The sequence below is a fragment of the Gossypium arboreum genome, chromosome 6, assembly GCF_025698485.1.
Source record: "Gossypium arboreum isolate Shixiya-1 chromosome 6, ASM2569848v2, whole genome shotgun sequence".
In the NCBI taxonomy this organism is placed as follows: domain Eukaryota; kingdom Viridiplantae; phylum Streptophyta; class Magnoliopsida; order Malvales; family Malvaceae; genus Gossypium; species Gossypium arboreum.
In genome coordinates this window covers 56,032,973-56,105,061 of record NC_069075.1, presented here as the reverse complement: position 1 = coordinate 56,105,061, position 72,089 = coordinate 56,032,973, and the positions used below count along the sequence as shown (strand labels likewise).

At 35.9% G+C, this 72,089-nt stretch overlaps 2 protein-coding genes and 1 long non-coding RNA gene across 4 annotated transcripts; all 3 read right to left on the bottom strand.

Annotated features, from left to right (window-relative positions):
- Positions 1-11,445: 11,445 nt before the first annotated feature.
- LOC128294185 (uncharacterized) lies at positions 11,446-12,580 on the bottom strand. Its single transcript, XR_008284474.1, has 2 exons — positions 12,511-12,580; positions 11,446-11,729 (listed from the first exon to the last, which is right to left on the bottom strand). It is a non-coding gene; the product is annotated as an uncharacterized LOC128294185 (long non-coding RNA).
- A 14,457-nt stretch (positions 12,581-27,037) lies between these two features.
- LOC108484820 (G-type lectin S-receptor-like serine/threonine-protein kinase RKS1) lies at positions 27,038-30,458 on the bottom strand. Its single transcript, XM_053029515.1, is given in 8 exon segments — positions 27,038-27,439; positions 27,526-27,676; positions 27,763-28,000; positions 28,094-28,304; positions 28,387-28,580; positions 28,668-28,793; positions 29,131-30,219; positions 30,222-30,458. Coding segments are annotated over 8 exon segments (2,505 nt in total). The 5' UTR covers positions 30,415-30,458; the 3' UTR covers positions 27,038-27,136.
- A 1,622-nt stretch (positions 30,459-32,080) lies between these two features.
- On the bottom strand, positions 32,081-35,876 carry LOC108486701 (G-type lectin S-receptor-like serine/threonine-protein kinase At1g11410). Of its 2 annotated transcripts, none has more exons than XM_017790887.2 (7): positions 34,354-35,876; positions 33,930-34,055; positions 33,569-33,771; positions 33,267-33,477; positions 32,904-33,141; positions 32,663-32,813; positions 32,081-32,580 (listed from the first exon to the last, which is right to left on the bottom strand). In XM_017790887.2, exons 1-7 carry the CDS (start codon positions 35,633-35,635, stop codon positions 32,278-32,280), a joined length of 2,514 nt encoding a protein of 837 aa, XP_017646376.1. In that variant the 5' UTR covers positions 35,636-35,876; the 3' UTR covers positions 32,081-32,277. The 2 variants fall into 2 exon arrangements, with proteins under 2 accessions (XP_017646376.1, XP_017646377.1); XM_017790888.2 differs by having other exon boundaries at positions 33,569-33,768.
- Between the last annotated feature and the right edge of the window lie 36,213 nt (positions 35,877-72,089).

The following is a 72,089-nucleotide window of genomic DNA, read 5'->3' as shown; positions in this document are numbered from 1 at the left end:
TGATCTTTATTTGGGACCAATAGGACTACTCTAATTCTATTACCCACAACATTTTAGGCCCCATCGAAGTTTAGTTTCTAAAGATTACCTTCTTGAGAGTCTTCTTCAGCAGTCGCAACATACATTAGATCTTCATTCGGGAAATCAAAACTCAAAGGCTCGTAATCTTCTAGAGCTCTACTGGCCAGAAAATCTGTTTTTGCGCTTCCTTTTATAGCCTTCTGATTCATATAGAGTATATCGAATTTGGATATCAGAATTTGCCACCGGGCCATTCTTTCATTCAAAGCAGTTGACTCATCATGTACTTTAGGGGGTCTAGTTTTGAAATGAGTCAAGTTGTATGGTATAGCATGTACTGTCTCAGTCTTTGGGTTGTCCAGATCAATGCGCAACATAACTTCTCGATTGGCGAATATCTTGTCTCGTATTCAGTGAATTTCTTACTAAGATAGTATACCGCTCTTTCTTTTCTTCCTGTCTCATCATGTTGACCAAGCACGCATCCCTTAGAATTCCCAAATACTGCAAAGTATAGTATTACGACTAGTCTGGGCTGGGAGGCATCAGTACTGGGGCATTGGATAGCTAATGTTTGACCTTGTCGAAAGTTTTCTGACACTCCTCATTCCAAACATTTGGATTGTGTTTCTTAAGAAGACGAAATATGGGGTCGCATTTCTCAGTTAATTGTGAAATGAACCGGGTGATGTAATTTGCCTTCCTAAGAAACCTCAAACCTCTTCTTGAGTGCGCGGCGAAGGTAATTCCTGTATAGCCTTGACTTTGTCCAGGTCAATCTCGATTCCTTTTTCACTGACTACAAATCCTTGCAATTTTCACGACCTAGCCCCGAAAATACATTTTGTTAAATTGAGCTTCAGCTAGAATTTTCTCAATCTCAAGAACAATTTCCTCAAGACTTGTACATGCTGTTTTTCTGTTCGAAATTTTATGATCATATCATCAACATAAACTTCAATTTCCTTGTGCATCATGTCATGAAACAAGGTTACCATGGATCTTTGGTACGTTGTTCTGACGTTTTTCAGTCCAAATGGCATTACTTTATAGCAGAATGTTGCCTACATGGTTACAAAGGTAGTCTTCTCTATATCTTCAGGATGTATTTTTATCTGGTTGTATCCCGAGAAACCATCAATGAAGGAGAATAGTGAATAACCCGCCGTGTTATCCACCAAAGTGTCAATATGTGGCAATGGGAAATTGTCTTTCAGGCTAGCCTTGTTCAAGTCCCTGTAGTCTACGCACATTCGTCCTTTTCCATTTTTTTTAGGGATGGGGAAGATATTAGCTACCCATTATGAGTACTTAACCACTTGGAAGAAACCAGCATCAAATTGTTTTTTAACCACTTTTTTCAGCAAGACATCAGGCCTCATTCTTCGGAGATTTTGTTAGATGGGTTTGCACTCTTCCTTTATGGGGAGCTGGTGTACCACGATATCAGTGTTTAGCCCGGGCATATCTTGATATGACCATGTGAAAACATCTTTGAACTATTTGAGTAATTCAATAAGGTCACGTTTTGTCTCTGCGGTGATGCAAGCTCCGATTTTCACCTCTTTATCTTCCCCTAAACTCACAACTTCCACTGATTCTTTGTAGGGTAAGATCTGTTTTTCATCTTGTTCAACCATCCTTAACAAATCAGGAGATAGACTACATTCTTGACCATATTCAAAATCCTGGGGTTCCTCTGGACACATATCTTGCTCAAAAGGAGGTTCTGAATCGTTAGCAGCGTCACTCATATCATTGATATATGGAGACCTATTATAGGAACAATGGAAAATCCAAAGAACAAAAAAATCCAAGAATAAATATTTGTATGGTATGATTATGGATGAAAGAATGAAAAAATATTTACTCAAAGTGAGAAACAAAGATGCATTTTATTGAAATAAAGATGTTGAACATAAGCCTTATTTCATAAAAGGATTCTTATTACTCCTAGGCTTAGAGTAATAAGCATGTTTTGGACATTACTCCGAATTAGCTCTAAAAATATAGATATCTCTTCCACAGTCCCATTGTTTAAAACACTCCTAGGTATGTAAGGACAAATACTTGATTAATCTTCTTCCCCAGTTCCTTCTTCAGATACAGCGTTAATGTTTAGATCTCCCAATATTCATGCCGTGTCTTTGACATCTTCAAAGAATTTTAAATCTTTTAATTAATTAGAGTCTTTTTTTTTTTTTTGAAATGTAATGCAGATGCAATGTAATGAATGCAAAAAGAGGCATTGACTTTTATTCAATTATGTTAGAACAACTTTACTAGAAAACAAATTTATTTACATAAAATGGATTATGTACACGGCTTTGCCCTAATACTCAAAGCCTTAATCTCCTTAAGAAGCCAAGCTAACTCCTAACCTCGATTTGAATCTGATTCACTTCAAACTTAGCATGTCAGCCTGAACTACTAGGATTTGCAAATGATTGGCCACCTATTGTATTTGAGCCACTAGTTTTTCCAATGGAGAGTAGTTCTCAGAGAATACTCGATAAGAAACCTTCTTTACCCTCTAAAACTGGCTATGAAACCATGCTAACAGAAGTTGCGCACACCCGATGAACCTACCTTCACCTCTTCTCTAGCATGCATTCAAAGATCTGAAAGTTCTGGGCAAGATTGCCGGACGAGTGTGACCATTTTATCAAGCTGGTCAAACAAGCCTAAAATTGCCTCATCTACATGCCCCAGTGCTTTAGGGAAGATTACTAACCCGTAGATACTTAAGGCGAAGATATCGACCCTTTTTTTGCGTCCAGATGCACCAAAATTAAGTCTCGCAAACTTTCTCAAGGGATATATTAGATTTCTACTTTTTACTTAATCTGGGCCACGACCCATTACTCACTCATCTCCGTGATTCTCATTAGTTCCTTTAGGAAAATCAGAATATTTGCGGCTCTAGAGTAGATCTTGTTAGCTTGGATCCTCAGGCATTGAAATAAAGTGGTATACTCTTCCACCGTAGGTACCAAATCCACTTTTCCAAAAGTGAAGCAACTGTAGGCTGGATTCCAAAATTGAGTAAGTGCTCAAAACAAATACTTGTCCACTTTGATGTTGAATAGATAGGGCAACTCACCATAATTATAGTAAAATAGCTTCTTGATTTCATCATTCCATTGGACCCATATCCCTTTCAATTCTTGGTGATTATACGGGTCACGTCGATACGAGTGAAGTCCCACAATTCTGATATGTACCTCTCCATCAGACTATCACCTTTCTCTAGTCGCGTTTTTTTTAGCCGTATTCGAATGGCCGCACTATCTTCCACTTTATCAAGAGATTCATTTTCCATGGCAAGCTCTCTATTTAGTAATCAAACGTGAATCAACACCTCCTTTTTTTATGATGAAAACTGTAATGAAATGATAACCAAAGCAAAATGAAATAGGTTAGTACAAAGCAAAAGCAAGCAAAAATAGAGCACCTATTTGGGTGACTACTGGGGTTTAGTATGGCTCTACCTAGGGTAGGTTTTCTAGGGCTTATTATATACGGTTTGGTTCTACGGTAAGGGTACCTGAACCAACAGAGTCCTCGATCCTCACCCATTATTGGCTCATACAAACTGAGTTTAGTTCAGGGGAATACATTTCTTTATGGCTACACGGAGATGAAAATCTCACGAAGACATAGGTACGGATGTACCCCGAAAGTGATCCACTATCCTATACGGAGGTGAGGACCTCACGAATGAATAGAATCTCACTCCCACTTAAAAGAGTATAATCGAACGGTCATGTAATGCAATATGCAAAAATATATCAAAAGACTCAAACAAAGCAAATATGAACAAAATGATGAAAATTGTAACAAAGACGAATGAAATGAAAGGATCGTATATATAGACCAAAATTTCAATTTTCAACAAAAAGACAAAAGTTAATCAACTTGTGGGTTGACTCTCTTATTTTGGTCCCCAGCAGAGTCGCCAAGCTGTCGAAACCATTTTTTTGAAAAGGGTCGACTTATATATTTTGAAAATGAAAACGAAAATGGAAGTTGCCACCAATCTTTTTTGTGAGGTGTGATCAGATCACCTCGCAATTTGATCATCTTAATAAACAACTTTGATTTACTAAAATGACAATTTTGGTCTACGAAATTCGACAAAATGGGTTCAGGAGTCGATTACGTGCGAGGAAGGATTAGCACCCTCGTAACGCCCAAAATTGGTACCTAATTGATTAATTGATGTCTTAATGTTGAAAGTTGAAAACTCGAAAATAATTTGAAATACGATCCTTCTTTTCATTAACTTTACTTAAAAATTTTGCTTGAATAAATCAAAAACGATTGTTAAAGACCCTCTAGTCTCGAGATAGCAAAATGTCACGTATCGTACGTTACGACATGATACATCGAATCATTGAGAATAAGTTTGGCTTTTTTTTTTGAAATTTCACGTGTTTCAATTATAAAAGGATATTTGGTTATTTAGATCCAACAACAAAAATCAAAAGCCCGTAAGTTAGGGTGCGAATTTCTCGAGTCTCCAAACACAGAATATTGCCTTACTTTGACAACCTTCCCTTTTTTGAATAACCTAGAACGTAATATTTAAACTATATGCATTTAGTTTATTCAAACTTAATGTACAAATGGATAGTTTTAAAACCTAAAGTTTAATATAGGAATACTATAAATAAATAAGAAATGCTATAATAATATAATTATGGTTAATATTAGTAATCGTATCAATAAAGATAAAATGAATGAATAAATTTAAAATAAGTGAAAAAAGAAGTGAAAGATACTAAACAATGATGATAGATGTAAATAACATGTAAAAATATAAATAAATAATGAGTGAAATATATGCAAATAATGAATAAGAAATGCATAAATATGAATAATATAAATTTTAAAATAAAGTGATAATAAATGTATAAATAATAAGTAAATAATAATAAAATAAAAAGCATGAGAAGTCGAAGTTGCAATAATAAATATATAAATGACTAATTAAATAACACAAAAAAAACTAATGAAAAATTGAAAATAAATAAAGAATTAAATTGAAATTTAAATAAAAACAAATTATAAATCGCAAAATGATTGAGGAAAATAATTGATAAAATATTAAAGATAAATGACTAAATTAAACTCAGTAAATGAAATTACAGGTGCAATTTGTAACAAAATGCATGAATAGATAATAATAATGATAATAGATAAAATAATAATAGTAATAATAATAATAATAATAATAATAATAATAATAATAATAATAGTAAGAAAAGAAACAACACAAAATAAAAGGAAATAAGTAAATAAATGAGTAAGTATATGAATAAATAAATAAATTAAATTAAAGGACTTAATTGCTACCCAAACAAAGTTTAAGAGATAAATTAAGATAAAAAATAAATAAAGGATCAATTCGAAAGAGGCGAATAACACGAAGGGACTAAATGGGGAAATATTCCCTACCCTTTGAGACGCACCATTGTGGTAGGATCAAATCGAAACTAAAGTGAACTCTGAGGTATAAATTAGAAATAAAAAACAAACCGGATTAAAAATATTAAAAATGCGGAAAGGCCTAGTGCGCAAATAGACCATCTGGTCTAAAATGCGCGGACCCTAGCAAGAGAGGGTCGGGTCAATTTGCTTCACCCGAAACGACGCCGTTTTGTGTTTGGGGAATTAGAGCCAAAACGACACCGTTTTGGTACCAATATTTAAGTTAATTTTTCAGATTTTTTTTAAACATTCTTTTCAAAAAAAAAAAACCTGTCAATGCTCTGTCACTCTCCAGGATCCGGTAGAACTCTGGTCAAGCGGGCCATTGCCGTCCGCCACCGTACACGATGGCCAAAGTTCCAAAAAGGGGTCCTTTTCGGTCGATTCAGTCATCCCAACCCCAATTCAAAGCCAAAAATTCAAGAAAAAGCCCTCTAAAATAAAAAATATAAATGAACACCTCAGTTTCCTTCTTCAATCGCCGAGAAGGTAAGAAAAATTGTATTTTTAATATACATGTATGCTATAAATTTGAAAAGAAAAAAAAGAAGAGGAAATCACCTTTTTTGAAGCTTTTGATTCTATTTTCTTTTTTTTCCTCCCCCCTTTTACAACTTGATTTCTTTTCGGCTTTATAGCCGATTACAATATTAAAAAATATTTGCTACTGTTTGCATTTATCTCTGCTACTGCTTCTTTGCCTTGTTCTTGTACTCTATTTTTCTTTCTTTTTGCAGGTGCTGGGGTCAACAGGGGAACCTTGCTATTTTGGTGTAAGGTGACAAGGCCTCGGGCGTTGGGCATGCTGCGAAGGCACGTGGGTAGCGGCACAGGAACATGGGCAGCGACGCAGGAGAGGCATAGAAACCCTAGGGTGCAAAGGCACTTGGGCAGCGGCGCAGGAGGGGCATAGAAACCCTAGGGTTTCTTTCTTTTCTGATAAATTTGGGCTAGGGATTGGGCTTGTAAAATTGGGTAGTGTATTAGGCCAGGCTTATTTTATATTTGGGCCGTTCTTGTAATTGGACTGAACTTGGACATTTTTATTTATTTTTTTTGTGTTTTTGGTTTTTGTTGGTTTGGACTCGGGCAAATTTGGGCATTTACAGGTATCAAATAGCTATGGAACTCAAAACTTAAGGTTCTTACATGGTAATTAGACCATTGAAGAGTAGTTAGTAGATATTTTAATGACTTATCTATGGGAAAATTAGAAAAGGGTAGGGACTAAATTAGAAATCAATAAAATTATTGGATGATAATTAATTAAAAAGAAAAATCATCTAATTTCATATCATCTTCCCAAATTTTTCTATGGAATCTCTAGGAGAGAGGAAGAAAACTTTTCAAGCTCAATAAGGCTTGAAATCAAGTCCCTTTTTTAGTAATTTCTATATTTTTAGAATCGGGATAGTCTAATCTTTATATTTAGGGGATTTATTTGAAAAGTTATCAAGGTATGAAATTTAGGTCATGGATGAATATGCTGAAAATTATAAATTTATGGTAGAAAATGAAAAGTTATTCATAGATAAGCAACTTTTACAAAGCAATTTTTGATGAAAACTTGATTTAGGGACTAAAAATGGTAAAAACCAATGAAAAATTCTGAAATTTATAGAAAATAAGTGCTGTAAATGTTAAGTTGAAATTTTGGTTAGGCTTGGAATAGGGAGTAAATTACATGAATTTCATTTTCCTGGCCTAGGGACGAAATTAGAATTTTTGAAAAGGATAGGGGCAAAATGGTAATTTTACCTAGGATGTAATAAAATGCAAATGTAAATTAAATGTGATAGATTAATAGTTAAATTTATCCATATAGATCAGGAAAGACCAACTACTGGACTAGATCGAGGAAAGCAAAAGGTTTTAGATTAGTTGACATTCAAATATGAATCATTTTCAAGGTAAGTTCGTTTAACTTAAATATGTATGTTAATATACTTGAATTAAATTGTATGATTGTGTTCATATGCATGAGATGATACACATAATGAAATAGTCATAAGTTGTGAAAAATGGACAAATTGTCATGTTGTAGTAGAATGTTGAATTTCGATGGGTTAAAAATAATAATGCATATGTTGTAGATAGAATTTAGCCTAGGCGGGTAATTCTAATGTAAGCCTTCTTGAGGTTAGGTTATAAATTGGATTTAGCCCAGACGGGTAATCCATATTAAGCTCTCTAGAGCACATGCTACGGATAGGATTTAGCCTGGACTGATAATCCTATTGTAAAATGTACGACTCAAGAGTGTGTCTTTCTATTATGTAATCTAATGAGTACTTTTGCACATGTGTATATTACCCGAACACCCATCGAGATTTCAACAGTTCGATGGAAAAGACCCTTGAAGCGTGGAAAGGTGAAACTAATGGTTTATTCATATGTGATTAAGTGACTAACTTGTTGAATAAGTGTATGTGTGTTTAGGTAGCTTACCCAAAATCGATGGAATGTAAATTTATGTATGCTTGTATTATTAAATATGACCAGTAAGTTTATTTTTTGTTATACGAACTTACTAAGTATAAAATGCTTACTCTGTTTAATTTTTCCCTGTTTTATAGTGCTCAAACGTCGCGAAGGTTGGAAGTCGGTTGGAGCAGTCATCACACTATCTACATTTTGGTATAAATAGAAATCTCATTTTGGTATAATGGCATGTATAAGCTTATTTGGCCAATGATGGCTTGTAATTGTTGTTTTGTAATCTAGCCATTGGAATCGCTAGTGGTGGCCTAAGTTTGGCTATTTCGAAGTAATATTTTGGTAATCACATAAGTGTTTATTGTGTGTTAGTTTGTTGGAATTATGTTAGCATATAAGTTTATGTTAAGAGTAAGTTTATATCCTTTGATGCATGAGATAATACCACGTGATTGATGGAAAATTTTATGTGAATATGATGTTGAATTGGTGGATATATACTTGTGAGTTTTGGTGTAGGAAAATGGTAAGTTTTAGGTGACAAATGAAGCTAGGAAATGGCTTTATTTTTTCTACACGGGCAGAAACACGGGCATGTGTCATAGGCATGTGGTCTGGCTGTGTATCCCCTGCATCTTAAAAATGAGAAATAGAATACTCAGAATTAGGCACACGAGCAAAGACACGGGCGTGTCTTAGCCGTGTGGTTGACACGACCTTGAACACGGGCATGTTACACAACCGTGTGAAAACTGCACCTAAATTCGAAAATAAAATTCGCCACATGGCGTAGCATCTAGCACAAATCGTGTGACTTGGCCATGTGACTTCAATTTCTTCATTCCTTAAAAGTCAGAGAGTTACACGGGTTAGGAACATGGGTGTGTCCATATACCACACGGGCGTGTGACCCTGCAGCCTTTGAAAATTTTTAAAATTTCGTGAAAAATTTTATGAGTTTTCGGTTAAGTCCCAACTTGATTCTAGTGCTCATATTGGGCCTCGAGGTTCCAATTAAGGGACGTTTTGAATGATCTCAGTAATTGAATAGTAATTTATGTAAATAAATTGTAAAGTGTTCTGAATGTTTCGGTAGTGCTCTGAAACCCTGTTCTGACGTCGGATACGGGTTAGGGGTGTTACAACCAAGATCTTTTTCTTGGAGGGGGAATTAGAGTTGCTGAAAGGAGTTATGGATTCTTAATGTTTCCAAGGCTTTTTAGGACGTCATCTTCTCTTTTATATCCTTAATTTATCGCTTCTTGCTTATTTAAGTTAGTTCTTGTTGTTTAGGCTTGCTAATTTTATTGATTTTCCATCAAGAAAGACGTTATCCTATCTTGTTCCATCAAGAAACACATCAAAATTAGGAATTTTAATATTTTATTGTTGTTTAAAAAATTATTGCACAAAATAGTTTGCTTTTGTAACTCCCCTATACCATGTTCGACTCAAGGAACCTGATATAGGAATATTACATTTGGTTCTAATGTAATTCTTGGCTAATCACTAATATATTAGAACATAAAAACGGACAAATAATAAATTTAAATAATTTATAATTTAGTCCTTACTACTACTTGGAGCATACTTGATTTTTCCTAAGTACATGACATTTTATTCAAAACTTTAAAACATACCCTCTTGTTGCTTGAAGATATGATGGGATGAAGGCTCGTAATCTTAAATACAACTCTTCAAAATTTCTGTACCTAATCTGCGCACGGAAACAAACCGTACGCTGAGTTTACACCTAGTGGTATTACTAAAATTCAAATACTTAAAGTAAAAACAATAAATATGCACAATTAATCTTACCACTATTTTACTTTCAATAAATCATTCATGCATTTAAAACTTTAAATTTTCTCAAGAATATGTATCTTAAATAGCTTTTCTTCATTTTAATTTATATATCTCAATTCAATAACTTATTCTATTTCATATCTAAAACCTTACAACATTAGTCTTTCAATAATTATTTAAACCAACATTTTCAATAAAAATAATTATAATTAATTCATATGATTATATTCAATTAACTCATACACTATTTCATTATTTCCAATTCATTCTATTTTCACTTCTTATTTCGATATTTTAACAAATTCATGAACCTTAAGTTCATGCTTCAAATCTCATGTTCAATTCAATTCACAATTCAACTCATAATTTCTTTCTCATATTTTTAATTAGACGTGTGCATGGGTCGGGCTACCTGGCCCGACCCGAAGGCCCACCCCAAAAATGGGAGGGTTCAAGTAAAAATATAGGCCCAAAATATGGGTTTGGGCAAAAAAAAAAGGCCTGTTTAGAAAACGAGCAGGGCCTCGGGTAAAACTTTTTTTGCCCAGGCCTGGCCCGACCAATTATATACTATATATATATTTTTATTTTTAATCATATTTACATTTTATTTTCAATTTTAATATAACCACTTTTTGTTATATTTTCAATTTGTATTGTTTTAAGAATTGTTTGTCTCGTTTTTATTTGTTTCTTGTTTTAATATTTGTTTTATGTTTTTAAATGTATTTGATTTATTATATTTTAAAATATTTTATTTAATAAAATAAGCTAAAAAAATTTAATATGGGCTGGGCCAGGTCGGGCTCAGGCTTAACAATTTTATTTTTAATAGTACGGTCAATCAAATTTATTTAATTTTCTCATTTTAGTTATTCACCCTATTAACAATCCTAGACCTTGAAGATACATGGATTCCAACCAAACATACTAGCACGACACATTGTGCCTAAAACGATGCTCAGTGTAACACCCCGAACTCGAGACCATCGCCGGTGTCGGACGCGAGGGGTTAACGAGCCAAGTCCTCTTAAAGCACCGACCAATTTGGCATTTCCAGACAGGCTGGAAAACTGCGTCACTGTCGCCTTAAAAATCATATCTCGAGTTTCAAAACTCGGAAACTGATTCCGTAAATTTTCCCTGAATTTAGACTCACATATCCTTCCATGGATTTATTTCTAGAATTTTTGGTTGGGCCAATTGGTACAGTTTATTAGTTAAAGTCACCCATGTTACAGGAATAGACTGCTCTGACCTTTGCGCGTTACAACTTGAATATCTCTCTGTACAGGGATTTAATACTGGTTCCGTTTGTTTCTAATGAAACTAGACTCAAAATGAAATCTGCACATATAAGGAATGACTCCTAATTCTTTCTGGATAATTTACAGTAAATTTTTAAAGTCGCGACAGGGGACCCAGAAACCGTTCTGGCCCTGTCTCACGATAACTTTAATATCTCTTAACAAGTAACTCCTATGACCATTTCGTTTCTTCCATATGAAAGTAGACTCATCAAGATTCATTCACATAACTTATTCACTATTTAATATCATTCCTACAATTTTTGGTGATTTTTCAAATCAACACCACTGCTGCTGCCAGCATCTGTTTTCAAGGTAACCTTTACCTGTTTCATGATTTCCACGATTCAATTGCCCCTCTTTGCATACATAGCACAAAGTGTGATCATGATTAACCATTCCAATGGCTAATCTTCTCAAAACAATTCCATACCCCATAATGATCAACATACAACGATTATAGTATCATACCAAAAACGTATATAAGCCATTTTCGCATGGCTATCCAAGTTTACACAAAACCGAAAGGTACATGACCTTCAACAATAGGGTAGTCCTATACATGCCATTTCAAAGTTCAACCAAAATTATACCAAAATGGAGGCTTTGATAGTGTAGATGACTTCGACTTTAATGATCCCGAATCCGATCGCTAACGAGCAAAATCTATAAAACAGAGAGCCAAAGCAACGGGGTAAGCATTTTTATGCTTAGTAAGTCTCAAGCAATAAAATCAGTTTTAACTAAAGCATTACATTCACATAGCCAAATGAATCATTTCATTAATACACATTCACATAATCATACTTACTTCACACTTCATCATTATATACTTTCACAAGATATCAACCAATTCAATAGCTGAAAACTCGTTAGTCGATTGAACGAATGTTACTCAAACATATCGACTTTTCCAATGCACATATAAACATACCTTATCCTTTGGGCTTTTCGAGCGTACTAATTAAATTTATTACAGCAACCAACGCTCACCTCCAGCCCAAGCTTCTTCGGAATACAACCGGATATAACCACATGCACGAATGCCTTCGGGTCTTAGCCCGGATAGAACGACTTGCACAAATGCCTTCGGGTATTAGCCCGGATTTAACAACTTGCACGAATGCCTTCGGGTCTTAGCCCGGATGTAGTCACTAGCACAATTGCCTTCGGGTCTTAACTCGGATATAATTACTAGCATAAATGTCTTCGGGACTTAGCTCGGATATCATTCAATTGCTCATGCACACACATACATCAATAATCATTACACATCCATGTTTCATTTTCGTTACTAAGGCTCAAACACAAACATATCACTAGCATAATCGCCTTCGGGACTTAGCCCGGGTATCATTCAAATACTCATACACACATAAATCAATAATCATTACACATCCATATTTCATTTCACATAATTGAGTAGGGTCATTTCTTGAGGACTTACCTCGGATGTTGTCGAACGGCTTCAACGGCTATTCGATCACTTTTTCCTTCCCTTTATCGGATTTAGCTCCTTTTGCTCTTGAGCTTAACGAATACAAGTAGAAGTATTCAATATTTCTATCAATAATGTTTACTAGTAAATCACATTCGCATCTCATATCATCTCACTTTATTATAATTTATCATTCAACCTTTGAACCAAAACGCCATTATATGGCCACATATACATACATCCATATATTTAAGCTCAAGAATTTTAACATAACATCAAGTGCTCAAATTACTCATGTGGCCGATTATACATGGTCATAAATACACAAAATCAAAAATAATTTCAAGGTTTTTCACACTATACATGTACTAGGCGAATGTACATGCAAATTTCACAACATTCTTCAACAAATTTCTTCTTTAAACAAACATATTTATCACTTTCTTCATAATCAAAATATCATGTGCAAACATATATACACATATAGGTGCAAGGTCAATTTCAAGGGTTCATACCCATCCAAACACAAATTTTACCAATCAAGTAACAAGCATAAATCATGCTCATGAATGCACCATGGCGAATACATCACAACCATACCCTTTCAACTTCGGTCATGGTTAAACAAAGAATTCAATGTCCTACTCAAGAATACTAAAAAGAAATTTCAAGAGTAGTCAATCCATCATTACATGCATCATCAACAAGCTTCACATTTAGCATGCAATGGCTTTAACACAATATCAACCTTGGCCAAATACCATTTTTCATGGCATAGCAAGGATTTGAACCATGGTTAACATGCACATCAAGTTAGCAACCAAAACAAGCATGAATCTCATGACACAACCTCAACATACCTTAATCTTGATGCAAGTATAGCCAAATCTCCTTCCAGATCTCTTCTAAACTAAAAATGGAGCAAAATTTCCTTCCTTCTTAGAATTTTCAGCCCAAAGAAAATGAGAATGGATGAACCAATTTTTTTCTTTTCCTTTCTCTCAACTCACAGCCAAGGGGGAAGCATGGATGACACCATTTTTTTTTCTTTCTTTGCCCATGCTCTTTATTTTATTATTTCACCTAATGCACCAACAAAACATGTTTCATGACATGTTTTGCCCATCCACTCTTGCCATGGCCGCCACTAGCTATTGGGGAAATTTGACATGCAAGTCCATTGTTTTGCATGCATGCTTTAATTAGTCATCACACATTTCCCCATCATACTTTCAAAGTTCACTACTAAGTCCTTTCTAGTGAAATTCACCTTTATAACACTAAATCAATCACCAAAAATGTCACACATGAGCACACACATATTATAGGCATCAAAATAAATTTTAAATTATTTTTATGCCTCGGTTTTGTGGTACCGAAACCACATTTCGACTAGGGTCAATTGTGGGCTGTCACAACTCTCCCCACTTAAGAAATTTTCGTCCCGAAAATCTTACCGTAAATAGGGTTGGGTATCGCTCTTTCATAGAGTTCTCGGTTTCCCAAGTAGCTTCTTCTATCCCGTGTTTGAGCCATAACACTTTCACTAGCGAACCCGCTTGTTTCGCAACTCTTTCACTTCACGTGCCAGGATACGAATCGGTTCTTCCTCATAACTCATATTGGCTTAAATTTCAACCTCTGATGGACTAATCACGTGCGATGGATCAGATCTATAGCGTCGAAGCATCGAAACATGAAAGACATCGTGAATCTTTTCGAGTTCAGGGGGCAAAATCAGACGATATGCCACTGGACCGACTCGCTTCGGATATCTCATATGGCCCAATGAACCTCGGGCTCAACTTGCCCTTACGGCCGAATCGAGTATCTTTTCCAAGGTGAAACCTTGAGAAACACTTTATCTCCCACGATGCTCGATGTCTTTACGCTTCAGATCCGCGTACGACTTCTGACGATCGGAGGCTATTTTCAGACTTTCACGGATTACTTTCACTTTCTGTTCAGCATCTCTAATCAAATCCACCCCGAAAATTTTGCTTTCACCGAGCTTAGTCCAAAACAATGGTGTACGGCATTTACGACCGTACAAAGCCTCGTAGGGTGCCATCTTAATACTTGATTGAAAGCTGTTGTTGTAAGTGAATTCAATCAACGGCAAATACCGCTCCCATGAACCATCGAACTCGAGGATGCAACATCTCAACATATCCTCAAGTATCCGAATTATCCGCTCGGATTGACCATCGGTTTGGGGGTGAAAGGCGGTCTGAAATGCAACTTGGTACCCAAAGCTTCTTGCAACTTTTTCCAAAATCGCGAGGTAAATCTCGGATCTCTATCCGACACGATGGAAATAGGCACCCGTGCAATCTCACAATCGAGAAGCGTACAATTCGGCTAGTTTGTCCATTGAAAAATCCGTGCGTCACGGGACAAAGTGAGCCGACTTAGTCAATCTATCTACCACGACCCAAACCGCATCCTTCTTACTTGCTGACAATGGCAGTTCGGATACAAAGTCCATGGTGACTCGATCCCATTTCCACTCGGGTATCGTGATCGGCTGAAGTAATCCTGAAGGCACTTGATGTTCCGCTTTCACTTGTTGACATATTAAACATCTCGAAACAAAGTCGGAGATGTCTCGTTTCATACATGCCACCAAAACCGACGTTTCAAATCGTTGTACATCTTCGTACTCCCCGGGTGGATTGCCATTCGGCTACAATGGGCTTCGTTCAGAATTATTGAAATAAGTTCCGAATTCTTTGGAACACTCAGACGACTTTTGAACCTCAAACAATCGTCATCATCGATTTGAAACTCCGAGTCCTTGTTCGGAACACACTCAGCCCGTTTTGCGGCCAACTCGTCGTCGACTTTCTGAGCTTCACAAATTTGATGTATCAATAATGGTTTGGCTTTCAATTCAGCTACTAACACATTGTCGGATCGAACAGACAAGTGCACATTCATCGCTCGTAAAGCGAATAATGATTTACGACTTAAGGCATCCGCAACCACATTCGCCTTTCCGGGTGATAGTCAATGACCACTCATAATCCTTTAACACTCGAGCCAACGTCTTTGTCGCAGATTTAAGTCTATTTGAGTCATCAAATATTTGAGACTTTGTGATCCGAATACACATGGCACTTCTCACCAAATAAGTAATGTCGCCAAATCTTTAAAGCGAATACGATGGCGACCAATTCGAGATCATGGGTCGGATAATTTTTCTCATGTGGCTTTAATTGCCTCGACGCATAGGCCACAACTCAACCTTCTTGAATCAATACACAACCTAACCCAAGTAGGGAGGCGTCGCTATAGATGACAAACTCTTTGCCAGATTCGGGTTGTACTAGAATTGGGGCTTTAGTCAAATAAGTTTTCAATTGATCGAAACTTTTCTGACATTTCTCCGACCATTCGAACCTTACATCCTTTTGGAGTAGCTTCGTCATTGGCGTGGCTATCGTTGAGAAACCTTTTACAAATCGTCGGTAATAACCGCCAGCCCCAAAAAGCTCGAACCTCGGTAATATTTCTGGAGGCTTCCAGTTAAGTATGGCTGAAATTTTGTTCGGTCGACTCGAATACCGATCTGCGATATCACATGCCCCAAGAAGCTAACCTCTCTTAACGAAACTCACACTTCTTGAACTTAGCATATAATTGCTTATTCCGTAAAATTTGCAAAGACTAACCTCGGTGTTCAAATGTTCGGTCTCATTTCTTGAATAGACCAAGATGTCATCAATGAACACGACTACGAACCGATCCAAATATGGTCTGAAGATCCGATTCATTAAATCCATAAATACCGCAGGGGCATTAGTAAGCCCAAACGGCATCACTAGGAACTCGTAGTGACCATATCTCGTTCTGAAGGCAGTCTTGGGTACGTCCGAATCTTGAATTCGTAATTGATAATAGCCCGATCTCAAATCTATTTTCGAGAACACTGAAGCTCCCTTCAGTTGATCGAACAAATCGTCGATACGCGGTAACGGATATTTGTTCTTTATCGTCGCTTTATTAAGCTGACGATAGTCGATGCACAGCCTCATGGTTCCATCCTTCTTTTTCACAAACAACACTGGCGCACCCCAAGGCGAGAAACTCGGGCGAGCAAAACCTCTATCCACCAATTCTTGCAACTGAGCTTTCAACTCCTTTAATTCCGTTGGTGCCATACGATACGGAGCTATCGAAATTGGAGTGGTACCAGGTACCAATTCGATGCCAAATTCTATTTCCCGAACAGTGGTAAACCGGCAATTCTTTAGGGAAAACATCCGGGTATTCACAAACCACTGGCACAGATTCGGGTTTCTTTTCGACTCCTTGTCATCGAGCACATACGCAAGGTACGCTTCGCACCTTTTCTTACATATTTCGGGCCAACATTGCTGATATTACAGCTGGCAACCCCTTTAAGTCTGTAGACTCAACCCGAATTATCTCGTTATTCGCGTACCTCAAATCGATGGTCTTGGTTTTGCAATTTACAACCGCATCGTGCATGGTCAACCAATCCAAACCAAGAATAACGTCGAATTCATCGAGCGGCAAAAGCATCAAGTCCGCCGAAAAACAAGAACCTCGGAATACTAGGGGACTTTTCTTGCACACTTTGTTGACAAGCACGTAATGACCCAAGGGGTTTGATACCCGAATTACAAACTCAGTAGACTCAATAGGCAAAGCCTTACGGGATGCTAAGGTTTCACATATATAAGAATGAGTAGAACCAGGGTCAATCAAAGCAATCACATTAGTATCGAAAAGAGTGAAAGTACCGGTAATAACATCCGGTGAGGCAGCATCCTCGCGTGCGCGTATGGCATAAGTCCTAGCAGGAGCACGAGCCTCGGGTCTTGTTGTAGCATCTCTCGGCCCTCTCTGACCGCCACTAGCATTGCCCGCATTTCTGGATGGCCTACCTCGGCGATGGTAGCACTCGGGTTTCCACTTTGACTTACATTTTGTTCAAGCAACCTCGGCGGTCCTTGATAAAGTGGTCACCGATCCACACTTATAACAGAGTGATCATGGAACCTCTGACTCCACGAATGCCATTTGCCACAATGCGACACTCCGCTCTCTCTCGGCGATCATTTCCACCATGGCGATCGAAGTGACTCGTGTGGTCACAGGGGTCGACATGCGATCTCGTCTAGAAAAGCCCGGCGCCTCTAGACCAGCTCACATCATCTCGAAATCTCTTCGATGCTGTTGAAGAGACTTTCCGAGGACCTTTTCGAATTCTCCGGTTCCCACATCAACTTTTGTTTCTCCTTTCTAAGCTCTTGACTTTACAAGCTCGCTCAACAAGTACTACAAACTCTCGTATTTCGAGAATGCCAACGAACATCCTTATATCATCATTCAGCCCATCCTCAAGCGCGTTACACATAATAGCTTCGGACGAAATGCATTCTCGCGTTAGTAGTCAGAATCGACATAGAGCCTTACTTAAGATCAAGAAATTCCCTTCGCTTTTGGTCGATGAATCTCGATGATATACTTTTTTCGAACTCGGTTTGAAAGAATTCCCAAGTCACTTGCTCCTAGGCACCACGAAGTCGAGTACTCCACCAATAGTAGGCGGAATCGCGTAGCAAGGAGATGGTACACTTTAAGCACTCATCGGTGTACAAGATAGCTCATCGAGCACCGAATAGTGTTGTCCAACCAAAATTCAGCTTGCTCGGCATCGTCGCTATCCGTAGCCTTGAATTCAAGGGCCCCATGTTTACGAATTCGTTGATCGGGGCTTACTTGACCTTATTTGGTCGATTCGGAGGTATTGTAGGTGCGGGGTTGCATTAGTCGAAATGGAGGTTGTGGAACAGCCATGTTAGTTCGAATGTATTGGTTGAACCAATCATTCATCACGCTATAAAAGGCTTGCCTAGCCTCATCATTCGGATTCTCGGCCATAGGTTGAGAGTCCGCCATTGTCCCTTGCGCGGCAAAGCGCCACACTCTCCACATCATCGCCTATTGCTCGGTTGGGATCGGGATCCATTGCTATAAACAAACACAAATTGATTGTCGAAATCACCACACTATCAATTTATCACTATATGGCATGTATAGCTAGACCCCAAACATATCACGGTAGTCCTAGAATCGACTAAACCGTAGCTCGATACCAATAAAATTGTAACACCCGAACCCGAGACCATCGCGGTGTCGGACGCAAGGGGTTAACGAGCCAAGTCCTCTTAAAGCACCGACCAATTTGGCATTTCAGACAAATTGGAAAAGCTGCGTCCTTGTCGCCTTAAAAATCATATCTCGAGTTTCAAAACTCGAAACTGATTTCGTAAATTTTCCTGAATTTAGACTCATATATCCTTCCATGGATTTATTTCTAGAATTTTGGTCAGGCCAATTGGTACAATTTATTAGTTAAAGTCACCAATGTTACAGGATCGATCGCTTCGACCTTCGCGTTACAACTTGAATATCTCTCTCAGCAGGGCTTTAATACTGGTGCCGTTTGTTTCTAATGAAACTAGACTCAAAATGGAATCTGCACATATAAGTCATGACTCCTAATTCTGGATAATTTATAGTAAATTTTTAAAGTCGCGACAGGGGACCCAGAAACCGTTCTAGCCCTGTCTCACGATAACTTTAATATCTTTTAACAAGTAACTCCTATGACCGTTTCGTTTCTTCCATATGAAAGTAGACTCATCAAGGTTCATTCACATAACTTATTCACTATTTAATACCGTTCCTACAATTTTTGGTGATTTTTCAAATCAACACCACTGCTGCTGCCAGCATCTGTTTTCAAGGTAACCTTTACCTGTTTCATGATTTCCACGATTCAATTGCCCTCTTTGCATACATAGCACAAAGTGTGATCATGATTAACCATTCCAATGGCTAATCTTCTCAAAACAATTCCATACCCCATAATGATCAACATACAACGATTATAGTATCATACCAAAAGCGATATAAGCCATTTTCGCATGGCTATCCAAGTTTACACAAAACCGAAAGGTACATGACCTTCAACAATAGGGTAGTCCTATACATGCCATTTCAAAGTTCAACCAAAATTATACCAAAATGGAGGCTTTGATAGTGTAGATGACTTCGACTTTAATGATCCCGAATCCGATCGCTAACGAGCAAAATCTATAAAACAGAGAGCCAAAGCAACGGGGTAAGCATTTTTATGCTTAGTAAGTCTCAAGCAATAAAATCAGTTTTAACTAAAGCATTACATTCACATAGCCAAATGAATCATTTCATTAATACACATTCACATAATCATACTTACTTCACACTTCATCATTATATACTTTCACAAGATATCAACCAATTCAATAGCTGAAAACTCGTTAGTCGATTGAACGAATGTTACTCAAACATATCGACTTTTCCAATGCACATATAAACATACCTTATCCTTTGGGCTTTTCGAGCGTACTAATTAAATTTATTACAGCAACCAACGCTCACCTCCAGCCCAAGCTTCTTCGGAATACAACCGGATATAACCACATGCACGAATGCCTTGGTCTTAGCCCGGATAGAACGACTTGCACAAATGCCTTGGTATTAGCCCGGATTTAACAACTTGCACGAATGCCTTGGTCTTAGCCGGATGTAGTCACTAACACAATTGCCTTGGTCTTAACTCGGATATAATTACTAGCATAAATGTCTTGGGACTTAGCCGGATATCATTCAATTGCTCATGCACACACATACATCAATAATCATTACACATCCATGTTTCATTTTCGTTACTAAGGCTCAAACACAAACATATCACTAGCATAATCGCCTTCGGGACTTAGCCCGGGTATCATTCAAATACTCATACACACATAAATCAATAATCATTACACATCCATATTTCATTTCACATAATTCGAGTAGGGTCATTTCTTGAGGACTTACCTCGGATGTTGTCGAACGGCTTCAACGGCTATTCGATCACTTTTTCCTTCCCTTTATCGGATTTAGCTCCCTTTTGCTCTTGAGCTTAACGAATACAAGTAGAAGTATTCAATATTTCTATCAATAATGTTTACTAGTAAATCACATTCGCATCTCATATCATCTCACTTTATTATAATTTATCATTCAACCTTTGAACCAAAACGCCATTATATGGCCACATATACATACATCCATATATTTAAGCTCAAGAATTTTAACATAACATCAAGTGCTCAAATTACTCATGTGGCCGATTATACATGGTCATAAATACACAAAATCAAAAATAATTTCAAGGTTTTTCACACTATACATGTACTAGGCCGAATGTACATGCAAATTTCACAACATTCTTCAACAAATTTCTTCTTTAAACAAACATATTTATCACTTTCTTCATAATCAAAATATCATGTGCAAACATATATACACATATAGGTGCAAGGCAATTTCAAGGGTTCATACCCATCCAAACACAAATTTTACCAATCAAGTAACAAGCATAAATCATGCTCATGAATGCACCATGGCGAATACATCACAACCATACCCTTTCAACTTCGGTCATGGTTAAACAAAGAATTCAATGTCCTACTCAAGAATACTAAAAGAAATTTCAAGAGTAGTCAATCCATCATTACATGCATCATCAACAAGCTTCACATTTAGCATGCAATGGCTTTAACACAATATCAACCTTGGCCAAATACCATTTTTCATGGCATAGCAAGGATTTGAACCATGGCTAACATGCACATCAAGTTAGCAACCAAAACAAGCATGAATCTCATGACACAACCTCAACATACCTTAATCTTGATGCAAGTATAGCCAAATCTCCTTCTAGATCTCTTCTAAACTAAAAATGGAGCAAAATTTCCTTCCTTCTTAGAATTTCCAGCCCAAAGAAAATGAGAATGGATGAACCAAATTTTTTCTTTTCCTTTCTCTCAACTCACGGCCAAGAGGGGGAAGCATGGATGAGACCATTTTTTTTCTTTCTTTGCCCATGCTCTTTATTTTATTATTTCACCTAATGCACCAACAAAACATGTTTCATGACATGTTTTGCCCATCCACTCTTGCCATGGCCGGCCACTAGCTATTGGGGGGGGGGGAATTTGACATGCAAGTCCATTGTTTTGCATGCATGCTTTAATTAGTCATCACACATTTTCCCATCATACTTTCAAAGTTCACTACTAAGTCCTTTCTAGTGAAATTCACCTTTATAACACTAAATCAATCACCAAAAAATGTCACACATGAGCACACACATATTATAGGCATCAAAATAAATTTTAAATTATTTTTATGCCTCGGTTTTGTGGTACCGAAACCACATTCCGACTAGGGTCAATTGTGGGCTGTCACACTCAGTACCTGATCAATATATCAGAAACAGTATACGACACATAAAGTGTCTGAAACGACACACGTGGTGCCTAATACAACACATATAGTGCCTAATCGGTAAAGCTGATAAATTCCCGTACTCTTCCAATCCTATGGCATGCCAACTATATCCGACTCAGCCCGACTAGTTAATAGGGTATTCAAATCATTTTTCTATTTCAAATTCACTTCCAATTCAATCACAATTCAATTCAAATTCACTTTCCACTTTCTAATCAATATATAATTCAATAGCAATACATATTCCAGATATTCACATATAATCATACTTCGATTCAATTCAAACCACTTTTCAATCAATACACAATTCATATATTCACATATATTCATAATTTAATTCACTTTTATTCAATTCATATTTTTAATTCATTTTCCAATCAAATTCAAATCACTAATTACTTTTCAATCAATATACATTTCAAAAACTCACATATTTTCTTCATTCAATTTAATTTGATTCAATTCAAATCACTTTTAGTTTCCAATCAATATACTTTCAAATATTCACATAATTCATAATTCAATTACTTAATTCAAATCACTTTTAATTTCCAATTTGCTCACATTCAATTTCAATAGCCATAAACATTTTTGAATCAATTTTATTCAAATCAATATTATCATTTCAATTGCTTACCTAATTTTACTTACCATGCATTTTAATTAAAATATAACAATTAATAATAAATAGATTTGAATTATAGTAATACAAACTGTGATTTTTCGTTTTTACTCCTTGTCCACTTTTTTTTTCCTTTCTTCGCGGATGCCTTGGGTGTGATATTGGCTACGAAAAAATAAGATAAATTTCATAATCATTAATACAATATTATTTTTCATCTAATACTTGAATTTCTATTCTACTTTCATCTCAATTTCAATTTAATCCCTAACTAAATTCATTTATTTTTCCATCTCAATTGTACCTCATTTTTACTTAAATTTCAACTAAACTTAAACTTAACCATCTAATTTTTATCATAAATTTCTAATTTCGAAATTGTGCAATTTAGTCCCTATTATATAAAATTTATAACTTATTTTACAATATAATACATCTTCCAATTCTAATTAGAAATTTTATTAATTCAATCTCTAATTCACACTTTTACCTAGTAAATTGTGCAAAAAAAAATCTAATGACTTCCAAAATTTTCAGCATATACTTAATAATATTTTGTTCTAGGTTCATAAAAACTCAAAATTACAAGAAAAGGACTTAAATTGACTTACCAATTTGAATTTAAACCTTAAAAACTCTAAATTTTTCTTTCTTCTTTCTCTCTATTTTGTCCCTACTATTCTGTTGTTTTAATTTCTTTGTTTTCTTTCTTTACTTTACTCTCTCTATATAATAATAATAATATAATATATAATATATAATAAAACATAATAAATATCTTTATTATTTAAGAATATAATACATATTAAACTTAAAAATCTCGGATTAATCGCCTTTTGGTTTAATTCCTCTTTTGGTTTAGTTCCTTTTAGTCCTTTTTACTTTCTTTGTATTATATTTATTTATTAATTTAACAATAATATAATATACAATTATAACAAATATCTATTACTTAAATAATAAGTAAATTAAATACATATATTACAAATGTACATATTTAATTAACACACTTGCATTTTATTATCACCTTACACTTGTCTTTATTTATTTTATTTCATAATATAATAATAAATAAATATTTTTACTTATTATTTAAGAAAATATAAAATATATCACAAGTGTATTTTCATGTGTTTTACACATGTTTATTATCATTACCATACATTTATCACTATTCTAATTTATTTAATAATAATTTTAATATAAAACCATAATAATATTTATATATAATATATAATCTAAGATTCTTCCCGTTTGCCGCCTCACCTAATGAAATAGGCATAATTGCCTATTTAATCCCCTTTATTTTATTTTAATCTATAATTAAATTTTTACCCTTTATTTAATTTAGTCATTTTTTCTAATTTCTCCTAATTAAGCTAAATTCACCTAATTAAAGCCTAATTAAACACACTACTAGACTCATAAATATTTCTAATAATTATTTACGAATTCGGTTTATTAAGGCGGAGGCCCGATAATACACTTTTCCGATGCCAGTGAATTTTGGGTTATTATAGCTTTTGTCTTTAAAATCACTTCTAACAAATCTATTTGTGTTTTGTTTTCCAGATCTGGTTGGGGTGTTTTCTTAAGGTCAAAGGATGGTTTCTTTCCATCCAAGAAACCCTAGTTCGTTCTCTATTGGACTCTTTACTAGCTGATTCATCTTTCTTTTGTTTTAATTTCGTTTGACTCTCCTTTGTAACAATTAATCTATTTTCATTGTTTCTTGTTTCAGTTTACGTTCGTTTAGAGATCTAGGTTAAATTTGTGGCTTTGACAAACTTTACGATCTGCTTTCACTTTCATCCACATCATTCTTCATCATCTGGTATCAGATTTGGCCATTTTGAGTGTTCATGGTTGATTTCTAAATTGATTTCCATTGCAAAACAAACTATAAGCAGTTTTTACCCAGAATGTTTTTCAAAAAAATATTTTTGAGTGGTTAAACATTTTTCAATTGATCTAAAATTTTAAATACCAATTCTTAGCACTATATTACAATATAAAAAAATATTTCCCACGAAAAAAATGTGATCGAAAAAGTACAGAAAAAGAAAATACGAAAAGAAAAGAAAAAATAAAAAGTATTCTGTGGATTGAATTTTTTGTCTAAACTTTCCAGATCAGATCTACATTATTTGAGGAAGCTTCAGTTTAAATTTCATGATTTTTGAAAATCGAGAACACCTCGAACGAAGTTTGTTAAGTTGCTTCACAATTTTTCATGTTTTCGGGTTTTAGTAATTTTTATTGTTTCTTAGTCTTAGGTTTTCATTTTTTTTTTACTTTTTATTGTTCTTATACATATTCTAACACTTTATTGTTTCTTGTTTTAGTAGGTTAAAGCACGTTGCACATTCCTTCCTCTGTGCAACAGAAACCGTATGTGTTTAGCCACTTTTGGACTCTTAGTGCTATTAGGATATTTTGTAGTTAGATTCTTTAACATTCTGATTGATTGTCATAAATACTCCTAAATATTAATTATTTTATACACAAAATGGTATTTTCATAATTTTCTTAATCGAGTTAGTGATCGGTTTGCCTGTAACACTAACTTAGTCAATGGTTTAAATATTAGCATAGATATTTCTGTCATAAATTAAGTTTTAGATTATGATTATGGTTAAAACATGCCATAGGGCCCTATACTCTTCACAAATTCGAAATTTAGTCCATGCACTTTTATTTTTAGGAATTTAGCCCCTTTACTTTTCAAAATTTAAAATTTAGGTCCAACTGTTAACATCGTTAATATTTTTTTTTGTTAAATTTATTGGTGTGAAATTTTGAAATAAAAAAGAAATTCGTTGGTAGTGCGTAATTAAAAATAATGTTTTAATTAAGTTCAATTTAACAAAATAATTTTAACAATATTAACAATTGAACTTGAACTTTGAAATTTGAAAAGTAAATGAACTAAATTCCTAAAATAAAAAGTATAATGATCAATTTTAAATTTACAAAGAATATAGAGACTTATAATATATATTAACCTATAAATATCCTTATTGTTTATTATTATTTGAATTTGCTTTTGGTAAGATGTAATGTAATGTAATTTAAATACAATGTTAATAAAAATTCTTTTAATTTGCTAACTACTTTTTTCCAATTTTCAATATATATAAATTCATTAAATTAAAAACAAGAAGTAAATAAAATATAATGATAGTAAGCTTTTAATATTCCAAAATTCATAAGGAATTGAAAGCGCATGCATAAATGTCAATTTAACACATTCCAAAATAATAATAATATTTTGAAAAACGTATTTCACTTAACTCCATAAGCAGTGGAAAACAATAGTTAACTGGCTACTACATATTTAGAAATTAAAAGTCCCCAGAAAGTAATTGACTTTATTAATGACATTTTCAGATCCCAACTTCTCCCTTCACCATACAGAGCCAATGATGAATGCTTGTTTTCTGCATGCACCTCTAGTGGCAAGATTTTTGCTAGTAGAAAATAACACTAATCCTAGATTATTAGTTTTTAGGGTTTGCTATTATGAACAGTTAATTAATCATCACTCTCTTTAACTAGAGAATTAAAATGGTAAAAACCGCATGAATCGGATCATATTCTTTTTTTTTCCATATATAGGAGGATAGATTGTCTGATCCCAGTTATTTCAGCAGGATCATTAGCTTTATGTACTTCTTTTCTTGTTTAATTGGATTTATTTTTTGATTTTTTATGAAAGTAAAAGAAGAAGAAGAAGAAAAAAGAGCATGATATTGCCATTTAAAGATAATTGATGGAATTTCTAATACTATTTGTATAAATTTTTAATAAATATAATTTTTCTAATTGATATGAGTTTTGTAATAATAGAGATGAATATGACAAATGTGCAAGAAAAATGGCTTCTCACTTACCAATCTCATTAAATTGCACAACCGCTTATTGATTTTCTGTAACACCGAGTCTAAGATGTTGACTAGCCTTCTACTTGGAAACGATAGAGAAGTTAAACGGTCGGTGTTATTATAGATTACAAATTTTTTTAGTTTGGATTTCAGATCAAGTGGGGGTGTTACTCTAACCAATTCAAATTTTAATGTAGTTTTATACAATGGCAACACAATCTTATAAAATATAAATTATATATATTTAATAGTGGTTTTTATATAAAATAATTAAAAGTGTTCTTTGTATGTAAATTTTATTATTTTATGATATTGTAGGAATTAACAAAAAAATATTATTTATTATAATATTATATTGACAGTTGAATAATTTTTTTATCTTTTTATTAAATTTACAAATTTAATATTCATATTCTAAAATATTTATTTCAAAACTCAAATATATTACACTAAGTTCAAACTTAAAATAAATAAATTAACCAAATCTCAAGTCTAAAATAAAAAGAAATTAAACTTAATACTCAAATACAGTTTGTAAAATTTTAAGCCCAATTCAAAATGTAATTTAATAAAATAAGATTTTATTAAAATATTAAATTTTTAATAATATTTTATGTTTTACTAATTATAATAATAAACATCTATTTTAATATACTAAATTACACATAACTATTAATAATGTATATTTTATTATAATCTATAACATAATAATAATTATAAAATATATTATTTCATTATATAATACTGCATAAAACATTGTATTTTATCTCTACCGAGCTTCAATCATGGTGACTGTCACTTCATTTATAGACTTAGTTCCTCCACTAATTGATATCTCGTCGCTTTTGTGAATTTGCTTCGCTATAAATGCAGGTTGTTCTGGCGATGGAAGAGTCGTTTCGTTACTCAACATAAAAACAACTGCCAACATTGTTGGTCTATTTGTTGCACATTCTTGAACGCACAATAGCCCAATTTGAATGCACTTCAAAATATCATCTGTAGAATATGAATCAGCTAATGATGAGTCAACAACTTCCATGGCTTTGTCTTCTTTCCATAACTCCCAAACCTGAAATAACGTTGTTTGGATAATCATTTGAATGTTTTAATTGTTAACACTTTTTACAGAATTGTACTAAAAATTTTGTTACTTACATGTCCAACCATATTCAACGACGGACTATTGGGAAAATAACTGCTGTTCTTTTTTCCAGTGATGATCTCTAACAGCAAGACGCCAAAGCTATATACATCGGATTTCATTGAAAAGTGTCCATGCATTGCATATTCAGGCGACATGTAACCACTAAAATCATACAACAAAAATGAAATGTAAGAACAAGTTTGAAACCTATAGCAGTTTTCTCCAAACTTAGCATACCGAATTCTTACTATGTTCCAACTACACGTCTGGTATCCCCTTCCATTTGGTCTCCTCCAAATATTCTAGCCATGCCGAAATCAGAAATTTTCGGATTCATTGCATCATCTAGTAATACATTGCTCGCTTTCAAATCCCTATGAATGACTCTTAACCTGGAATCATGGTGGAGATACAACATTCCTCGGGCAATCCCACAGATAATTTCCAAACGCTTTTTCCAATCCAATAGTGATCTTTTTGAGTCATCTAAAATCAAAAGTCAAATTTTAAAAGGAATCATGCATAACTTAAAACAAAAGTTGTTAGCATAAGGAATCAACAATTTGAAAGAAGACATACCGAAAATGATAAAATCTAAGCTTTTATTTGGTAAAAATTCATAGATTAACATCTTCTCTTCACCCTCAACGCAACATCCTAGTATCCTTACGAGATTCCTATGCTGAAGTTTTGCAATTAGCACAATTTCATTCTTAAACTCTTGTAGTCCCTGACTTGAGGAATTTGATAGTCTTTTCACTGCTATTTCTTTTCCATTTAAGAGCACTCCCTGCAAATACAAAGAATTTTCCTTCAAGTACAGATAAGGAGTTTTATTGCACGTCCACATGTTTTTTTTAGAGAAAAACTACCTTGTAGACATGGCCAAAGCCACCTTGCCCAAGTTTATTATCAGAAGAGAAATTATTAGTGGTAGCAGCTATGGTGCCCAAATCAAAATAGGGTAAATCTCCATTTCTTCTGCTCTCATCAATCTCTTTTTCACCTAAAGAGTCTTTGAATGAGGTAAAGCTAAAGATATTTTTGCTTTTTCTTGCTCTTCCTGCTGTCAATTCAATTGCAAATTATATCCTATGGCAACGATTAAAATTTGAATAAAAAAAAGCTAGTACAGAAAAAGTGTGAGACACACCTCTTCTTTGCCTTCTTAGAAAGCAACGCGAAAGGGCCATTAGTATGAGAAACACTACAGGCAAAGAAACTATTATAATCGCAAGCACTCCCCTATTGTGAAGTAGACCTTTCTTTGTATACCGAGCTAACATGTTGCACATATGATTGCATACGAAAGAAATCAATTAAAAATTAGAACACAGAAAAAAAAAAAACACCACGAGAGTAAATAAAAATCTTTTAAAGAGATCAATACTTTTATTTAGGATTAAAATGAAATATGGTCAAAGTTGATACTCATATAATTAATTAATAGGTGTCAAGTTATGTATAACTAAGTTATGCACTATAAATATATCAATTATATAGTTATATTTTAAAATCAGCATAAATAAATGAATGTAATTATCCTAATAATAACTCTTACTTTTTCTTTCTAAGGTGCACCTAAAAATAACCCATTCATTATATTTAGTGCTTACCTATCTCATTTTTATCCACTCGTATGTATAGGTCTTGTCCCGTATAGGTATATTTCCTCGCATCCATCAAATCTCCATGCCAAGTCAAGCAGCCAATCCCTCTTCCAGTCTCTGAGTTTGCACTAGCATAAGCCATGCAAGAACAATTTCTCAAGCACTTTTCCTTGCATTGTTTCAATCCTATACTCATGTTTACAACTGCCGCAGAAGTGTCAGGCACCTTCGCATGTGGAAACTTGACGAACCCTTCTCCATTTCCACACATGGAGATACCTCGCTTCCTCACGCATCCTCCTGTCCAATCTCCTATGAACCATCCTTCGGGTGATTTGGGTTGGAATCCTGGGAAACATGTACATTCGAAAGCACCTGCGAGATAAGGGTTACAGTAACCATTTGGCCCACAATGCCCGTAAAAATCACACAGTTCCGTTGGAGCCGAATAAAAAACAATCCAACGTTGCGCTTCATTGTTCCATGATTCTCTTTGCAAAACTCCTGTTTCCTTCGCTAGCGTTCTTGATATGATGGAGCTATTTCTCACATCTGAAGAGAACGATACTTCATAACCAGTGTTGACAAATGTATCTTTAAATATGAAGTTCTGTGTCATTTGAGGTATACCACTCCATCTTTGTCCGGTCCAAGGTCCGCTTCGCCACCATGGAGTCGAACCCTTGTACAAAAACATCTGAGGAGACCCGTTTGGGTTCATCCTGAAGGAATAGTTCCCAACCCCTGGATCATCTGTAGACTTCCAAGACGTATATATTAGGTTCAGACCGGTTCTAAGATTCAACCCAATCTTTTGAAATGAAAGCCAATTATTTGTTGGATGGTCAAAACTCTGCCACAGTACCGCCTTTGTGGTATCATTGCGAATCAAAACAAGATTTCCCGAATCCAAAACTTGAGCAATACAATTGCTAGTGCCTGCGAGGGAAATGTTTGTGGACCAGACAGGAAGTGTTTGGTTTGTTTGGAACAGGACAAGATTTCCTCGACGGTCGATAGAGAAGACCCTTGAAGTATCATTAATGGGATTCTCTCTGTTAGCCACCCAAACAACGGTCTTCCCGGATGTTGATAATACCAGATGCCAACATATCGATTACTAGAACTGCCAGGGCTGAAAAATCCTAGTGCAAAAATATTGCCACTAGAGACCATCACTTCATCGTTATCTTTAATGAAGTGATGTTGCGTTATGGTGTCTGAAGAAAAGGATAAGTGAGAAAGAAAGAAAATAAGCAGTATTTTGAGAAGCCATAAAACAGGATTCATCACCGCTTCAGTACATGCTTCGGGTGTTCCGGAACAATGATATATATTGAATTGCTGAAGAGAGCAGTTGGGATCTCAGTGTCGCATTGAAAAGTGGATGGTCCCATTACGTTAATTACTGGGGATTTTCAATGAGTGGTGTTAATCTCTTAAGCATTTATTTCCGTTTGGCTCAACCGTTGAGAGATTACCGAGTCAAGGCAAGTCAATATCTAAACTCCGTCTTACAAATGTTCTGTTCTGAAAATTTAATACGCGTAGGTGGTTGACGATTATTTTATCTTCCATAATTAGATTTTAGAAACATTCAATTTCAATCTTGTTAATTGGTATGTGAAAACAATTATAGCCACCATTTTCCCCTCCTACTTGAAAATTTAATATTTTCTCTTGCAATATTAGGGATATCTAATGAGTTCAACCATCAAGCATCAAAAGTCTTTCAATTTCTACTCGATTTGGGTCAAATGACTTTGAAAATTTTAATAGTGATTTAACTATTGTTTTCTCCTGCATGTTTATGAGTCAAGTCAATTTCTTTTTTTTTCAAAATATTATTATTTTGATTATTTTTTAGAATGTATTGTAGGTTATTTTGATTATTGGTGAAAAATGTATATGTACCGGGACAAAATTAAGAATGATATAATATAAATGAATGCTAGTTAAAGAATTAAATAAAATATAACAAGCGGCGATGATCTAAATAAATAAAGTGAATTATATTTGAGTATTTGAGTCTTAATGAAGAACTGATAAGTAAGAAGAATTAAATTTTTATTAGTTGTTTAAAATGTGTAAGTAATAAGACTTTGTGAAAAACTTAAATTTATTTATTGATAGGATTACATCATTGTACCAAATTTGAAGATTGTAAAGTTATTGATCTATATTAGCTTATGTTAATGCATTGGAATGTACATAAAAGCTTAGGATAGTTGAGGTGTTTCTAATTACATTGGCCTATGTTCTCATGTGTTACTTGAAATCATGATGGAATTTTCTACTTAGTTAAGACTTGATTTTTTAATTGGCATAACCATGTTTATGGGATGAGTTTATGCTTGAATGAAGTTTAAAATAGTTTTAAAATAATTTGAAACTCATGAATATAATATGATAATGTTTGGGATGATTTAAAAGTATTTTTTAACTAATTTTGAGGTTCTCTGTATTAAGTCCTAAAACTTAGCCGTATTGAGACTTGCAAGTCAATAGCGAAAAAGTTATAATAAGTCAAGTCTCAAGATTTGCAAGTAAATAGCTAAAGGACAATAATAAGTAGGCTAAATTTCAAGCCTTGCCCAGATGCAACTTGTGTTTTTAATCAGTTTAAATCCCAAGACTCCATTTAATGTTTTGAGTATATCCAAACTTGAGAAATGATTTGAAATTATTTTTAAAATTTGATGAAACTTTGTAAATGTTGAAAATTGGTTTAAACATTTTATTAAGATGTGAAATTGATGTTTTGTAAAAAATATATATATCACTTACCTATGTGGATTATGATGAGACCAGATACAATTAAAGCAAATATTGCATCCAAGCTTACACTAAGACATCGAGATATTTCTAAAGATTAGATCATCATGCGATGATGTCCCGAGCTAGATCAGCATATAAATTGTCATAACTCTAACATATAAACTTAAACCAATGAAGGTTCTTGCAAATGATAGTTTTCCTTGCTTTTAGTTGTCTACTTTAAATTTTCTTTTTTACAGAGGACAATAACTTTATTACGAGATAATTACATATGTAGTTTCCAGCAGTATACATCCTAGCCAAAAGTAGTTACATTAACTTTAAACAAAGTTCGATAATTAAAAAAAGAAAAGAAAAACAGAGATGGCTGAAGTTCTAGCGAGCTTGAACCATAGAGAGGGTCACATCATTTGTAGATTCAGTTCCTTCACTATTCAATATCTCGTCGCCTTTGTGACTTGTCTTTACTGTAAATGCAGGTTGTTTTGGAGATGGAAGAGCTGTTTCGTTGCTCAACATAAACACAACTGTAGACATCATTGGTCGATCTGTTGCATGTTCTTGTACACACAATAGCCCGATCTGAATGCATTTCAAAAATTCATTGGCACTATACGAATCACCGAATACCGAGTCAATTATTTCAATCTCTCTGTCTTCTTTCCATAACTCCCAAACCTGAAAAAAGGTTGAATCATTATTTGAGTGGAAAATTTTGAGTTAATTGCTCATAAATTGTGCTTTAAATTTGGTTACTTACATATCCAACCAGACTTGAATAGGGACTATCAGGAAAATAACTGCTGTTCTTTTTTCCGGTGATAATCTCTAACAACAGGACTCCAAAGCTATAAACATCGGATTTTATGGAGAAGTGCCCATGCATTGCATACTCCGGTGACATGTAACCACTAAATTCATATAACAAAAGGGAAACTGTAAGAACTCGTTTGTAACCAGTAGCAGAAGTTTTATCCAACCTTTGCATATAGAATGCTTACTATGTTCCAACAACACGTTTAGTATCTCCTTCAATCTCATCTCTTCCAAATATTCTGGCCATGCCAAAATCTGAAATTTTCGGATTCATTGCAGCATCTAGTAACACATTGCTTGCCTTCAGATCTCTATGAATGATTCTTAACCTTGAATCCTGGTGAAGATACAAGATCCCGCGAGCAATCCCACAAATTATTTCTATACGCTTTTTCCAATCCAACATTGAACTTTTTGATTCATCTGGATCCAAAATCAGTTTTGAAAAGGAATCATTGCATAACTTAAAATTGCAGTATTTGGCTTAAGTATTCAATGATTTAAAAGTGATGTTTCCAATAGCATATGAGAAAGAAAGAAAGACGTACTGAAAACGATAGAGTCTAAGCTTTTATTTGGTAAAAATTCATAGATTAACATCTTCTCTTCACCCTGAATGCAACATCCCAGCATCTTTACCAGATTCCTATGCTGAAGCTTTGCAATTAGCACAATTTCATTCTTAAACTCTTCTACTCCCTGACCTGAGTGCTTTGATAATCTTTTCACTGCTATTTCTTTTCCATTGATGAGCACACCCTACAAATACAAAGAAAATTCCATTCAGGAATGGACTAATAGGAGTTCCATTGCAGGTCGACGTGTGTATAATTATTTGCTAAGAGATTACCTTGTAAACAGCACCAAAGCCACCTTGTCCAAGTTTGTTATCAGATGAGAAATTATTGGTGGCTTTAGCTATGGTGCTGAAAGCAAAGAAGGGTAAATCTCCATTTCTTCTACTCTCATCGATGTCCTTTTCACCTACTGAATCTTCGAACAACGATGAACTTGTCAAACTGAACGCATTTTTCCTTTTTCTTCTTCTTTCTGCTGTTAAACACAATAAATATCATGATTAAACCAATTTCTAGTCTCCACTCTCTACAAAGGCAAGTGGTCTATTTAGTAGCGAAAATCTTATTGGCATGATTAAGACGTGAAAAATAAACGGTTTTAACAAATAAAAACAGTGGAAAAGATGTACGTACCTCTTCTGAGTCTTCTCACCAAGCAACGCAACAAGGCGACAAGAATAAGAAACAATACAGCAGCAGAAACTATGGTAACTGCAAGCACCCCCTTCTTTCGAAAGAGGCCCTTCTTTGTAAACCGAGCTAACAAGTGGGGATATGATTAGTTTTTTATATATTAATGTAAATGGAAGAAACCAGTTTATTCTGAAGGTAATTCTTGTATCCACTCATAAATTTTTACCATTAATTAAACAAGCATGGCCTAACCATAGTTATACAGTTCTTACGAGTGTTTTGACACAAACAAGGCCACGTAGCGTAAAACATTTTGGCCCAGATGTGGGGAAACGTTTAATAGGGAAAAGAAGGACCAGAGATATTTTAAGAGTAGATGTTGGACGCAAACAGAGAATTGAATTTGAATGTGTAGGGCAGGTACCTAGTTCACTGGCATCCACACGTATGTATAGATCTTGTCCCGCATCTGCATATGTTCTAGCATCAATCAAATCCCCGTGCCAAGTCAAGCAGCCAATCCCTCCGTTGATCTCCGCGTATGCACTAGCATAAGCCACGCACGAACAATTTCTCAAGCACTCGTTCTCGCATTGTTTCAATCCCATACTCATGTCTATATGTGCCGCCGAAGTGTCTGGCACCTTCAGACGTGGCACCTTGACGAACCCTTCCCCTTTTTGGCACGTGGAGATACCAGGTTTCCTCACGCATCCTCCTGCCCCGTCTCTTATAAACCATGCTTCGGATGACTTGGGTTTAAAGCCTGGGAAACACGTGCACTCGAAATCATCCGGGTGATCGGGGTTGCAGTAACCATTCGGCCCACAATGCCCGTAAAAATCACACTGATCCTTTGGGGCCGACCAGAACCCAATCCAATGTCGCGCTTGGTTGTTCCATGTGAACCTTTGTTGAATCCCTGTTTCGTTCGTTATCATTCTTGTGATGAAAGAGGCCTTCTTCACCCCATACGTGATCGATACTTCATCTGGAGTGTTGACAAAAGAAACATTAAATATGTAGTTGGTTGTCATTTCAGGTACACCACTCCATCTTTGCCCGGTCCATGACCCGGTTCGCCACCAAGGGGCGGAACCCTTGTACAAATACAGTTGAGGGAAGCCGCTCCGGTTGATCCGGTAGGAATAGTTTCCAATCCCAGGATCATCGGGAGACTTCCAAGACGTCAAGACTCGATCCACACCTGTTCTGAAACTCCACCCAAGTTTCATAAACGGAAGCATACTGTTTGTAGGATAATCAAAACTCTCCCACAGTACCGCCCTTCTGGTATCATTTTGAAGCAAAACAAGGTTTCCCGAATCCAAAATTAGAGCAATGGAATTCCTAGTGCCTGTGATGGACACGTTTGTAGACCAGACAGGAAGTGTTTGGTTTCTCTGGAACAGTGCAAGATTTCCTTGGCTATCGATTCTGAGGATCCCTGAGTTATCTTTAATGGGACTCTCCCTGTTGGCCACCCAAACAACTGTTTTCTCTGGAATCTGATGATACCAGATGCCAACATATCGATTCCTTGAACTGCCAGGGCTGAAAAATCCTAGAGCGAAAATCTTGCCACTAGAAACTATGACTTGATTATCTTTGATGAAGTGATCTAGTGTTATGGTGTCGGTAGAAATGGAGAGATGGGTAAGAAACAAAAGAAGCAGCACGCTAATAAGCCATTTAACAGGATCCATCACTGGTTCGGTCTATGATTAATGTGTTCAGACAGAAGAAAGATATATATATATTATAAATTGATGGAGTATATATTATAAATTGATGGAGTAGTTGGGATCTCATTAATAAGTGGAACCCCTAAATCTGACGGACTATGTCAAGCATTGGTGTGACAATGCCACCTTTTATACTTTTCAAAATCGAAGAAATAGAAAGGTGAAAAGTTTATCGCTGGAAATTTGTTGTCGGTTTGCTTGTCATGCCAGTTCTGTGATCTTTAAAGTTGTGAAAATGGCTAGCACTTCCCAAATTTCAACCTTGGTGGAGGAATTAGTTCCACCCAAACAGCAATCATTGCTCTAAACATTTGCACCAGACGTTTTGGCTTTTAACTCACACCAATGCATGCCTTTACGCATAGGAAATCTAAGCACCAAAAGTCGTAATCCTTCATTTGGCTATAAGAAAGCTTTGGACCACCAAATTTAATGAAACGAAAATGAAATTAGCAGCCGTATGGCTGAGTTTTGATAGCAGCTTTTTTTGCTTATCATGAGCACTAATCTGGCTGTCCCAGATGATATTTTATTATTTTACGCTGAAAACTGATTGTAACCTTTGGTGGGTAAAAGGATGAAAATTATGTTTTCTAAAAGACATTAAATCATAGGTGAAGTGTGAAAATGCTTACGTAACAATGTTCATCAATTTCCAATTTGGTCATTAGATATTTGATTTATTTTACATAATGATTCTTAATTGTTCATTTAAATATTTTACGTAAAAATATTAAAATATAAAATATAAAAACCCAACATGTGGCCACCTTTTGATTTAATTACAAATTTTAGGAACTAATAATTTTATAATTTATTTCAAATTAAAAAAATTCAAACAAATAACTGATATTATTAGATAAAAGGTAAAACTAATAGTGCAATTGAAAAAAAAATAGTATTTGTTCATTATTTAGGACTTACAAAAATTTTATTTTTAAAATTTAAATTTGATAGTGTAATTTTAGATAAAAATAAAAAAGATAGTTTTAAAATTAGAAATGGAATTTGTATTTTTATTTTATGATAAAAATTTTATTTAAAAATTTATATAATTTTACAAAATTAAAATAAAATATTAATATATTTAAAATAAAATACTTACCAACAATTCTTTGGCTAGCTTAGAATGTCTATCTCTATATGTTCCGGCAAAAATAAAAAATAGTAGGTTGCATGGTAGTCCTCCCAAAGAGATTTGGTTGTAAGAGAAGCCATTTTCTATATATTTCTTCTTCTTTTTTTCCACTACTAACTAAATGATGTTTGTAAAATTTGTAGTGCAGATGCACCTTAGAATTTCAAATGATACAAAAAGCCCTTGCGGGCAAAGAAACCTCTGGTGAGATATCCCACTTTACATTTTTCTGGGCTAAATTTGATTAATTTGCTTTTTTTTTAATATGGTCTTTAGGTCGGTTTTAAAATTAATTAAAGAAATAGGTCGGTTTTAGGAGAGAGAATATGAAAACGTACCCAATTACACATATGATAGAAGAGCTCGTCCAGTTGGACGCGCTTTCCCTCAATGATAAAATACAACAGCTTTTTGATCGTTACCGCGTCAAATATTAAAAAAATTTTAAAATCTCCCAACTGTAATTTTTTCTTTAACATATAAATAGCCCTCCAAATTTCATTTTTTTCATTCACATCATTCTCTCAAACTCTCTGAACTCTCTCAAGCTTTTTATTCAATATTTATTTATATTTTCATTTAAAAATATTATTATTTTTAATTATATTGTTTTTTATTCATTCGGATTAATTTCTCGAAAATGGATACATCTCTAATCCGCTTCGACGACAACCATATTTACTCCACCCAATTACCAATGGTAAGACGAAATTTAAAATTTCATTTTTTTTTAATTATGCTAATAAATTTTTGATAAGTCTAAATATTCTTTTTATGTTATAAGTAGGCAGACGGTCGTGTGCTAGAGCCTTCGATCCTTAAAATTCGTGGGTACCTGCAAGAGGCTGGATTCCTGCATGCGTCTTGTATGCAAGGGGATTGCAAACTTGATCTCACACTAATCAGCGTGTTGGTAGAAAGATGGAGGCCTGAAACACACACTTTCCACCTTCCATGAGGCGAGTGTACAATCACACTCGAGGACTAGCATTACAACTCGGTTTGCCGGTGGATGAGCTAGTCATCACGGGATTAGCGATGGTTCGGGGGAAAGTGGACCTCTACATGGGAATGTTGGGGAAGGCCACAAACTGATTCAAAGGTGGTCAGATATCGATCAATTGGTTGGAGACAACTTTCAATAAGCTTGCCAACAACGCAACGGAGGAGTTCATACAACAATATGTAACACCCTTAAACCGTCTTCGTCACCGGATTGAGGTCACGAGGTATTACAATAACTTGTTTAACATTTAAATCTACTTACAAAAAAAATATTCAATTGAATTTACAAATTATCAAATCAAAATCCATTCACATTAAACATAAATTTACGGGCCTTAAATCGGGCTTACAGGGCCCTAAAAATAGATTGAAAACATTCTAAGGTCAATTCGAAACAAAATAGAAAAGTTAAGAAAAAGTTGAATACTTTGAAAACAGGGAACACAAGGCTGTGTGACCAAGCCATGTGTCACAGCCTAGACCGTGTGTCATAGCTCAGACAATGTGTCACAACCTAGACCGTGTGGACATTTGAAGTCCAGACACACGACAATGTAACACCCTTAACTCGCGTTCGACGCCAACACGGGTACGAGGCATTACCATTCACAAATCACATATATACATACAAGTCAGATTATACGAGCCCGTTAAAACTTAAAACTTTTTCAAAATTTTTCTAAAACTTCTTATCTTGGGCCTACAAGGCCCAAAACACCTCTTGTAAGCTATTCGGGACCAACTCGGGTCCTTTAACCCACACTAGGAAAATGACTTTTGAACCAGGGCACACGCCCGTGTGGAACTTGAACATGGTCGTACTGATAGCCCGTGTGACATGCACGGCCTAAGCACCTAGGGACACGCCTGTGTCCTATACCCGTGTAGATTTATTTTTCAAGTCGAACCTATAAGGGATTTCACACGGCTTGGCACACGCCCGTGCATGGCCTGTGTCTCTCACACGGCCTCGACACGCCTGTGTCTCAGCCCGTGTTCGAAAACCTTGACATTCTGTTTCTGACGTCAGCAATCCTTAAGGGTCACACTGCCAAGGCACACGCCAGTGTGCTAAGCCATGCCCTTCACACAGCTGAGACACATAGTCGTGTCTCTGCCCGTGTGTTTACTACCATGCATACTGACTTGTAATTTTTACGTGCAGGGGACACATGATTAGACAACACACCCATGGGGTTGGCCGTGTGTCACACACGGCCTAGACACACATCCGTGTGTCTACCCGTGTGGACAATATGAGGCTATCTACTAAGCCTTTTTCCACGCTGAAACACAATCTAATGCCAACCAACATATCAAAATCTAACTTAATATGATTTCTCGACCAAACAACCATAGCTAAGGCTTATATACATTTCATGTACTCAAACATGCCAACAATTTCACATTCATAAAAGACTATCTAGCATTCATATAATAACTTTCAATATTACCCATTTTTCATGGCCTTATACAAAATGAATCAAATGCTAAGGTAAGCCATCACATTTGGCCAATTAATAATGAAAAAACTCAAAAGTTTAAGTTTCTATACATGCCATATTCAAAATGATAAATCTAATTATACCGAGTGCTTCAGCTGATACTGTGATCGATGCCTCTGACGTCTGTTGATCCCCTAGCTAGTTAGGCGACACTATAAGAAAATGGTAAAGAGAGAGAGTAAGCATAAAGCTTAGTAAGTTGCATGCAAATAAATATAACAACAACTTTACCATTCATCATCATGCTTATAATACAAAAGTAGGCATAAGCATAACTTACTCGTCACTAACCAATATAATTCACATAACATATATATTGAGCTCACGTCTCATACTTTTCAAATAGGTACCTGTACCACTCACAACATGGTTATACTTCTCTCGTTTAGCTAAAACTATAACTCTCACCGTTGAACCATTTGGAAAACTATCAGATATTCACTAAGCCTCAAACATAGGGTATAAGGCCGATGCCATGTCCCAGACATGGTCTTACATTGGCTCATCCATCAAGTTTATGCCATGTCCTAGACATGGTCTTACACTGACTATTGAAATCGAGGCCGACGCCATGTCCCATACATGGTCTTACACTGGCTCTCATAATGTGGCCGATGCATGTCCCAAACATCTCTTACACTAGCACACAAATAACTCCAATGTCATGGCATGAATATCTGATTTATTTCTTGTGGTTCAAACGGGAGTTCTACTATCTCAATATTCAACATACATAATCATTTCCACAAACAAGCAATTTATGCTATATCAATTCAAACACATATAATAACAATGTAGTTGTATTGTTTACACACAACTTACCTTGAATTACAAAATGTAGACGACTACTTCGGCTTAGTCCACATGCATTGTTTTTCCCCGGTCTAGGACGACTAGTTCGGCTTAGTCCACATGCATTGTTTTTCCCCGGTCTAGGCCTGAATTTTGTAATTCTTGATCTATAATGATAAAAATTCACACATTTAATCATTTTATTAATCTAGATATTCGACAATTTAATCATTTTACAGAATGACCATTTTACCCCTAGGTCCAAAAATCGATTTTTATCGAACTTCTTCATATCTTAAGCCCAACCGAACCCTTTTTACTCTTATAGCAACCCAAAATTTCCATTATTTCACAACATTACTATCTATTTTGCAAACTTTACAAAATGGTCCTATTAGGGTTTTTCATGAGAAGTCCCTTCACAAAAGTTATTTATTTCACAATCATGATTCATTTTCTTCCATAAAATTTCAAAAAATAACATGAACACTCTCATGGTAAAACCCTAAAATTTCAATCATTTTGCAACATAGCCCCCTTTTTAGAAAGCTCATGCTACAAGGATATCAAAAGTACAAAAATATTCAAGAAAAGCCCTCAAAGTCACTTACTTGCAAAGGCTTTAAGTTTCTGAAAATTTTTGCAAGCTTTCATGACCATTTTCTTGGAGGAAAATCAGTAGAGAAGAAGGAGCAAAATAAAAAGATGATAGCCTTTTTCTTAGGTTTTATTTTAATCAATTTAGGCTACCTAACTTTGACTTTCTCATCCCTTTTGTCCCTATGGCCAGCCACCACTACTTTAAGGGTCTATTTTCCCTTTAAAGACCCCCAATTTTGGTCCTCTAGCTATTTGACACCCTTAGCTATCAAAATAGGACTTTTGCACTTTATGCGATTTAGTCATTTTTCACAATTAAACATAAAATCGCTAAAATTAATTCACCAAAATTTTCATACTCTCATATAATCATGCCACAACACATAAAATAATATCAAAAATAATTTCTCCACCCTCAGATCAGTGGTCCCGAAACCACTGTTCCAACTGGGCCCAAAATAGGGCCGTTACAGGCAGTGTCCCAACCAGTGTGTCCACCCATGTGTATATTCAAATTAAGGTCACACAGTTGTGCCACAAAACATATTCCTGGCTGTGTTCGAAACTGTTTTGATACACAGGGCTGTGTGCTAGACCGTGTGTACCTTGTACCTAAAATCATTAAGACACAGCCGGGTGTGTAAGTTGTGTACGTCACACGGCTATGTGATAGCTCGTGTCTCAGGTCGTGTGTACTCCTGAATTTGCTTCCTAAACAAGGCATAAATCACACCTATCTTAGGTAACAAAAGCATAAACATCGATGTAAACATCACCAAAAATACTTCCCAAACAAGAAAAACAAGACAATTTCCTACAATTTATGTGCCTAACCAATATGTCATTCAAAGGTACCTCAAACAAAGTTTAACATTTCATAACAAAGTGAATAACATATGACATAATCCACTCATTCATACTCAGTTAAACTTTAACCAAATAGCCAAATATAACCAATCTCACCAAGTTGCCATATACAAAACATTTACCAATTCACACCAACATTTATACACATTCAAAAGAGTCAAGTTCATAACCATTTACAAGCTTTTGTTTCAAGACAAAACATAACTCAAAAGTTTATATGACATTCTATGAAAGTAACCATATATCAGAAAACCATTACTCAAATATCATTATCCTCGATACATGCCAAGACATACAAAAAGAAATACATCACCAACATTGAGTTTGAGATTGATGTTGGATGCTGAGTCAACAATCGAAATAAATACCTAACCTGCACACAAAGGAATGATCAACTATAGATTAATTTAAATAGCTACATAAGAGTTTGATACTCCATCAATTCTCATATCTAATATATTTATATTTGTTGTTACCACATAGTCCACAATAAGTCCTCTTGACATTTCATATGCAAATTCAATCCATCTTTTCATTTACTAACTATCATAAAGGGATTAGGCAAACATTTTCAATATTAACCAACCTATTATTAGCACCTAGTGCTCAATAGATTAACTGTAATAGAGTTTTGCGCCCAGCGCTAGTGGATAACCAACAATAGTTGTACCTTGCACTAGTCGAATAATCGACAAATAATTACACCCAATGCTAGTCGAATAACTGAAAATATCAATTACACCCTTGCAAGTCCATAATATCATTTTACATAATTCAATATCACATTCACCTCAATTAACTACTAATTATATATTGATTAATTCCATAATGCCACATTTCATATATATAATTATATAATCTTATCAATATCCGTTCAATAGAAATTATCCAATTACACAATTAAGAACATAGTTCAATAATAAATAGCAATTATCTAATTAAATTAAATAAATTACGTTTGAGTTCTAGGACTGCGAACTTACCAAAATACGACAAATGATAAGGATCAGAGATAGCTACTTGGTGACTTTTTCCTTTCCACGATTGATACCTGATCTATTATTTTCAATTGAAGCTTGCAACAATTTTAGCCCTAATGTCGAAAGTTCTATCTTCTCCCTTAAATATTCAGTTTGCATGAAGAATAAAAAAAAGGGATTTTCATTTCATTTCATTTCCCCACTAACTATGTTTTGTTATTAATAATGTTTTCATATTATAAATGTAACACCCCTAACCCGTAACTTTCATCGAAATAGGTTAAGAGGCATTACTGGACTTGTAACTCAATAAAGAACAATCATTTATCTAAAATCATCTCATTTCAGTAAATATTATTCATCCACATTTAATTTGTACTCAAATTGAGCATACAAAGTTCTATCATGCATTCGGGAGTAAATCGATAATATATGAAAAATTTAGAAACTTAGAAAAATTTCAACATTTCAAGTATCACACGCCCGTGTGAACAGGCTGTGTGCCTCACACGGTTAATAGACACGCTCGTGTCTTAGACCGTGTGGAAACAGGGCATACATACTGACTTGTGTCACACAATCGAGGACACACCCGTGTGCCAGGCCGTGTGAAAACTGGAGAGGATACTGACTTGGGTTACACAGCTGTAACACCCCTAACTCGTGACCGTCGCCGGTGTCGGACACGAGGGGTTAACGGCCAAATCCTCTCAAGGTACCAACCAATTTGACATTACCAGTCAGGCTGGAAAACTGCGTCACCGTCGCCTTAAAAATCATATCTCGAGTTTCAAAACTCAGAAACTGGTTTCGTAAATTTTCCCTGAATTTAGACTCATATACCCATCCATGGATTTATTTCTAGAATTTTTGGTCGGGCCAATTGGTACAGTTTATTAGTTAAAGTCACCCATGTTACAGGGATCGACTGCTCTGACCTTCGCGCGTTACAACTTGAATATCTCTCTGTACAGGGCTTTAATACTGGTACCGTTTGTTTCTAATGAAACTAGACTCAAAATGGAATCTGTACATATAAGGCATGACTCCTAATTCTTTCTGGATAATTTATGGTAAATTTTCAAAGTCGCGAAAGGGGACCCAGAAACCGTTCTGGCCCTGTCTCACGAGAACTTTAATAATTCTCAGTATACTGCTCATATGGTCGTTTCGTTTCGTCCATATAAAATAGATTCATCAAGGTTCAATTTCATAATTTACTCACTATTTAATTCTACTTCTACTATTTTTAGTGATTTTTCAATCTCATCTCACTGCTGCTGTCCGCAACAGTTACTGCAGTAGACTATGCCAATTTCATGAATCTTTCCTTGGCCTTAATCATCCATCATACATGACACAAATTATGGCCACCTTATCAAAATTAGAGTTTCTAAGACTCGTGGCTATAGGTTCTAGCATCCCACTCGACGACCACATAGGCCATTTTCACATGGCTTAAAGTTTACAACCCACAATTCGACAAAATATAATAGCCTATACATGCCAAATGTTCTTTAACAACGAAAACAATACCACAAGATTTCAGCCGGTGTGATGACTTCAACAACGGTCCCGATCACGCAAACAATACGAGTCCAAGAGACCTAAAATGGGTGACAAGAAAAACACTGAGTGAGTTTACAACTCAAGAAGTCATAAGCATTCATCAATCCAATCGATAAAGTTACTACAACATGTACAACAAACGAGGCTAGGTACTCATCCATATCGAATCTATACCATAGTACCTCGGACCTTTCGGTCCAATCTCGTACCAAGTCATACATCCACATTTCATATTCTACACAACAAGATAATCAAGCATTTTTACACATTAACTCATTTTCCAGCACAACCATACAATTTCAATCATCACATAGATTTAAGGCTTACCAAATTCAACCCCAAGCATGAACGTATTCTCTATTCGTCATGAGCTCGAGGTACTTACCCGATCCGCTGTCCATACTCAATTCAATGGAGACACACCTCCATATATATAGAGTACGCACACACAGTGCTTACCACTCGATTTCGCACACTTAGTGCCACGCAATTTAAGCCCGCACACACAAGTGCCATACCCTTCGAGCTCGCACACCCAAAGTCAGTATTTTTCCAGCTTGCACACATAGTGTCATATTTTTCCAGCATGCACACTTAGTGCCTTATATCTCCAGCACGCACACTTAGTGCCATATATTTCCAGCACGCACACTTAGTGCCAATCTCGTCACCATACACACGTATTGCCCGCACACATAGTGCCGAAAGCAAACTTTCTACACATTCCACTATTTCTTTTACATTCAACAATTATCCTCACTCCATACACATACAATTTCATTTATACATATATAGCATTCCATTAAACACAATTGCATAGATTTTCCAATCATTTAAGCAATATCAAACATATGTGCTTAATGACTTACTTTGTTTGGGGTAGAACGGTTCCAAATCGGCTACTCGTTTGCTTTCTCCTTTCCTTTGTCCAATCTAGTTCCCCTTTGCTCTTGAGCTAAATCAAACAATTTACCTCTCCATCAAACACAAACATACGGCATTCACATGCATTATTATGGTTATTGGCGAATACTTAACACAACTAAGCTGAAAATTTACTCAATCTCATCTTAATTTATTGCTACTTATTTATCAAAGTTTCCAATACAAGGTATTTAACACCTATGCCCATTTATACCCCATATGGCGAATGCTTCATTCCTTACCCAATTAACCATCCAACAATTTTTCAGCCTCATTACCACCCTTTTCATGTCTAATTGTTTAAATACTCTCAAGCTCATTCACAAGTACTATTATACATCTCATTAAGCATTAATCATTTTGCAACATAAATTCTATAGCATGGCGAATACTCATGCACACACACATAACAACAAGAACTCAATGGCACAAAATTTCCTTTTGTTAAACATTCGAACTCACTCATCTCCATGCTTTCATCACAACAACATCAAAACACTTACCAAGGAAGACAACATGCATGGCGAAATTTAACTCACCTAACAACTTAGTTTCGATTTGAGATTCAAGGAAAATTTTGAACCAATCCTCCAAATCATGCATGCATTTTCAAGAGTGGCATAAAACATACCTTCTTGTATCAAAACACCTTAGTCTAGTAAGCTCCCATGGCTGATTTTCTCAAGCTTTTCCCCCTTTCTTCTTAGTATATTCGGCCAAGCAAGGAGAAAATGAGAGAATGAACACTTTTTTTTCTTTTGTTTTCATCATATCCTATTTTTTTCAATTTCATTTCTTTATTCTTTCAAGCATAATCCATTAGCTAAACATGTTTGAAACATGTTTTCCTTGCCCATCACTCTTGACATGGCGGCCACTACCCTTAGGAATGGGCTATTTGACATGCAAGTCCATTTATTTTACTTCATCCTTTTATTAATCTCCTAAAATTAGCCACATCTATTTAAATCCTTTCACATGAGTCCTTTTCTTTCAATTCACAATCAAATTAACTAAATCAAAGAATTCAAAATTCACACATGCATTTTCACATATTCTAGACAATAAATATTACGTTCGAACATGTCGGTGACTCGGTTTAGCGGTCCCGAAACCACTTCCCGACTATGGTCAATTTTGGGATGTCACAACAGCCAACCACACGCCCGTGTGTCTAGCCCGTATGCCCTTCGAAATGGCCACACACGCCCCTGTATCAGGCCATGCCAAAACTGTAGGGTATACTGGCTTAATTTGAAAGGGTACCCTAGGGGACACACAACCATGCAGCATGATCGTGTGTCACACACGGATGAGACACACACCCGTGTCTCTGCCCATGTGGACAAAAATAGGCTATTTGTAAAGCCATTTTGCCACCCTATAAACACAAGCATTCATAAGCATAGATAAACACATTTTTACAACTCAATAGGTAGCCAAGATAACCATTTCAATACACATTATTTACTATATCAAAACCTAACAATTACATGCCCAAATACCTATTCAACATCATGCATAATCAATTTTTTGTAACACCCCTTACTCGAGTCCGTGGCCGGAATTGGGCACAAGGCATTACCTGACTTAATCACATGCATCAATCATTTTCGAGTCATGAAAACTAGGTCAAACTTAAAACTTTTCTCTTTTAGTCTAAAAGTTCTTAATATGGGCCAATGAAGCCCAAATCTTGTTTTGGAAATAACCCGGGATTAATCCCAACATCTTTGAAAACTTTGAAAAATGCTACTTGAAGTAGGGCAAACTCTCGTGTGGAAGTGCAACACGCCCGTGTGGCCATTATGACATGGCCGTGCTAAAGGCCTGTATGGTTCACACGACCTAAGCACAAAGGGACACACTCATGCCTCGAGCCCGTGTGAATTAGATTCCAAATTCAAACCTACAGGGGTTTTCACATGGCCTGACACACGTCCGTGTCCATGGACCGTGTCCCTCACACGGCCATGACACCCCCGTGTCCTAGCCCGTGTCTAAAAACTTTGACATTCTGTTTATGACTTCAGCAACAATTTAGGGGCACACGGCCAAGGCACACGCCCGTGGCCAGAGGCTGTGTCCTCCACACGGCTGAGACACATGGCTGTGTCTCTGCTCTGTGTTTACTACCATGCATACTGACTTGCAAATTTCAGGTGTAGGGGACACACGGTTGAACAACACGCCCATGGGGCTAACCGTGTGTCACATACGGCCTAGACACATGCCAGTGTGTCTACCATTGTGGACGATATAAGGCTATCTACCAAGCCCCTTGCCACCTTAAAACACAATCTATCATACCCAAGTCTATCACAACATTATTTTTCAACCAAGCAACCATAACTAAGGCCTATATGCATTTCATACATATACGACCATGCCAACAATTTTCACATTTATAAAAGACTTTTTTGCATTCGTAAAACAACTTTCAATATTAGCCATTATTCATGGCCTTATACAAAATGAGTCAAGTGCAAAAACAAGCCAACATATTTGGCCCCAAAACAATGCGACACTAAAATAAGACAAAAGTTCCTATACATGCCATAATCAAAATAAAAGAACTAACTGTACCCAGCGCTTCAGATGATAGTGTGATTTGTTTTTTCGACGTATGCAATGATCCTCGAGCTACTTTGGCGGCACTATAAGAAAATGGAAAGGAAAAGGGGTAAGCATAAAGCTTAGTAAGTTGCATGAAAATAAACATCAACTAATTATCATACAACAATATGCTCATAACATTTCATAGCCTGTCCAGAATACAATGAATAGACATAAATACAACTTACTAATCACCATCGAATATGATTCATGTAACACCCCGTACCCGAGTCCGTTACCGGAGTCGAACACAAGGTACACACAAACTTGACTTAATCATTTTCACAGTCCATTTAAAATTTTCGGACATAAGTCGGTTATTGCGTCACCGTCGCCTTAAAAATCATATCTTGAGTTTCAAAGCTCGAAAATCAGTTTCGTAATTTTTCCTGAAATTAGACTCATATGTCCATCACAAATTTTTTCTAGAATTTTGGTCGGGCCAATTAGTACTGATTTATTAGTTAAAGTCTCCCATTACGGGGATCGACTACACTGACCTTCGTGCATTACGACTTGGATATCTCCTGCATGGATTCAATATCGATGCCGTTTGTTTCTATAGAAACTAGACTCAAAGAGAAATCTATATATGGTATGACTCCTAATTATCTCTGGTTAATTTACAATGAATTTCCAAAGTCGGACAGGGATCCAGAAACCGTTCCTACTGTTTCACGAGAACTTTAATATGTCTTAACATATAACTCATATGACCGCTTGTTTCTTCCATATGAAAGTAGATTCATCAAGGTTCATTTACATAATTTATTCACTATTTAATTCCATTCCTACTATTTTAGTGATTTTTCACATCCACATCACTTCATTGTCAAGATCTGTTTTCAAGGTAACCTTTACCTACTTCATAATTTCCTTGATTCAACTAGCCCTTTTAGCATACATGGCACAAGGAATGATCATGATTAACCATTCCAATGGCTAATCGTATCCAAACATTTCCATACCTCTTAATGAACAACATACAAAATGATTATGATACCATGCCAAAGTGTATATAAGCCATTTTCGCATGGCTATCCAAATTTATACAAAATCAAAGGGGTCTATGACCAACAAACGAAAGAGTAGTCCTATACATGCCATTTCAAAGTTCAACCAAAATTTGTACCAAAAAGGCGGCTTTGATAGTGTGGATGACTTCGACTTCGATGATCCCGAATCCGATAGCTAACGAGCAAAATCTATAAAACAGAGAGCCAAAGCAATGGGGTAAGCATTTTAATGCTTAGTAAGTCTCAAGTAATGAAATCAGCTTTGACTAAGGTATTACATTCACATAACTAAATGGATCACTTTAGTAATACACATTCTCATAATCATACTTACTTCACACTTCATCAACATATACACACACAAGGTATCAACCTATCTAAGAGCCGAAAGTTCGTTAGTCGATCGAACGAACACTATTTCAAACGAATCGACTTTTCCGATGCACATGTAAACATACCTTATCGTATGGGTTTTTCGAGCGATTAATTGAATTTATTACAGACCAAAACGCTCACCTTCAACCGAGATTCTTCGAATTTAGCGGATATAACCACAAGCACAATTGCCTTGGTCTTAACCGGATTTGGTAACTTGCACAAATGCCTTGGTCTTAGCGGATATAACAACTTCATACGAATGCCTTGGTCTTAGCCGGATATAATCACTAGCATAAATGCCTTGGGACTTAGCCGGATATAATCACTAGCATAAATGCCTTGGGACTTAGCCGGGTATCATTCAAATACTCATGTACACATATATCAATAATCACGACACATCCATATTTCATTCTCGTTACTAAGGCTCAAACACAAAACATTTATCAAACCTTTCCAATTTAAACTCGATAGCCACACACAAAGAGCATGATTTCAATTGACTTTATAACTTAGTCCCTACGCACATTCTATTGTCCGCCATAATATGACAAATCATTTCAATATAATTCAAGTAGGGTCATTACTCAAGACTTACCTCGGACGTGGCGAACGATTTCGACGGCTATTCGATCACTTTTCCTTCCCTTATCCAACGGTGGTCCTCTAAGCTCTTGAGCTAATTCACACAAATTTAACTTATTAAAACCTCATTATGCTAGCTTATGGCGAATATGACAAGGAGTTTAAATGGTCATATGGCCACCCTTTAGCTCGAATACACAATGGTCATGCACATTTTAATTACATCAAGCAATTCAATACAATTCATTCAAACATCAAAGAGAAGCTCAAGGTACTTAGCCCATATATCCATTAGACATTAGAGTCACATGTGTACGAAATCACGAATCGAATTCAACATACTAGCTAATATTTCTCCCTTAGCCGAATTTCTAAGTCAAGCTAAAGCCATCAATAGGCTACCTAAGGCCGAATATACACATCAACATATGTATTCGTTCATGTGGCCGAACATACACATCTATGTTGAGGCCGATTTCAACACTTGATACATTCTACAAGTATGGTCGCTTGTATCGACTAAACACCATTTTGTTTCAAGTTTAAAACTAGGCTAATACGCACATATACACTAGTAAATCAAACACTAACATTTGTACTTCACCTTACTAGCACTTCTCATTCAAATAACATGAACAACGACCATAGTTTTCTTTTATTTCCTACCATGGCGAATGCCATACAACACCATACCATGCATCATTACAAGATTTACTTTTAGCATGCAAATGACATCCACAAATCCACCTTAGCGAACATTATCTCCATGACATAGTGAAGATTTGAACCATGGGCTAGTTAGAACTCAAGCTAACTACTAAAACATGCTTGAATCTCATGGCACAACATCAAACTTACCTTAACTTAGATGCAAATATGGCGAATATCTTCAACTTTTCTCCTTTCAAACCGCCAAGAAGAACCAAAGGATGAAGCTTTTCTTTTCTCTTTGTATTTTCTTCCTAGTTTTGGCTCAAAGAAAGGATGAACAATTTTTTTCTTTCTTTTCCTTCAACTCACGGCAATGGGGGGGGGATGACACACCTTCTCTCCTTTTTTTTCATTTCTTTATTCCTCACCTTAGTTTAATTTTTTCTCCCATATTGCACCAACAAAACATGTCTATGACATGTTTTGCCCATCCTCCTTGTCATGGCCGCCACCACTTATAAAAGAGGGTATTTGACATGCAAGACCATTGTTTTGCATGCATGCTTTAATTAGTCATCTCACATTTCCCTATCCTACTTTCAAAGTTTACTACTAGGTCCTTTTTAGTGAAATTCACATTTATAACCCTAAATCAAATCATCAAAAATGTCACACACGAATTAACACATATCATAGGCATCGAAATGAATATTAAATTATTTTTGTGCCTCAGTTTTGTGGTCCCGAAACCACATTCTGACTAGGGTCGTTTTAAGGTCACACAACTCTCCCCACTTAAGAAATTTTCGTCCCGAAAATCTTACCGTAAATAGGTTTGGGTATCGCTCTTTCATAGAGTTCTCGGGTTCCCAGGTAGCTTCTTCTATCCCGTGTTTGAGCCATAACACTTTCACTAGCGGAACCCTTTTGTTTCGCAACTCCTTCACTTCACGAGCTAGGATACGAATCGGTTCTTCTTCATAACTCATATCGGCTTGTATTTCAACCTCTGATGGACTAATTACGTGCGACGGATCAGATCTATAGCGTCGAAGCATCGAAACATGAAAGACGTCGTGAATCTTTTCAAGTTCAGGGGGCAAAATCAAACGATACGCATCGGACCGACTTCGTTCGGATATCTCATATGGCCCGATGAACCTCGGGCTCAATTTGCCTTTACGGCCAAATCGAGTATCTTTTCCAAGGCGAAACTTTAAGAAACACTTTATCTCCCACCGATACTCAACGTCTTTTCGTTTCAGATCTGCGTCGACTTCGACGATCGGAGGCTATTTTGATTTTCACGGATTACTTTTACTTTCATTCAAGATCTTTAATCAAATCCACTCGAAAATTTTGCTCTCACCGAGCTCGGTCCAAAACAATGGTGTACGGTATTTACGCCGTACAAGGCCTCGTAAGGCGCCATCTTAATACTTGATTGAAAACTATTGTTGTAAGCGAATTCAATCAAAGGTAAATACCGTTCCCATGAACCATGAACTCGAGGATGCAACATCTCAACATATCCTCAAGTATCTGAATTATCCGCTCGGATTGACCATCGGTTTGGGGTGAAAGGCGGTCTTTGAAATGCAACTTGGTACCCAAAGCTTCTTGCAATTTCTTCCAAAATCACGAGGTGAATCTCGAATCTCTATCCGACACAATGTAAATCGGTACCCGTGTAATCTCACAACGAGAAACGTACAATTCAGCTAGTTTATCCAATGAAAATCCGTGCGACGGGATAAAGTGAGCCGACTTAGTCGGTCTATCAACAACAACCCAAATCGCATCCTTCTTACTTGTCGACAATGGCGGTCCGGACACAAAGTCCATTGTGACTCGATCCCATTTCCACTCGGGTATCGTGATCGGTGAAGTAACCACAAGGCACTTGATGTTCGCTTTCACTTGTTGACATATTAAACATCTCAAACAAAGTCGGAGATGTCTCGTTTCATACCATGCCACCAAAATCGGCGTTTCAAATCGTTATACATCTTCGTACTCCCGGGTGGATTGCCATTCGGCTACAATGGGCTTCGTTCGAATTATCGAAATAAGTTTGAATTCTTTGGAACACACAGACGACTTCTGAACCTCAAACAATCGTCATCATCAATTTGAAACTCCGATTCCTTGTTCGGAACACACTCAGCTCGTTTTGCAACCAACTCATCGTCAACTTTCTGAGCTTCACGAATTTGATGAGTCAATAATGGTTTGGCTTTTAATTCGGCTACTAACACATTGTCGGGTAGAATAGACAAGTGTACATTCATCGTTCGCAAAGCGAACAGTGATTTCCGGCTTAAGGCGTCCGCAACCACATTAGCCTTTCCCGGGTGATAATCAATGACCAGCTCATAATCTTTCAACAACTCAAGCCAACGCCTTTGTCGTAGATTCAAGTCTCTTTGAGTCATCAAATATTTGAGACTTTTGTGATCCGAAAATACATGGCACTTCTCACCAAATAAGTAATGTCGCCATATTTTCAAGGTGAATACGATGGCAGCTAATTCGAGATCATGGGTCGGATAATTCTTCTCATGTGGCTTTAATTGTCTCGACGCATAGGCCACAACTCGACCTTCTTGCATCAATACGCAACCTAACCCAAGTAGGGAGGCGTCATTATAGATGACAAACTCTTTGCCAGATTCGGGCTGCACTAATACTAGAGCTTCCGTCAAATGAGTTTTCAATTGATCGAAACTTTTCTGGCACTTTTCCGTCCATTCAAACTTAAAATCTTTTTGAAGTAGCTTCGTCATGGGTGTGGCTATCATCGAGAAACCTTTTACAAACCGTCGGTAGTAACCCATGAGCCCCAAAAGCTCGAACCTCAAGAATATTTCTCGAGAGGTTTCCGATTAAGTATGGCTGAAATTTTGCTCGGTCGACTCGAATCCCGATCACGAGATACCACATGACCCAAGAAGCTAACCTCTCTTAACCGAACTCACACTTGCTGAACTTAGCATATAACCGCTTATCCCGTAATATTTGCAACACTAATCTCGGTGCTCCGCATGTTCGGTCTCATCTCTTGAATAGACCAAGATGTCGTCAATGAACACAACTACTGAACGGATCCAAATATGGTGCGAAGATCCGATTTATCAAATCCATAAATACCGCGAGGGCATTAGTGAGCCCAAGCGGCATCACTAAGAACTCGTAGTGACCATATCTCATTCGAAGGCGGTTTTGGGTATGTCCGAATCTCGGATTCATGGCGATAATAGCCCGATCTCAAATCTATTTTTGAGAACACCGAGGCTCCCTTCAGTTGATCGAACAAATCATCGATCTGTGATAGCGGATATTTGTTCTTTATTGTCACTTTATTAAGTCGACGATAGTCGATGCACAACCTCATGGTTCCGTCCTTCTTTTCACAAACAACACCGGTGCACCCCAAGGTGAAAAACTTCAGGCGAGCAAAACCTCTATCCACCAACGCTTGCAACTGAGCTTTCAACTCCTTTAATTCCGTTGGTGCCATACGATACGGAGCTATCGAAATCGGTGTGGTCCTAGGTACAAGCTCAATACCAAACTCTATCTCCCGAACAGGTGGCAAACCCGGTAATTCTTCGGGAAAAACATCCGGGTATTCACAAACCACCGGCACAGATTCGGGTTTTATTTCTAACTCCTTATCATCAAGTACATACACAAGGTATGCTTCGCACCCCTTTCTTACATATTTCTGGGCCAACATTGATGATATTACAGCTGGCAACCCCTTTAAGTCCGTAGACTCAACTCGGATCATCTTGTAATTTGCGCACCTTAAATCAATAGTCTTGCTTTTGCAATTCACAACCGCATCATGCACGGTCAACCAATCCATCCCAAGAATAACATCAAATTCATCGAACGGCAAAAGCATCAAGTCCGCCGGAAAACAGGAACCTCGAATTACTAGGGGGCATTTCTTACACACTTTGTCGACAAGCACGTAACGACCCAAGGGATTTGACACCCGAATTACGAACTCAGTAGACTCGATAGGTAAAGTCTTACTGGATGCTAAGGTTTCGCATATATAAGAATGAGTAGAACCAGGGTCAATCAAAGCCATCACATTAGTATCAAAGAGAGTGAAAGTACCGGTAATAACATCTGGCGAGGAAGCATCCTCACGTGCGCGTATGGCATAAGCCCTAGCAGGAGCGCGAGCCTCGGATCTGGTCGTAGCATCTCTAGATCCTCTCTGACCACCACTAGCATTGCCCGTATTTCTAGATGGTCTACCTCGGCGATGGTAGCGCCGGTTTCCCACTCGATCTACATTCTGCTCGACAACCTTGGGCAATCTTTAATGAAGTGGTCAACGATCCGCACTTATAACAGGAGCGGTCACGGAATCTACAACTTCCAGAATGCCATTTGCCACAATACTGGCACTCCATTCTCTCTCGACGATCATTTCCACTCTTGGCGATCGAAGTGACTCGTGTAGTCACGAGGGTCGATCGCGATCTCGTCTAGAAAAGCCCGAAGTGTCTCTAGACCGACCTAAGCCATCTCTAAATTTCTTTGATGATCGTGGGAAGGGCTTCCCGAAGACCTCTTACTGAAACTCCCTTGCTCCCACTTGATTTTCTTTTCTCCATCTTGAGCTCCTCGGCTTTGCCTTTCGCTCGACAAGAGCCACAAACCGCTCAGATTTCCAAAATGCCAACATACGACTTTATATCATCATTCGGCCATCTTGAGCGTTTACATCACGACTTCGAAGAAATGCATTCTCGCGTCTGGCTAAGCCTCACAAATTTTCGTTCATAGTCGATGAACCGACATGGAACCTTGTTTAAGTTCAAGAAATTCCTTCCGTTTTTGATCCATAAATCTCTGACTGATATACTTTTTCCGAAACTCAGTTTGGAAAAACTCCCAAGTTACTTGCTCTCGGGGCACAACAGAAGTCAGAGTACACCACCAATAGTAAGCAGAATCACTACAAGATAGCTCATCGAGTACCCGGATAGTGTTGTCCAACCAAAATTCAGCTTGCTCGGCATCATCGCTATCCGTAGCTTTAAATTCAGTAGCCCCATGTTTTCGATTACATCAGCTGGGGCTTATTCGACCTTATTTGGTCGATTCTGGGAGGCATTGTAGGTCTTGAAATGTGTTTGTTGGGAATGGAGGTTGTGGAACAGTAGTATTAGTTCGAATGTATTGGTTGAACCAATCATTCATCACGCTATAAAAGGCTTGCCTAGCCTCATCATTCGGATTGCTAGCAATAGGTTGAGAGTCCGCGGCGCTGTCCCTTGTCTTGGGAGCAGCGCCACACTCTCCACATCATCACTATCGCTTCGGTTGGGATCGGGATCCATTACTATAAATAAACACAAATTCAAGCGTCGAAATCACCACACTATCAAATAATCACATAAAATGGCATGTATAGCTAGACCCAAACGCATTACGGTAGACCTAGAATCGACTAAACCGTAGCTCGATACCAATAAAATTGTAACACCCGTGCAGAGTCCGTTCGGGTCGAACACAAGGTGCACACAAACTTGACTTAATCATTTTCACAGTTCATTTAAAATTTTCCAGACAAGTTGGTTCTTGCATCACTTGTCGCCTTAAAAATTATATCTTGAGTTTCAAAGCTCGAAAATCAGTTTCGTAATTTTTCCCTGAAATTACACTCATATTTCCATCCACAAATGTTTTTCTAGAATTTTTGGTCGGGCCAATTAGTACAGTTTATTAGTTAAAGTCTCCCCTGTTACAGGGATCGACTACACTAGCCTTCGCGTATTACGACTTGGATATCTCCCTGTACAGGGCTTCAATACTGATGCCGTTTGTTTCTATAGAAACTAGACTCAAAGAGGAATCTATAAATATATGGTATGACTCATAATTATCTCTGGTTAATTTACAATGAATTTCCAAAGTCGGAACAGGGGATCCAGAAACCTTTCCGGCCCTGTTTCACGAGAACTTTAATATCTCTTAACATATAACTCATATGACCGTTTTGTTTCTTCCATATCAAAGTAGATTCATCAAGGTTCATTTACATAATTTATTCACTATTTAATTCCATTCATACTATTTTTAGTGATTTTTCACATCCACGTCACTGCTGCTGTCAGCATCTGTTTTCAAGGTAACCTTTACCTACTTCATAATTTCTTTGATTCAACTAGCCCTTTTAGCATACATGGCACAAGGAATGATCATGATTAACCATTCCAATGGCTAATCGTATCCAAACATTTCCATACCTCTTAATGAACAACATACAAAATGATTATGATACCATGCCAAAGTGTTTATAAGCCATTTTCGCATGGCTATCAAATTTATACAAAATCAAAGGGTCTATGACCAACAAGCGAAAGAGTAGTCCTATACATGCCATTTCAAAGTTCAAACAAAATTTGTACCAAAAGGCAGCTTTGATAGTGTGGATGACTTGACTTGATGATCCCGAATCCGATAGCTAACGAGCAAAATCTATAAAACAAAGAGCCAAAGCAGCGGGTAAGCATTTTAATGCTTAGTAAGTCTCAAGTAATGAAATCAGCTTTGACTAAAGTATTACATTCACATAACTAAATGGATCACTTTAGTAATACACATTCTCATAATCATACTTACTTCACACTTCATCAACATATACACACACAAGGTATCAACCTATCTAAGAGCCGAAAGTTCGTTAGTCGATCGAGCGAACACTATTTCAAACGAATCGACTTTTCCGATGCACATGTAAACATACCTTATCGTATGGGTTTTTCGGCGTATTAATTGAATTTATTACAGCACCAAAACGCTCACCTTCAACCGAGATTCTTCAGAATTTAGCGGATATAACCACAAGCACAATTGCCTTGGTCTTAACCGGTTTGGTAACTTGCACAAATGCCTTGGTCTTAGCCGGATATAACAACTTCGCACGAATGCCTTTGGGTCTTAGCCGGATATAATCACTAGCATAAATGCCTTCGGGACTTAGCCCGGATATAATCACTAGCATAAATGCCTTCGGGACTTAGCCCGGGTATCATTCAAATACTCATGTACACATATATCAATAATCACGACACATCCATATTTCATTCTCGTTACTAAGGCTCAAACACAAAACATTTATCAAACCTTTCCAATTTTGGCTCGATAGCCACATACAAAGAGCATGATTTCAATTGACTTTATAACTTAGTCCCGATGCACATTCGGCTGTCCGCCATAATATGACAAATCATTTCAATATAATTCAAGTAGGGTCATTACTCGAAGACTTACCTCGGACGTGGCCGAACGATTTCGACGGCTATTCGATCACTTTTTCCTTCCCCTTATCCAACGGTGGTCCTCTAAGCTCTTGAGCTAATTCACACAAATTTAACTTATTAAAACCTCATTATGCTAGCTTATGGCGAATCGACAAGGAGTTTAAATGGTCATATGGCCACCCTTTAGCTCGAATACACAATGGTCATGCACATTTTAATTACATTAAGCAATTCAATACAATTCATTCAAACATCAAAGAGAAGCTCAAGGTACTTAGCCCATATATCCATTAGACATTAGAGTCACATGTATGCGAAATCACGAATCGAATTCAACATACTAGCTAATATTTCCCCTTAGTCAATTTCTAAGTCAAGCTAAAGCCATCAATAGGCTACCTAAGGTAGAATATACACATCAACATATGTATTCGTTCATGTGGCGAACATACACATCTATGTTGAGGCCGATTTCAACACTTGATACATTCTACAAGTATGGTCGCTTGTATCGACTAAACACCATTTTGTTTCAAGTTCAAAACTAGGCTAATACGCACATATACACTAGTAAATCAAACACTAACATTTGTAATTCACCTTACTAGCACTTCTCATTCAAATAACATGAACAACGACCATAGTTTTCTTTTATTTCCTACCATGGCCGAATGCCATACAACACCATACCATGCATCATTACAAGCTTTACTTTTAGCATGCAAATGACATCCACAAATCCACCTTAGCCGAACATTATCTCCATGACATAGTGAAGATTTGAACCATGGGCTAGTTAGAACTCAAGCTAACTACTAAAACATGCTTGAATCTCATGGCACAACATCAAACTTACCTTAACTTAGATGCAAATATGGCCGAATATCTTCAACTTTTCTCCTTTCAAACCGGCCAAGAAGAACCAAAAGATGAAGCTTTTCTTTTCTCTTTGTATTTTCTTCTTAGTTTTGGCTCAAAGAAAGGATGAACAATTTTTTTTTCTTTCTTTTCCTTCAACTCATGGCAATGGGGGGGGATCACACACCTTCTCTCTTTTTTTTTTTTCATTTCTTTATTCCTCACCTTAGTTTAATTTTTTCTCCCATATTGCACCAACAAAACATGTCTATGACATGTTTTGCCCATCCTCCTTGTCATGGCCGCCACCACTTATAAAAAGAGGGTATTTGACATGCAAGACCATTGTTTTGCATGCATGCTTTAATTAGTCATCACACATTTCCTATCCTACTTTCAAAGTTTACTACTAGGTCCTTTTAGTGAAATTCACATTTATAACCCTAAATCAAATCATCAAAATGTCACACACAATTAACACATATCATAGGCATCAAAATGAATATTAAATTATTTTTGTGCCTCGGTTTTGTGGTCCCGAAACCACATTCCGACTAGGGTCGTTTTAAGGCTGTCACAATTCATATGGCATATATTGAACCCATATCTCATACGTTTCAAGTAGGTACCAGATATGGTCTTTCACTGGCTAGCACATTAAAGTCGATTTCATGTCCCAGACAGGTCTTACACTGACTTTCATATATCGAGGCCAATGCCATGTCCCAGATAGGTCTTACACTGACTCTTATCTATCGGTGCCAATGCCATGTCCTAGACAGGTCTTACACTAACACACAACAAGCTGACGCCATGTCCCAGACAAGTCTTACATTAGCTCGTATTTCCCGAGGCCGATGCATGTCCCAGACATGTCTTACACTGGCACTTATGATGTGGCCGATGCATGTCCCAGACATGTCTTACACTGGCTCACATACCACCCAATGTCATGGTACGAATATCCAAGTCTATTCCAAATGTTCAATTGGAAGTCTTTACTACAGTAATTTCTCGACATGCATTCTCATAATCACAATTCAGCAATTCATGCAATATCAATTCAATCATACATCATAGCAATTTAGTTGCATTATTAACATACAACTTACCTCAGTATACAAAAAGCGAGCGACTATTTTGACTTAGTCCGTTAGCTTGGCTTTTATCGATCTAGGTACTCAACAATTTATAATTGGGCAAAATGACCATTTTACCCCGAGACCCGAACATCGATTTTTATCAAATTTTCTCATTAATCAAGCCTAGCTGAATACTTTTTATATTAGGAGCAGCCCATAATTCTCATTATTTTACACATTTATTACCTATTTTTGAACTTATGCAAAATGGTCTTTAGTTAGGGTTTCCATGAAAACTACTTCACAAAAGTTGTTTATTTCACAACCATGATTCATTTTATTCCATAAAATTTTAGAAAATAACATGAACACTTTCATGGTAAAACCCTAGACTTTTAACCATTTTGCAAAATAGCCCCCTCATTTGAAAGCTCATGCCATAAGGGTTCAAAAATGCAAAAATTATTAAGAATGACCATGAAAATCACTTACTTTCAAGAGTGAAGAGTTGCTGCAACTTTTGAGCTCCTAAAACCCCCAAAATGGCTAAAATTTTTGGTGCAAAAAGATGACACTGTTGCTCCCCTTTCTTTATTTTATTTTTAGTCAAAATTGGTCACCTAAACCACCTAACTTTGAAATTTTGACTCTTTCTTGACCCTATGGCCAGCCAAGCTTCCTATAAGTGTCCATCTACATTTTAAACACCCCCAAATATGGTTCTTTAGGAATTTAACACCTTTGGCTATTAAAACAAGACTCTTACCCTTTATGCGATTTAGTCCTTTTTCACAATTAAGCTCACAAACGCTAAAATTAATTCACCAAAATTTTCATGCATTAATATAATCATGCTATAACACCAAAATAATAATTAAATAATTTCTCTGACTTTGAATTTGTGGTCTCGAAACTACTATTCTGACTAAGCCCAAAATCGGGCTGTTACATTCATTTAACAACTACATAACAAAACTTCACTTGCATAATTTCATTCCATCATTACCTTGCCAAAACATGTCCTAATTAAACACTTATACAAAACCAAATATGATACCAAAATAAGCTAAATCACATGGCTTAAATCACACACAAAATATACCAAAAGCATAACTTTCAAGTGACCATAACTAACAACATTTAAACTAGCTTATACATGCCATATTTACATATCCATAAATTCAAAATTACCAATTGGAAATTTGATAGCATGATGTGCAACTCCGACTTGTCCGAAACGAGTGAGCTAACAAACCTATATAAAATATAGAAAAAGAAACAGAGTAAGCTTATAGCTTAGGAAGCCCGTATAATTTAGAATTAAACTTACCATTTATACAAAAATCAAAGCAATACTTTAAGTGCAACCAATTCAATTAACAAATACCTAATCATAAGTATTCATCAATAAGGCATTTGTATTTCAAGTATATCAATTACTCAATTACAAACATTCATTCCAAATATTTTCAAATATATAAAAGTTTGATTCTAATTATACGAACTTACCTTGTATCCTCGGATAAAACTATCGGCTATTCATCCACTTTTCGTTTTCCCCGATCTAGTTCTGGTATTTGCTTATCTTGATCTATATAATATCAAATTAAATCATTCAACCTTTCATTTAATTCAATTGAACCTAAAACATTTATTTTGGCTAATTTATAATTTTACCCTAGACTTTTGACTACTTTGCAATTTAGTCCTTAACACATAAAAATGTAAAATTGCACAATTAGGACATAAACCATGATAGATGGATTTACTATATACTAATAGCAGCCCACATCTTTCATTATTTCACACTTTTAACCACCACATTTTACAATTTCACAATTTAATCCCTATTTTACATTTTTGTCAAAAATTGCTTTACAAAACTAGTTTAACTATCATCAAGCTTCCATAATCTATCATTAAGAATCAAAGAACTCAAGTATTTAACAATGGCACTTTACAAAATCATAAACAAATTCAAAAATTAAGGTACGGGCTAGCTAGATTACGAATCAACGATCTCAAAAACGTAAAATCATTAAAAACCGAGCAAAAACCACTTACCAATTAAGCTACCAAGTGACTGAACCCTAAAAGCTCTCCAAGCCTTATTTTTTTCTTCTCCAATCGGTTCAAGGTGATAAAGATGAACACCAAATTGTTTTGTTTTATTTTAATTAACCTTATTTACTAAATTAACCTTTAAAAATATTTAAAACTACACCATTTTCCTTGATATTATCATCCACTAACCACAAATGGCCTATTTATCATTTAAAGACCTTTAATTTAATGTTCTATAGCTATTTGACACTTTTAGCTAATAGAACACAAGTTTAACGCTTTACGTGATTTAGTCATTTTTACCGAATTAAGCATTCAAACAGTAAAATTTCTTTATGAAACTTTCACATAATAATTGTATCATGCTGTAAAACTTATTAAAATAATAAAATAAATATTTTGACTTCAGATTTGTGGTCCCGAAACCACTATTTCGATTTGACTCAAAAACGAGCTATTACAATAAACTATTTACTAATAATAAATTTATAACATTTAAAACATTTTAAGCCCCCACCACTGTCCACTGCAAAAATGCATAGGTATAATTGCATTATAAATCCCTTAGCTTTGATTTACATTATAATATTGGTTAACATATTCCTGTTAAAAAATAATCACAGAAATCCAAACATTTATGTATCCAGCCGTAAGGTAGATCGGTTGTTACTCCTCCGATTCGAAAAGAATTATTCATCATTCTCATACCAGTGGCAACTTCGAATAGATCATATATTAATTCTCTTTCTCTGAAAATATAGAAAAAGGGTGTCTGTGCACCAATATCTGCCATAAAAGGTCCAAGCCATAATAGATGAGAAGCTATACTACTCAACTCCAACATGAATACTCTGATATAGTTGGCCCTTTTAGGGACTTGAATATTCCCCAACTGTTCTGGTCCATTTACTGTTATTGCTTCCGTGAACATAGTGACTAAATAATCCCAACGCGTTACATAAGGCAAACATTGTATAATTGTTTGGTTTTCTGTAATTTTTTCCATTCCTCTGTATAAATAACCTAATATTGGTTCACAGTCAACAACATATTCACCATCTAGAGTAGCAATGAGACGAAGAACACCATGCATTGATGGGTGGTGAGGCCCAATATTGACTATCATAAGGTCTTTTTCTGTAGCTGATAGATTCATAAGTTTTTCCTCGATTCATTCTTACATGAATTGTTGAAAATGAAAACAAGTACATCAAAATGAAAATCTAATAAATTGACTAATTCAAAATTTGCAAATTAACGATTTTTTGATTCCCCAATATCCAACTCACCAATTAATTCTTTATAACGTATTTTATTTGTCTTTGATAAATAAGATAGCAGTTGTTAATGTTTTCCTAGAATTTTAAGTAGTTCTCTCTGGGATAAATAGTCTTTTTTGTGCAATTCCAAATATGAAGTAAGTCTTCGTATCTTATTGGTGAAACTAACTATTTGAAATTCAATAGACCCCTTGTTTTCTTCTTTTTTTTTTCTTGAAAAATAACTGAGATGAATGAAATTTTTTACCATAAAACCAAAAAATTTCCCCCTTTTTTTGAATGTGAATTTTACTGATCAATAATAATAATACCACTCATTTTGATATACACGATGATTTTAAGTTCGTTATGAACTTTATCATTTTTTTCAAATAAAATTAATCAATCCGAGTTTCGATTTGATTCGTATAGGGATACAAAAGAGTGAGATATTTCTACAAAAGAGAAAATTTTAGAGTTCAAATAAGAGGATTTTGTTGATTCATTTGTCGATCTAATTGATATGTATGTCATTAAATTAGTATCGTGTATCAGAATAAAATGTAAGACAATCCTTGTGACCATCTATTTGTTTTCATATACTCGACACTATACATACATAATATAGGGGAAAATGTACCATTAACCAATTTTCAGACGCGGATACATACAGATCCTTATCATACTAAAATGACTACTGTTATTAGTATTAAACCAATATCGATTCATACAAGCTAAATCTTCTAATCGATAATTGGGCCAAAGAAAGAACTTTAATTTAATTTGTTTCTTTTTATCACTATCAAGATGTTTGTTTTTAGTCAAAACTTGACCATAGTTTTTTACATTAGTTAAAAATACTACATTTCTATGCATACCATTTTTATCCCTTGAAAATTGAAAGAAATTCGAATTCGCAATTCTCACCGATGGTTAGGGGATAAAATATTTTCAGGAACAAACAAATCATAATGACTTTTGTCTTTATTTTCAGTCATTTTTTGATGTCTTACAATAAATTCATAAAAATGATTTTTATCAATATACTTTTTTTCTTGGTATCTTTGATTAATTTGGTGTTTATTTTAATGAACCAACAAAATACTTATAGTTTGATATAGAATAAATTGTCCATCATTTTTCACCAACAGACGAATTGAATCGATAATCAATAGTCCTTTTTTCATTAATTCTCTAAGAGGTAAATCCTTCTAAATCATCAAAATATCCAGATTAATTTCTCCCGGTTGAATAGAGGATATAACAATTTCGTTTGGATTTATCAATCTAAGCGGGAGGCAATATACTTTGATATTGTTGATTAGTCTTTGGTTTAAAGAATCATCCCATCTCAATTGAAAATGCAAATACCTTTTTAGGAAGATATCAAGCTCTACTTACGTGTTGCTCTTGTTGTGACAACCCAATTTTGGGCCTAGTCGGAAGAGTGGTTATGGAACCACAAATTTGAGGTCAGAGAAATTATTTTTTAATATTATTTTATGTGTCATAGCATGATTATATAAGTGCATGAAAATTTTGGTGAATTAATTTTAGTGTTTGTGAGCTTAATTGAGAAAAAAAGACTAAATCGCATAAAGGGCAAAAGTTTTGTTTGGCTAACCATAATTGGGGGTCTTTAAAGTGCAAATAGGCCTTTAAATTTGTGGTGGCCAGCTATAGAGACAACAAGAAGAAATTTGTCAAAGTTAGGTGAGTTTTGGTGACTAAATTGGCTAGAAATAAAATAAAATAAAGAGAGAATGATATCATCTTTTTCTCATCTTCTGCTCCACCAAAAATACTAGCAAATAAGGGGGTTTTGAAAGCTCAAAAATATCAATCACTTATATCCCTTGCAAATAAGTGATTTAGATAGCCTTTCTTGATGACTTTTACATTTTTAGACCCTTGTAGCATGAGCTAGCTAATGAGGGGACTATTTTGCAAAATGGTTAAAATTCTAGGGTTTTTCCATGAGAACATTTGTAATATTTGCTGAAACTTTGTGAAAAAAATGAATCATGGTTGTGAAATAAATAACTTTTGTGAAGTAGTTTTCATGAAAACCCTAACTAGGGATCATTTTGCATAAGTTATAAATTATGTGGTAAATGTATGGAATAATGGGAATTGTGGGCTGCTTCTAGCATAAAAATAATTTGGCTAGGCTTGATTAGTGAGAAAATTCGATAAAAATCAATTTTCAGGCCTACGGGTAAAATGATCATTTTATGAAAATCTAAGGGCAAAATGGTCATTTTGCCTAAAATATAAATTGTTGAGTGTTTAGATTAGTATTCTGATTAAATGAATGATTTTTTTCCATTATTAGATCAAGAAATTTGAAGTCCGGACCTAGACTGGGGAAAAGCCAAGCTAGCGGACTAATCCGAAATAGTCGCTCACGTTTTGTATACCGAGGTAAGTTGTGTGTAAATAACGCAATTACATTGTTATCATATGCAATTGAATTGTTATAACATAAATTGTTTGATTGTGAATATGGGTATGTATGAATAGAATTAACATAGTGGAAACTCCTGGTTGAACCTTAAGAATAGATCGGATATTCATGCCACGACATTTGGGGTGATATGTGTACTAGTCTAAGACATGTCTGGGACATGCATCGGCCATATTATGAGAGCCAATGTAAGACCATGTCTGGGACATCGTATCAGCATTGAGATGAGAGCTAGTTTAAGACCATGTCTGGGACATGACATCGGCCTCAAGATGTAAGCCAGTGTAAGAGCATGTCTGGGACATGACATCGGCTATGAGATGTGTCAGTGTAAGACCATGTCTAGGACATGGCATCGGCACAGATATATGAGAGCCAGTGTAAGACCATGTCTGAGACATGGCGTCGGCCTCGATTACGATAGTCAGTGTAAGACCATGTCTAGGACATGGCATCGGTATCCTACCTTATGTTTGGGGCTTATCGAATATCCTCTAGTATTCCGAACGGTTCAACAATGAGATTTATAGTTTAAGCTAAATGAGAAAGGTTATGAGCATGTTGTGAGTAGTATAAGTACCTACTTGAAACGTATGAGATGTGAGCTCGATATATGCTATATGAATTGTATTGAATAGTGATGAGTAAGTTGTGCTTATGTCAATTTTTGTAGTATAAGCATGTTGTCGTATGGTAAAGTTGTTGTTACATATATACTTGCATGCAACTTACTAAGCTTTATGCTTACTCCCTCTCTTTTCCAGTTTCTTATAGTTCTGCCAAGCTAGTATCAAAGATCAAGGGACGTCGGAGGTATTGATCACACTATCACCTAAAGCTGTTGGTATACCTAGTTTAGATGTTTTGATTTTGGCATATATAGGGACTTGAATCTTTTGTTTAGTGTCTTGTTAGTTTAGCCACAAGTGTTGGCTCATATGATAGATGTGATATTCATTTTGTATAGGCCATTAATGTTGGCTAATATTGATTATTATTAATTGCAATTGATGCAAATTTCTCATGGTTGTGGTTGCCTTGAGTTATTTGTGTTATGCTTGGATTGGTTTTGGTTGATATTATGTAGGTTGGTGCAAATAAAGGTGGAAAAAGGCTAGGTAAATAGCCTCATTCTTGTCCATACGGGCAGACACACGGGCGTGTGTCTAGGCCATGTGTGACCCACGGTCTGCCCCACAGGCATGTAGTCCGGCCGTGTGTCCCCTGCACCATGATTTTATAAGTCAGTATGCATGGTAGTAAACATACGAGTAGAAACACAGCCGTGTGTCTTAGTCGTGTGGAGGACACAGCCTAGTACACGGGCATGTGCCTTGGCTATGTGACCTTAATTGGTTGCTGACGTCAGAAATAGAATGTTAAGGTTTTTGCACACGGGCTGAGACACAGGAATGTCATGGCCGTGTGTGGGACACAGGTAATGGACACGGGCGTGTGCCAGGCCGTGTGAAAACCCCTGTAGGTTCGAATTGAAAAGTAATTCCATATGGTTAGGTAGACGGGTGTGTCCTGATAGGCTTAGGCTGTGTGAACTACACGGGCCTTCAACATGGCCATGCTAATAAGTCACATGGGCATGTCGCCTATCCACACGGGAGTGTGCCTCTGTTTCAAGGGTCTTTTTTTAAGTTGTTTAAAGGACCCAGTTTGATTTCGAACGGTTTTTAAAGTGTGTTTTGGGCCTCGTAGACCATATTAAGGTTTACTAGACAAAGTTTGATAGGTTTTAAAATTGATCATGTTGTTATAACTCAGAGTCGATGTTATGTGCGCGTTTAAGTCTAGTAATGCCTCATACCCTGTTATGGTGTAAGATACGGGTAAGGGGTGTTACACTTGTATTACTTTTTCTTTCTACGTTTTTTTTTCTAATTTATCATAATCTTCTTCAACATCTTTTTTCTTGGTTTGAGAGAATGGATTTAAAATTTCCTTGTTTTTGTGCATCTTATACAAGACCCCCTTCACCTATAGGTTCTTTTTCTTCTTGATTTCGATTCTCTAATCCAATAATTTGTTTTTCGTTTGGTGCTATAAGGGAGTCCCTTTTTTTATTTTCAATAATATTTTTATTAATGTTCCTATTTCCAAAATTGTAAAGAAGTAATTTTATTGGTATGATCCATGGTTTAACCTTATATGCATTATATAGCAGCACAACTTCTGGGAAGAACCAAAGTTCTAGATTCGGTATAGGATGACTTACTATTTCTTCATTAAGTCCCATCCAATCAAAATAGCTTCTTTTTTTATTGGATGGCTTGTTTTCTTGATCTTGATAAATTGTGAAAAAAAAGGTCCATTTTATCAATTATTTGATAATTCTTAACCACAGTCTTAATATTTCTGTTACTCTTGGTACTGGTTGTAACACCCCTTACCCGTACCTGAGATCGGGACAAGGTATGAGACATTACCGTACATAGACAGGGCATTTTCAAAACACATGGGTCATCAAATTTTATTCCAAATTAAACACAATCAAACAAAATCATATTGTCCTTATTATGGACCTACGAGGTCCAAAACATACACTAAAAACAATCCGGGATTAATCTGAGAACTTAAGAGAATTCTAAGAAAATTTCTAGGGTTGAGCCTCACACGCCCGTGTGGAGACAATGCACATGCCTGTGTGCTTTGAGACATGCCCGTGTCCCTTACTCGTGTGGGATTTCTAAAAATTATTTATCATTTCGAACCTACAGGGGTTTTCACACGACCAAGCGCACACCCTTGTTCCTCACACGGTCTAGACACACTCGTATCCTCGCCCTTGTCCAAAAACTTGGACATTCTGTTTATAATGTCATCATTTATTTAGGGGCACATAGCCATGGCACACGCCCGTGTGCTAGGCCGTGTCCTTCTGATCACGTGATTCGTAACAAGTAATAAATATTTATAATGAAGATCAAACCTAAACTAAATATTATCACGACGAAAAGGCAAGCGCACTTATCGAACAATAGTATAGTAATGGCAAGACCGGGATATCGTACCCAAGGGAACCAAAAATACTAGTAATAACTATCTTTTTATTATTTAACCTAGAAATAAGGAGGGGTTGTTTATTAAACTAATTAATTAAACTAATTAACTAATTAAACTAAAGCAAAGAGAAAATTTGGAAAAAGGCTTGAAGAAAAGTAATTGATAAAGACGACACCCAAGAAGGAATCCACCTAGATTTATCTTTTTATCTGACTCTGAGCCATATGATTTATTCACTTGACTTGATCCGTGAGGCTCCCTAACCTATATTATTATCTCTTTCGAGACTAATAACGTCTAACCCTCAGTTGAATTAATCGAAATCTCTCTCTTAATTAAAACCCTTAGGGAAGCAGTAAATCAATCTATGGACTCCTATATTAGGTTTCACCCTAATTTGGAAAAATCTCGTAACCCTATTTCTAGGCGTTTGATCAACTCCGCTTAATTATGCAAAATCTACTCTTAAACAGGGACTTTTTCTCCTCTGCATAAACACATCAAATCATGAATTAATACTCGGAATATTAACTCAAGCATTAAAAACACATAATTAAGAACAAAGCAAGTATTTATCATACAGTTTAGATAATAATAACAAGATCCATCATAGGTTTCAACCCCCTTAGGTATCTAAGGTGTTAGTTCATAATGAAATAAGAGTACATCTCAAAAGTATGAAAATAACAAAACATAAAGAAAACTCTAAAACCCTTGAAGGAATTCTGAGAGAGATCTTCAGTTTTGGAGTAGCTCCGGCTTTTGGGATGGATCGTCTGGCTTTCTTTAAGTAATTCTTGGCGCTGGGTTCTGTACTCCAGAAAAGTTTTGGAGAGAGCGGCCCCTTTCTAAGTCATACTTAGGGTGTTTATATAGGCTTTGGATTGGCTTTCTTCCTCCCTAAGTATTCTTTTCCGTGTAAAACACAACTATTTGAAAAAGGGACACGCCCATGTTCCACGGCCGCGTTCGATCCATTAAATTGCACAAGGACGTGTGGGTCAATGGCCAGGCCGGGTGAATCCTGAAAGCCTTGGTCGACACCCTCAAAAGACACGGGCATGTGAGCTACCCGTGTAGCAAGGCTTAGGCCGTGTCATCTTCTCGATTTGGTCCGTTTTGTCCTTTTTTGGCTCCTTTTGACTCTTGGTGCTCTCCTGAGTACAAAACATGATATAACCGGATTAAGAGTACCAAAATCCATAAATCTAGTAATAAACATCCATAAATATGATAGGTATTTGGGGTAAAAATCTGTATAATTTGGCGTTTATCACCTTTACACTGTTGAGACACATAGCTGTGTCTCTACCTGTGTGTTTACTACCATGCAAACTGACTTAGAAATTTTATGTGCAGGGGACACACGGCTGAGCAACACGCCCAAGGGGCTGGCCGTGTGTCATGCCCGTGTGTCTACCTGAGTGGACCTTTTTGGAGGCTATTTTCCAAGCCATTGGTCACCCTCAATCACTTATACATTCAAACACACTTTACAACATGCAACATGACATATTTACACACTTAAACATTCCACACCATGGCACTCTCACATCTGCATAATGTCATTTTATTGCACCCTCATTTGTTACAAAATTTAGAGGCATTCCACACCCATTTCATGCATTATTAAACTTTGTTACCATAACCTCAAATTGTGTATTCATGCACATAGTAATTTTAAGTCATTAGGTCATCCTTTAACCTTTAGCACTTAATCCACACTTTACCATACATTCATCAAGCAATAACAATCCTACCATCAAGACACTAACACATGCATACATGGGTAATTAGATTACAACTCAAATGATCAAATATGAGCCATATCACATGGCCATTACAAAAGAATCATCATCATCATCATCATAGGCCCTCACAAATTGGCCAAATAACATGACACATATCACAAAATGACCAAGTTCCTATACATGCCATACTCGAAATAATAATTTCACTATACCCAATAGTCTTTTGATAGTGTGATTGAATACTCCGATAGCTTCTGATCCCCGAGCTAGCTTGGCGAAACTACAAAGGATGGAAAGAGAGGGGAGTAAGCATTAAAGATTAGTAAGTCCATATACAAATAATATGTAAAAGTAATGAACAATCAACATGTAAAAACATGGCAACATATACATAAAGATTTTTCTCCATTCAAACCTTTTTGCTTACTCATCATATGCTCATAAATACTTGCTCATCTTAAATCGATCCTTATCAAAGTATTACTCATAGGTTTAGCGTACGTACCTGTACTCATCGTAGAGTATCGATAACCATACCTCTTTCATATGCCCTCCTCGGGACTTTCATTACAAACATTACATTACCCGTTGAACACTCGGAATACTATTGGATACGTGGAAACCTTGCACATAAGTGCCACATATACAAACGTAGCCGATGCTACCACATAACATGTAACACATCCATAATGAAATCGAACCTCTCAACGAGCTTGGATGTTACATGAATCGCATCCATCATGAACTTGGACCACTCAACGAGCTCGAATGCTCGCATCCATAATGAACTCGGACCTCTCAACGAGCTCGGATGCTACATACCTCACGAACCCGGACCACTCAATGAGTTTGGACTTCCTAGTTCCTAGTGACATGTCACTTGTATCCAAAACTATTCCTAACGTTCAAATGAGATTTTCCTCACTTGCATATAGTATCTCCATCGTACTTGCTCGTAACGTTGTGGTTAACAACCATGATAACATTAATGCTTTCATAACAGTCAATTGGCATATAACTTATAATTACAATAAAACATTTATCACATCATATTAAAGTATTAAAACATACTACAATACCACATTATTTGCACATGAACTTACCTCGGTACAAAACGATGATAATCGAGCCTAGTCGTCGTATTCTTTATTCTTTCCTAGATCAAGTCCCGATTCACGTTTTTCTTGATCTATAACGCCAAATTTAACTTATTTATTATTCACATTATTCAAACAGGTCCATAAATCATACTCTTGCAAATTTACATTCTGACCCTAAACTTTCATAAATTTACAATTTAGTCCCTAGGTTCGTAAAATGAAATGCATGCATTTTCTTGATTACCCAAGCTTGGTTGAAACTTTTCTATGCTCATATCAGCCCATATTTTCTTTTATTTTACATTATTACTACTCACTTTTACACTTTTACAAACAAGTCCCTTGTTTAGGTGTTTTCACTAAAAATCACCTAGTAAAATATGTTCACCATGCATCAAACATTTATATTCCTCCATAAATCATCAAAATACAAGCATGTTATGCATGGGTAAATTTTCATACATGAACCCTAGCTTAAAATATAGCTTGAAATGGGTAGATCATGTTACCGGGACTTTAAAAATACAAAGAACATTAAAAACGAGACTAGGGAACACTTACTATTGAGCTTGGAAATATTAAACAAAACCCTAGTTATGGTGTTTTGTGATTTTCGGTAGCCAAGGAGGAAGATGGACACATTTTTGGTTTGATTGTTCTCTTTTTATTCTTTTAATTACGTAATGACCAAAATGCCCTTAGGGTTTCTCTTTCCACTCTTTTTCTATGCATGTCCATTTTTTTTCCAAAATTTTAAAAATTAGTCAAATTGCTATTTAGGAACTTCTAATTCATAATCTAATGCAATTTCATGCTTAAAGCTTTTAGAATGCAAGTTTTGCTCTTTATTCAATTTGGTCCCTTAAATGCAATTAGACATTTTATGCATAGAATTTCTTCA

What these genes read in the sequence shown, in the direction of transcription:
- LOC108486701 (XM_017790887.2), bottom strand. Translation starts at nt 35,635, where the DNA reads ATGGATCCTGTTAAATGGCTTATTAGCGTGCTGCTTCTTTTGTTTCTT. An exon ending in CTTAGACTCTATCGTTTTCA is followed by an intron (nt 33,142 to 33,266) that starts GTACGTCTTTCT and finishes TTTTGGATCCAG; the next exon opens with ATGAATCAAAAAGTTCAATG. An exon ending in AAACGTGTTGTTGGAACATA is followed by an intron (nt 32,814 to 32,903) that starts GTAAGCATTCTA and finishes ATATGAATTTAG; the next exon opens with TGGTTACATGTCACCGGAGT.